Below are 62924 nucleotides of genomic sequence, written 5' to 3'. Positions count from 1 at the left end.
AAAGAAAGCTATAGTGGAAGCTATTGTTCAGAAAATATGTACTGCCCTCAGAATGCCCTGGGGTTTTGCTGTAGCCCCCAGAATGGCATGATGTGGATGGATGTGTACAGGGTAAAGTTTCGGAATAGGCATGTGCTGTTACTGTGGGGATGGGGGCAGCTGCTGCTCCGTGCCCCGGCTGGGCTGCCCTGGCCGTGTAGGCTGGGGTGCAGGGTTCAGCCCAGGGGCCCGTCACCACCTCGGGCCCATCTGGGCTCTCTGCACCCAGGCCTAGAGAGGGCTCAACTGAGGGCACACGTGGAGCAGGTAGGTGCCGTGGCAGAGCTGTGGGCTCAATGGATGCCTCAGAGGGAGTGCTGTCAGCTCTGACCTCAGCACCCAGTCCAGGCTCGTGTCCTGTTCTGTCCCWTGCACAAGAGGCAGAACCATGAGACCAAGTCGCTCTTAACACCTGTGTGCATGAGGGCAGCCCATATGAACATGCAGATGGGGCTGTCCTCGCCTCTAAAATGCTTGTGGAGCTGCTGCTTAAAGGTTGTCAGGTGCCAGTCTTCTCTGCTTGCCTCATCTGTCCTGTTTTCACAAAGGAATTGCCGAACACTGAGGTGTTCTTTTTGTTGTTTTTTGTTTTTTCCCTTAATGTAACATTCATCAAGKAAGGCTGTTGTGACGCGAGTTGTGGACTTTACTAAACGAGTATTTTGCTACATGACTCTGGAGGAGGATGGAGGTTTGTCCCCATTTCTTCACTGTGGGGTTTGCTGTGAAGTCCAGCTGCCCTCACGTGGTTAAATGTGAGAAGTGCCGGGAAAGATTCAACTTAAGAAATCAGTAAAGCCAAAAAAATACCTTTTTTTCTTTTYCTTTTTTCCCCCTCATCCTCATTTGTGAGGTGTATTTCACAGCTATTGTAGTTTTTCAGTAACTTAGCAAACTGCTCTTACGTTGTGTTTTGATTGTTGGGAGACGTGGCCATGGAGGGTGGATGTGTGGAGAACCTGTCAGGGATGAACTTGACAAAAATATTTCTTAATTTCAGTTTTTCACCTGCGGCAGATGTGGGGCAGCCGGCCGTGTGACGAGGAGTGCCCATGCGTGCCAGACTCGGAGTTAGGCTGCACTAAGAGGGTGAAGGTTCTCAAGTCATAGGGAAGCAGCTCAAAAGTATGGATGGACATATGCATCAGGTAAAGCACATAGACGGCAGAAGTGTAGCTTGCTGAGCTGTAAGCATGGGCAGAATTAAGATTTGATGTGCTGAGAACAAGGTTATCTTGGAGAAAAAGGGGCAACGTTAGTGATTCCCAACTGACTTGCTGTCTCCTGTAGGCTCTAGCAGTGAAGGGACGTGCAGCTCAGGAAAGCCTGGTGCTCTGCTGGGAGACTTCCCTGGAGCCTCCCTCCCCCTGGCTGCCTGGGTCACTACRCGCCCCATTTCTGAATAATTTTGTCCTGGTTGTAGGTTTTTGCAGCTAGTGTTACTCTGTTAATTCTAAGTATTTGTTGCGTTCCCTGTTTGCTGAACAAGAACTCTTCCCAACTGAATTTGTCCAACAATATACAAACGGAAACCTGAGAAAAGGTGATTAGTCTGCAGAGGGTTTTCTCTACTTCATTTTCACATGCTGACATATATGCTTTGCTTTCTATGAAATTTATTTGCTAAAAACAATCCTTATTTAGAGTCCTGGCACACAGGAACACATCACTCAGCCACTTTTCAGAGAAATGATGCTCTGAGCTATTGTGATAGATGTTTGCACAGTACCAGCAATGCAGCAGTGACTGTTTCCTGAGGTAAAGGTGGTTSTGGAGCCTTGGCCTCTCCCTCAAGGTGTAGCAGTGTCGCACGTGATGGACGAGTGGATTTGGTTCCTTGCTACCTCTCTCTACTGCCTTTAACACTGAGGCCCTGAGCCTGTTGAGGTTATTTGGGTGCCGCAGCAAGGATTAACTGGCCAGCTCAGCAGAAATCCTAGAGCTGAATCTTATTGGTAAATACATTTATTTACACAGAAATAAATATGCACAGCTGCAAGAGTTGCTTGCATTTGATCTTCCTTTGCAAGACAGGTAGGATTTGCCGACTGTCCTTGTCTTCTCCCAGGAGCCATGGCCCCTGAGCAGCTTCACGCTGCTCCGGCCCGAGGCCATGGACTCGAGGAGCCCCTCCCGTCCAAGCCCAGCTTGGGGGGAGTGCAAGTCCGCAGCTATCACTGCGTCCCAGGCTGGCTGGAGAGAAGGCAGGTCCTCCAGGCCCCAAAATGTAAACACTTTATTTAATGCCTTTCACTCATCGCAAGGGATTTTTCCCCTCTCCCAGCCCCACACCCAAGATGGCAGCATCCGGCACCGTGCAGACGTGCACAGTCCACATGCCATCTGTGTGAGGTTCTAATACACAGCTGTAGTTCTTACTGACAATTCCAGGTGTCATTATCAAATGTACACAATAGGAYTTTTCTCCAGAGTTGAGCTGGAGAAGTTATTAATTTAGGATGGCAGGACTTTCCCTACCCACCCACCCCAAAAAGCCAGATTAAAAACACAGGTACAGAGTTTAATACCAGAGTAATGAGATTAGTTCATAAATTAAAAAAATACAAAAAAAAAAAAAGGACACATTTTCATTCTTATTTTCAGAAGGTCCCATGTGCTAGGAAGCAGTGCACAGAGCGTGCTCAGATTCCTTACTACATCCTCTTCCCCCTTCAAGGCAAGAAAAGGRGTGAGCAGACCCAAAATTTCCAGTCTTTAGTTTTGTTGGTGGTGGCAAAAAGGCAGTTAGGGCTCTGGGCCCAGCAGCCCAGAGCCCTGCAGCATCCCCAGGGGGTGGTCTGAAGACTTTTCCTTGTTCAAAGGAAGAARGATGTGACACAATATTCTTTGGCTGCAGGTTCTTCAAGGCTTCCACTTGAATGGCTCTCCTTCAAAAACAAAGAGAAGCTGCAGCTGCTGTGGGTTTTTTTAGTAAGGAAAATGCTGAGGAATGGGTGGAACTCAGGTAACAGTTTGGAGTGAGGCCCTCACAGTGCTAAGACGTTGGGATCAGCTACAAATATTCAAGTTCCAAGGCGTGCCGAAGAGCTTCCAGGTCGGCGTGACAAGAGATTCTCCAGAAGGGCATGTTGTGCTAGAGCAAAACCAAAAGAGGGTTTTTTTTTTTTTTTTTTTTTTTTTTTTTTTGTTTTTTATACTAAGGGCAGGTGCCCCCAGGCACGGAGCTGCCGGCCAGGCCGGGAGGCTCCTCTCAGAAAGGCCGGGAAGGAGGGGACGGGGCCACACGCTGACGCCCTGCGCGCCTGGGGCACCTTGTGAACACACGGGCTGCTACACTTGGTGCCCTCTTATTCTCCCTGCATTAATCAGGAAGGGTTCTAGAATTACAGCACCACTAGAAACAATTTCCATGCCACTTAATAATACATTATACAATATTAATAATACATTAATACCCACCCATTATGGCTACAGTAATATGCTATACAGGAATCTTGACTCTGGAGCAAGTGCCAATATCCTTTGCTATCACCCATACTCCAAGGCACAGATCTGTTTACTTCTCTTGAAAGCTCGTGTGAGGGCATCATAGACAAGTAAACGGTGTGTATACACATATTTTAAAAAAAAAAGAAAAATCACAGAACACTGAAACATAAACAAAATCTGTAATATCAGACAAAGTCAAAATGCTTTCTAAGAATTAATTTCCTTTCCCACTTAAATRGAACAGTAGCTCAGAGTGTATTTTCTGGTAATATAGAAACTGGTATCATTGCTCAGATCAGTTGTTCAGGTGCAATAGGATAATAACCAGTCTTTGAGAAAGTCAATGAATTCTCATTTAACAACGCTTAGGTACTCCCTCAGCCTACCTGTTTTTCAAATCAGATTTACTACGTTAAATCCAGGCTCACACATTAGCAAATGCTAATCAGTCAGTTCCTCCTGCCCTGTCTCCTGCAGCTGGATTAAACCTGGAAAGGGCATCTGTCTGTGAGCTACTCCCTCCTTATAGTTGGAGTGGGACCCAGTTCAGGAAAAGTGTGTAGATGTTCTTGGAAAATAAGACTTGCATCTGAAAAGGAGGAAATAACAGCTCTTTTTTGTTTGTGCTGTGAGATGACTAAGGGTCAGTGAGCCTTAAGCACCAGACATTACTTTCCTTCCAGTGTGGGAATGATTTCTCTCCCTCACCCACCCACCCCTTTTTTTTTTCATAAAGAGTAATTAAACTATAAACATATTGCCACARGTAAAAGGCCTGCACAAAGCTTTAGACAATCTCTATTTCCTAGACGGATAATTCCGATGAAGGAAGCTTCTCTTCCAAGTGCACCTACCTGTGCTAAAACAACACACCCGTGCCTCTAAATGTTGAGTTTAGAGTGTCTGTTTACACTCCTCTAACGTCCCTCTGGTATGTTGCCTATCAGTAAACAAGTATTTCCTTGAAGCTACTTATCAGTGTGTGCAGAGGCAGCAAACACAGACAGCTGAAGTGACTGGAATCCACTGCTCCGTAATTTCTCTTTAGAGGAAAAAAGTTATTTCTTTCTCCCACCCCATTCCATGGTGGTTATTAAACCCATTCCATTAAATTATCTATTTTTCTTTCTTTAAAGAGAAGAAAACTTGCCCTGCCAGCCCCTCCTGTTGTTCTGCTTTTACAGATTTATCACTCATCAGACAGGAGAAGAAAAATGACCCACCAAAATGGAGATATTATCAGTGCTGTCGGCAAAACAGTGAAAGGCTCTGCTTTGCTTTTTTTTCTTTTTTGTATAAAGCTCAGGTGTGTAGCAGCCTTGACTAATGATTGTCATCAATCAAAGGAGGCGACAGCCCAGCAAAGAATGTGCTCCAATAATGGGAGAGCTGCTTAGGCCAGGAGACACAAGCAAGAGGGCTCCTGACATCCTGCCCATAGAAGATCATTGAACCTTCCCACTTCCTCACACTRCCCTGAGCCCGGCAGCCTTTGATGCACTCCTGTGCACTGACCCTCTGCCTTTGAAGTTCGGCACTGGGCTGTCAAAAGCAGCAGCCATTATCACTTCATTGCCATTTGGATTCTCCTCTGAGACTCCTTAACCCTTCATGAACCAGAGAACCAGCTACAGCTGTGGCTTATTCTTAAAAGGGAGGCTTATTATCATTGTTTCCATTGATAAGAGGTAACAAATATATAAAAGAGAACATTTCTGATGCTTCAAAGATGCTGTGAGACAGAATTCTGGGGACAGGGCATGTGCCAATTTATTGCCTTGCTTGCTGGGATCCCTTTCTTGCTTGGAGGAACTTCCCTCAAAATGGCCTTTCAGGTCCTCCAGCACAAAGTTTAGCTGCTGTGATAAAATTAATACACACCCCTTGAGCTGCAGCAGGTACTTGGGTGCCTATTAAAAAAACTAATCCATTTGCTGGAGATGAGGCTCGTGCAGCCAGTTCCTGCAGCGCCGCTTGCGGCAGCTCTCTGCACACCGAGCAAATGCAGCTCGGCCGCATTCCCACGCGTGTCGGGAGCCCAAGACCCAGGGTGCACAAAATAGTCCTATGCTGCAAATGCATTTACTGTAATGACTTTAGGCCCTATGACCCCACTGAATAACATACATATATAGCATGGATATGTAGATATATAAAAAAAAAAAGCACACCAAAAAAATTCCACGGGTTTGTAATTTATAGCAGTAATGTGTATAGAGCAGAAGTTGACCCTGCTTGCTGATCTGAGCACACACATGGAGTTTTCCTTTTCATGTGTTCAAAGCCATCATTATTTAAGCRAGAATAAACCCAGGAACACATGGCAGTATAGGGACTACCTAAAAAAATTGCACTAGCTGCTGAGGTGGGAGATTTACAGTAAGGAATTTCTCAAAAMGTTGTTATTTTGCACATTAAGAAATGAGACCAACTGCAAACTGTTTCAAAGGGAAGGAATTTCTTTACAACTTAAATAAACAAAGGGCCACTGAAACRAAAACTTGGAAGAATCCAGGATGGCATCCACCAACTGTACCTTTTTTGCTCCCTGTTCCTCTTCCACACCATCTCCTATTACAATATACACGGCTTTTCTTCCAAACCTTTGCATTATCCTTTCAAAACAGCTCTCTTTGCCTGAGCAACAGAAGAGAAGACACATTTGTTACCTGGACACATGTGGCAGGTAGAGCTGACGCTGCAGCTGAGAGCTCGTTAGCTTTGCCTCTACATTCCTYATTTTCTGTTGAAATGAGACCCTAAGTGAATCTCCACTCAAGAGGGAGACTCTCTATCACATGACAGCTACTAGCACTTACTTATCAATTAAGGACTTCCAAGTGCTGCCGGAAGTTTTCCATAAGCTGATGGACACCCGATCCTTTGCTCAGCCCAGGTACAGTTTGCTACCCTACAGGGTGAAGTGAYAGTCATGGCACTCAGTTTGGAAGAGGCCTTTTCTGTTCACTGCACCCTGCAAATGTTCACCACTCACGGAGTCTTCCTAAAACTCCATCCCTCTCCCTTAGAAACAGGATCCTGACTGGGCTTTTGCAACAGGTTGAACCCGACTGTCTTCTTCCTAGCTGGATGCAGTGGGGCATCCTGTGTGCCAGAGATGCTCCAGAGAGTGGTTATCATTAAGGCTCTCTTACCCATGGAGATATATTTGGAAAGACTTAGATTTTCAGCAGTCTTTTCAGCAGTCTAGCTTATATATCAGCAGACAGGCTGTGAATTATGGATGTGCCAACAGTGCCAAAAATAAAGCTCATATGTCACTTGGTGCAATCAATTGGGCAGACCTGTCTGATGCAGGGACAAAACTTCAGTCAATCATTGGCTGAGGCCTTAATTCCTTTGCTCTTACCTGTTTTTGTAGCACTGTAAATATTTTCAATGGGGAAGACAGTGCCCAGTCCATAGAGCAGCACTTTCGCGAGAGCTGGTATTAGCTGAGTTGTGGTGACCAACACATTCACACAGTTAGACCTAGAAGACAGAAATGTGAACAGGAGTGGCCATCTGCGCGTCCCTCTCCCACTCGGAGCTGCCGGACGGCAGGAAGCAGAGCTGTCCTGCAGCGGGAGGGATGGCTCCCAATCACTGCGGGCTGCGCAGCCCGAGGCAGGCTCCAGTACTGGCCACGTCACCTTCATAAATCAGTGGAATGGCAAAAAATCACAAAAGAAAGCAGCAGTGATGCAGTCTTACTGCATGCATGCATTTTGTGGGAATTGAGACACTGCAAAGTTATGTCCATGCTGGTTTCTTTGCATGTACATTCTCAGGGACCTTTTCTCCCTTTCTATTCTCTTGGAAACCTGCTCATGTATCAGGTGTGCCACAAATAATGTAGCCAAAGACAGGCAGGAAGCAGGACTGCGTTTTCTTTTGCTCAGTTCATCATCTTGAGCCCACTCAACCCTTGATAATACAAGTCTGGCAAACACGTGCAGACAGGCCTCCCACAGGCTGGGCCAGCAAAGTGCCATAAATGTGTCTCGATTTGTTTAGACGGGGGAAAAGAAGGGAAGCAAAGGAGATCCTGGATCAAGCCTGTAGGCAATTCTTTAAGCTGTTCTTACCGGGAATGTATCAAATTCAGAGCCTTCAGAGCATGTGTGAGCCAGAGATCAGTCAGCGCTTCAAGCTCTGCTCTCAACTGCAGCCAGGTTTCCCTCTTAGGAGCACCTATCAAACCTGCAGGCAGGGAAACACCTTTCATAGGCGCAGAGAACCGCGCGCGGCGCCCGAGGGCCCCGGCCTCCTGCTCTCCCCAGCAGCGCTCCGTGTCCAGCCCTTCCCACCGCCCTTCTCCCGTTCCTGGCAGGGAGCTCTGCCCATCCCAGCACACTGCTACACTACGAGTTCTCCTGTGGAAAAAACATAATTGGGTTGGGACTTCCTGCATATTTACTAAACAACCTGGAAAACTGGGAAAATTCCTTCCCTGCTGAAGGGATTCTGTAAAGCTCAGACTTTGCTCCTGACCCGAGCACCGCAGCAGGCACCGGTGAGCAGCACTGGTTCAAGGCTGGCGGCTGCAAAACTTGCTCAGCTCAGGGTGAAGTCTCCARCCCGGCGGCCTTGGTGCCTCCTCCGGAGCGCGTGCCCAGCAGAGCGGCATGGGGAGGCTGCAAGATGAAAGGCCAGCGGTGACACTCACCGCCTACGTTGTTTTTGTAGGTGTTGTACATCTCCTTGACGCGCCGGTAGCGGAATGCCAATTTCCTCATCCAGTCGACTCCCCCGTGAACGCCCGAGCCCAGGCACAGGTTGGCGCTGGCYGTCGAGCTGTGGAAACCGTCTGAGGAGAAGTTGTACGTGCTGCGGGAGGGGGGAGAGTGCACGTGGTCAGCGCGACTACAGGCGATGACTACAGGCATCGCCCTTCCCGCAGGGAGCAGCGACAGCCGGTGAGCACCGCGGTGACACGCGGCGGCCGAGCCGAGCGGAGGCGGCACCGCACAGGAGCAGAGTCCGTCCCTGCCGCCTCCTGGGCTTCYGCGAGTCACCGCGAGGTGCCACCCTGTCCCCGTGCTCCGGGGCCTCAACACCCACCTCCTGATTTACTGCACAGCAGTTTCCCCTTCCAGACAGCCCTGAGGCCACTTTAATTCTCTACTAGAGAATTCAGATAAGAGTTCAAGTGTGTAACACACTTCAGTCATCTCGGCTTCATTTCCCACGCAGACAAGCCCCAAGCAGCACTCCTGCAATGACTGTAACCATTTAGCTTGGGTTGTCAGAAGATCTAAGAGCTGCTCTTAGATATTGGCTTTTCTCACTCACTCAGCATGGGCCASTGCAGTGATTTATTTGATGGAAAACTCAAATTATTGTTTTAATTACTGGCTGAAGAGCTCTGCAGACTCGCCCTCTTTCAGGCTGCCTGAGCATAGACACGCGGGTCCCGCGCGTTGCAAAGCACAGACCTGCACTGCAGTTACACTCAAACCTGAACGACGTTCCCTGCACCAACTCTTTTCCCTAAAACTCTTATGTTGTGTTCTATGCTGCTGCTGTAGCAATTTATATATCCAGTTTTTATATCAATTACACAACCATAAAAACAGAAATCATAAAACTGTGAGCTCTGCACATCTCACTCCTGCACCAGCTACCACAGTGTTGCAGGAAACACTTCAGGGAAAGGAATATGTAATTGCACAGAAGGAGCTTTTGCAAACATGATGGACTTGGTTATACACAAAATATTTGGTGCAGTTTTACTMCAAGTTGCTACTACTGACAGCAGCTCGCCTTGGCAATATCCTCAAACCTYCCTACCAAACCCATTCATTGCAGATGAGCAAACATTTCAGTCTGGTTTCCAAAGACATGTGTGCCTGTTTCGGCCAAATTTCCTTGCAGATGCACTACCATGTTCATGGTGGACTGTGCTTTTATTCTAGCTTCATGCTCCTGTAGTTTATTTTCTGCTTTCCCATAGGTGGCAGGAGCCCTTGGTGTAGGGCATGAACATGACAAGTTTCTAAAGCACTGGCACAGCCTGAAATGGTCCAGTGGCCCCTATGCCAATTGGCTGGCCAAATCACACCAAAACTGGTGCCGGCAGACTAGTTCAACCTAACTTTAAACATATTTCCCCAAGATAGCTCAGCGCCCAGCCCTGCAAGGGCTTGGCAGGAGACACAAGCACTTTAATGTGCAAAAGGGGACTGGGTGCTGCTGTGTGCTTGATAACTGCAAGGGGTACAGAGMCAGGGAGGGGAGCGAGCACGTGGGGACGCGGCCACGAGCCATCGGTGGCCACTCTCCAACAGSTGGGGAGCGCCTGGGCTGCCGCTCCAGCCTGGACACCCCTACCTTAGATCCTGTCCGTTGTCATCCGATGACACATCATCTATGTGGATCTGGTCACAGTCCTGAGAAGCGTGTGGAAAAAAAAAAATCACATGGAGAAGTAAATGAGTTGCAAAAGAAACCCTGCAAGAACATGTTTCCTTAATGAAAAATGACTGTCAGGTYATACTGCGAAGAGGAAGCCTTCCATGTTGCCAGCACCGCCCAGCACAGTCCAGCTCCTTCCTCGTTACACACAAGCATCACACAGTGCTTGTGCAAGACACGAACAGAGCAGTGCATGATCTATAGCTACCTAAGGATGCAACAGCTCTGGAACAACACAGTGAGTGAAACTGCTTCCTAAACAGACAGCAGGAAGAGAGATGCTTGCATTTTAGCCTGGAAAACTATGTTTTTTTTTCTTAACTATATGCATGATAAGGCATCGATTTGGCAGCCTCTTCCTCTGGGAGAAGAGCACGTTGGACAGGAGGTGTTTGTCCACACAATTTCAAGCAGGGATCTGCCCAACAGAAATTTCCAGAGGCACCTGGCCTGCCGGCATTTTCCCTACACTTATGAGGGTTTCAAGCACCTCTGACGTGCCAGGGCACTAAGCAAGGCACCTTTCACAGCCCCTCACCACAAACAGAGCTAAGAAGTCATGTGTGACAGCAATGAGGAAACCCACACACAGGAAATTTAAACTGATTATCCCTGTGGTGCCACGCCGGCATGAGGCACGTCCCGAAGATCTTATCGGCCAACGATCCTCACTGTTCGAGTGGTGGAGGCCTCACCTCAAAAGCTTGAGATGTTGTTTCTATGGTTTCTTTGTGGGAAGAGAAAATCAGGAAGCTTCCCCTAGGTCCCTTCTCCACAACCCTTGCAGCTGAAGATGTAACACGAACTCCCTGCATTTGGGCTCACTCGTGAGGACATGGAAAGCGCAGCAGGGGCCCCAGGTCTCCTCACCAGGGACAACTGCAGCTATGCATGGCCACTGCCCTCGCCCCTTTCAGTGCCCTGCACAACCTGCTCTACCAAATGAGGAGTTTCGTAAATTACTTCCAATAAWGCTCTTTTCAAAATGAAAAAAATCCCGAACGAGCAACCAAGCTTGACATCCAAAGCACAACGCCACAGGTGCCTGTGATCTAGTTCTGTCCCCAAAGATGACATCTGCTGCAGTGCTCACAGGGGGTAACTCTCACAAAGACACCCAGTTTTACCTTCGACCTCTTATAAAGCCCCGCTGGGGAGTCCGCTGTGCACGAGAGGAGCCGAGGGCAGCAGAGCCGCTCTCTGCAGGCCCCTCTCCCTCTCCTGCCCCTTGTTTGCAGGCACCTCCACAGCTGAGGGCCCTGCCGGGACCCTGCTGCTGCGGCAGCTCCGCTGCCGTCGTGCAGAGCATTAAGTCAGTGGAAAGGTATTTGCGGAGGGATCTGCTTTTCTCATCTGTGAATGAATTGTTCTGTACACTGAAGTGTGACAACAGTAACTATCACATTTCTGACTTAATAAAATACCATGACACTGGGTGAGACGCTACCTCATAGTCCGGCAGCTGAGCCTCTCGTGTTACTGGGCGAAAAGCAGGGAAGCTGCTTGCAGGAAGAATGCGGGCCGTGTTTTACTGCTTGGTTACGAGGCTAATTTTTCATTCTTGCCAAATTCCCTTGAACTCTCAGCACACGGGGAAGCGGGGCAGGACTCGYGGGCTGCCAGGAGGGAGGGCCGGCCTGTCGGGGCGCACAGCAGCAGCGGCGGCACTGGGAGCCAATGGTCCTGAGCTGCCCGCAGCAGCAGTGCCAGGCCCCTGCACCCCCAGCACGGGAACGGGGCRCCTGGGTACCTGCTTCTCCAGGAAGGGTTCGCTTGTGGCCAGCAGAGCCATCGGAGCGCTCTGCAGCAGCCCCTTGCAGCAGAGCGTGGCAAGTTAACATGCCAGTGCTGCAGAAACCTGGCAGAAACCTGGCACAAAGGGCTGCTGGCAGCCCGCCCGTCACCTGCTGCGCTGACAGCCTGTGCCCACTGCAATCACCCCCTCCTTGTCTTATTCATTTTGTGGTATGAGAGCAGCAGTGCAAAATGCTGCCCAGCATTTTCAAAGACAAGTCACCTGTGCAAYGCCACAGAGGAAAACTCTGCTGCTCTGCAGTCTTGGTAAAAAAATATAACATGGTGCATAGATCCCTGGCCCGGCAGTACCAGAACCCCTGGCAGTGGCTGCTGCTTTGCACAGCACTGCAACCTGCAGCCTCCACAGTTAGGCCACTGCTCTATTGCTAAAACAGGGTAAGAACTGATTTCCCACCCTCAAGTCACACCCCCCAGCTGTCCCTAGGTGCTGCCTGTTGGGAGCCAGCGGTGCCGCTGGCGGGGACAGGAGGGCTCCCCAGCTGCCCAGGCACTACCACTGGTGCCACCAAACCTCTGTGTGGGTGACAGTCCCCAGAAAGAGCCCTCTGCTCCCGTCTATCCAGGACAACTCTCCTGCTGCCTCCTGCCTGCGCCTGTACAGCTCAGTTTTGGACCACATGATGGTGCTGCCGTGCAGGGGAACCTCCAAGGCTCCAGCACTGCAGCAGTTCAGTGCTGGTTTTGTTCCTAGGTTTTCTTCTTCTTCTTTTTTTTTTTTTCCCTCAATATATCATTCATTGCATCTGCTTCAAGAATAACACCTACTGAGCTATCATCCTTAAACATCACTTGGTGACTGCCCCTCCTTAAAAGACTTTCATTTCTCATGCGAGGCCAAGGCGCTGGACGGCTGCTGGACACAGATGGACGGCTGCTTTGTGGCTCCTATTGCTGCAAAGTCTTCCAGGCAGAAATGGCCCTTTTTGCAAAGCAAGTTTATGCAGAGGACATTCACCCTGCAATTCTCCCTCATCGCTCATTGTTTCCTTGAATGCGCCCAGGTAATATAAAACACCTTAAGTTGTTTTTGATTTGCCGCYTGAGGTCTAGAAATCACAGGAAAAAAAAACTTCAAACTAACTTCTTATAATTAAAAATTTTGCTCTGCTCCAGTAGTTAAAGAAGAATTTGAGAGGCCTTGGGAGACCTAAGGAGTCTTCTAGCAGCCAAACCTGTTACAGACTGACAAATGTGCAGAATTTGACCAAGGCCAGACAATTTGCTGCTTTATTTTGCGTTTTATAGTGGTAAGTAAAGCCAGGAAAATTTGTTTTAATATGATTTGCACACTTAAATCTTTTATAAACAGGGAAAAACATACACTCCAAAAGGTTTTGGCTTTGCAGACAGTGCTGTCAGACCTAGCACTGCCCCAGACAGAAAGAACTTCTTGCCCTTGCCCTTTAGCGCAGGAACTCACCCCAGCTCAGCCTCTCTGCAGAACTGAGCTCCCAGTGGAACAGGGACCAGTTTTCAAATCTCTGCACTGGCTCACATTGCTACGTGTCCCCTARGATCCATGCTAATTTAGCTTAATAAAATTATTAAATAGCAAATTTCAGGAGAAGCAGCAGGAATGTCCTCATTATTAGATTTAGTAAAACTGCCAAAAGCCATCATTGTTACTCTGAATCTAAAGAAAAATCCTTACAAAGGAAGATGTGAGAGGGACACAGAAGGGTATGCTTGCAATAAGGCGGCTGCAGCCCACTTGTTTGGGGTCACTAATGAAAGTTTCTTGGMCAGAAAAACAAGTTTGTAGACCCGATGCAAATCATCGGAAAGAGAAATGCTAGAGAATATAAGCAGCTACATACCTCCAGGTCATTAAAGAACAGATGCGTATCTGCAAGGTTGAAGATCATTTCTTCCATCATCAGACCTATCCGCACAGACGTTGTAGTGTCCTGTCAGGAAAAAAGAACATTTTTTCCCAGTCATTTGGACTTTCCTTTTTGGGGAAGAAGGGCATGGGGTGGGGTGTCTTAGAGCAAACACAGGATCTACAGGTTCCTGTTTCCGTAGATACATTCATTAAAACCATTTATTTCTCAAGTGTGTCTCAATGGGATTTTCCCACCCTTTCTTTTGCTCTTCTACATAACCCAGTTCTGCTCTTTCAAGGACACCTATGGTCCCCCCTTGACCCAGAATAGGCCTCTCGTTTCAGAGGAGGATAACAAGAAACTTTACACCCAGGTAGATACAGGCGTTAAGAAAACATCCAAGACGAGACCCTGCTCACTCAAGGGCAACTCAGCCAGCCCGCCCCAGGCCGCCTGGCGCGGGTCTGCGGTGCTGCCAGCCCTCCCCTTGGCCAGGTGCTGGCTGTCCCACGGCTCCCGCGCTGCTGGAACACGTCCTTCGGGATTAAAAGAAGGTGAACACAGAGGTACAAGCAGTTTCAAAACACCTTCCACACACTCTTAAGCATGCGTGAACTTCCTCACATCCCGGCTTGCTCCTAYCCGAGTTGGTGGTTTATAAAACCTTAGCTGAATTGCCCCGTAGGGCTGCGCTACCTGCAGCCTGACCAGAGCTCAGGACTTCCAAAAGCTGCGGATCACGGATGAAGGAGCTGCCCTGGGGCGAGCACAGCTCTGCTGAGCTGCTCTGCACGTCCCTGTGCGGGCCCAACATGTGGGAACGCTCCCAAGAGACCTGCTGCATCCAGCCTCTCACGCAGCTCCGCTTTAAATGAGTCTCAGTCCCTTCTCCACATCTCCCAGGCCCAAACGCAGCCCTTGGGTAACCCACCTTCCTTTCTACCTGCTGCGAAAGCCCAGAAGCACCTCGATGCCAGCAGGCTCTGCAGCAGCACATTGGCTTAGTCATTAAACACTCCAAAAACGCAAGCAAAAATAATCTGTGGTTAATAAGCTGTTCACCCTCAGTGCAAAAGCCTTGCGCCTGCTCAGACTAAACAGACAACTCAAAAAGGGTTCCCACCACAGGCCTTTATTTGCAATTTATCTTCATTAGGACAGGGATCTCTCATCTTTATGTTTATGTGGGTGGTTTCCCCTCCACAGCAGTTACAAGCCCTGCTAAAACAAGGCAGATTTATATGTAGTCTTTCCTCTAATTTTTTGCAGATTTCRGCTGAGCTCTGTTATTTTACTGCAGGCCAGCAAGGCATTTGCCGAGGAGCTCTAGCAGGGCACACGATGCTTGGGGATGAGGGCATTTCTATTGATCTACTTGTTTGCTCTAGGATTCTCCGGGCTTAACCTTCCCTTAACCCTCCCAAATCTCCYGTGAAGCCCAAAGGCACTTGTGGCCGAGTGCAGGGATACCAGGACACCCGTCCATGGCCCCGTGCAAGCGGCTCTCCATCAAGTTTTACTGCCCAGGTGTAGTGACACGGGGGAGCTGTTTTGGGGAATATCTGCTGCTAGGAAGGAGTGACTTTGTAAAATAGTTTTTAATGAAGCAATTTATTTTTATACGTTTCAAGGATCATTTGCTGTTAAAACCTCTTTTAGGAAGTCTCACTGGTTGGTATCTGTCATTTATCCTCTAAATTTTGTCTTTAGCCTTATTGGTATTAATCACTAATGGAGAGTAGAGAATGTTTCCACAGTGTATGAAGTTACCTTCTCTTAAACCAAACAATATGAGGATTAAATTGTACACGAGGGGGGGAAAAAAAGTCTCTCTCTTGAGATAGAGAATGTGATGGAATGAAAATAAAACAGAAAAATGCACTTTACCACCCAGAGGGGAAGCCRTCTGGGGAAATGATCTGGCGTCGCTGCGCTCTCAGTGTGGACATTTCCTCCACAGCAAGGCCCGCTTCCAAGCCTGGAACGGGCTGATAAAGGTAAAAGGCAATCGGCGCTCTCGGTGAGCGCGAGGCGCYGAGTCGAGGCTCCGGGGTAGCTGTTTATCGGGTCTCGGCCGCATCTACAAGCCCCTGTCCCAGGCTTGAGCCCCACTGGGCCCCAGGCTGAGCCCACGCAGACCGGAGAAACAGGCCTCCAACTCCAAGCATGGGATAAACAGGGGAGACGGACCAGTGGGAAAGCACAAAACAACTCAAGTGTTTCAATCAACAAGCTGTCAAATTTCTCTGTGTGGTTCGTAAAGGATGTGAAAGGGAACTGCGATGTCGTTCAGACAGTGATAAGGGGAGAGAGGCGCCTTTGGCACGGGACATCCTGCAGCGCCGCAGCGGATGCCCTGGCAGGTGGCAGATGCCCATGTTCGAGCAACACCCCCCTGCTCTGTCCCCAACGAGGGTCCTTGTTAATCACTGGACCTTTCCCTCGGCTGAGAGGTGCACCCTGTGAGAGCATGAACCAAGGATGGGAGGAGATGGATCCTCCTCCCGCAGCCACCGCTCGCGCTGCAAAGGGATCCACCTGAGAACCCAACCCTGGGCGCCTGCTCGGAAGCATCGGAGGAGCGGGGTCCTACCCCCTTGCTAGTCTCCCCACACAACTCAAAGCAGGCATGGAAAGCTGCTAATAAACTCCATCTACAAGCACCATCGGTCTGGGAGCCCCTGCACCCTTCTCTGCCACGCACTGCCCTCGGGGCTCACTCCACACCGCACTAGCCTAGTCCTTGCATCCATTTACATTTTAAAATTACAATTTGAGACAACGTCTCTACGCAAAAGCTAGTAATATCCCACCTAAAATTAATTTTGAAAGCACAAAATCTTCTATCAAAAGCTTATTTCAGCTCTGCAAATGTGGCTTTTTCTTTACCAGTACTTTAAAGATAAAAAACAAAAAGCATGGAATTGCTTAACCTTCAGCACACCAAGCAAACTCTCCAAGGACTGTGTCTGCTCCCACCCACAGCCCAGGGCTTGCAGAGTTTGGGTTCAGGCTTCCCCCTGCCCTTAAAGAAAAAAAAAATAAAACACAACAATATACAAAACAAAGCCCTGCTACTTTAATACAGCCCTACCATTGCAACCCAACCAGTCTCAAAACCCCTGCCAAATACCTGCTTGTSCTGTGAGCAAATAATTGCTTTTCTACAAGGAAGTAGGTATTAATTAAGAGCATTTGTCAGACTGCCATCCTGCGGGGTTTATCTGGCCCAGGTGTCAGCCAGAGGTGAGGGCTGGATTAGGCAGCAATCACAGGCTCTCCAGCCAAACCTCCTCCCATGCTCAGCCCTTGATAACAACCTTGTCACCAAAGGGGAGAGTTTAAGAGTTTTAATTGAGTTTAATTACTTGGAAAGGCCTGAAAAAAATATTTTTTTTTATAAAGTAKTAGGAAAAGTTCAAGCCCCAAAATGGAGAAATATTTGTAAAGAAATGGTGGGCCCTGCTAAGCGGGGTGCAGGGAGCCCAACRGCCCCGCAGCGACAAACACAAGGGACTGCTCCCAACACACGTTGGGCATAGCCAACCGCCTGGCATTATTTACTCCCCTATCTCCAATAACAAGCTAATAATTGAGAGAGCAGCATGTCTAAAGCAACATTTTTCTTTATTACCTGTTACCTGTGGTGATTGAATGCTGTTTTAATTTAATTTTAAAAGGCATTAAACACGAGGTTTAGCCTCCAGCGGGCGTAAAAATCTCCAACTTCCTCAGAAAATCCTTTCCAAATTGTATTCATCTCGACTTAATCCACAATCTACCGAGTGAATTAGGCTCTGTTTGTTTTGAAAGCCCGCATTACGGCGTCGCGAGGCCCGCGCTTCCCCGGCCGGGCCGCGTCCGCGCCCCACGCCTCCCATCTGGCAAAACGCAAGCAAACACAGCTGAGCCGGGCAGAAACGGGGCGGTCTTCTCATCAGAGAAATCAAATAAACAGATGTCCCRCCGCACTTGGGCTCGCGTTTGCCAGAGGGACGGAAACGCCTCGCACGAGGGCAGGCCGCGGCCGGGGCACACGGAGCTACGTGACCGGCCTCGCGGACGGCGCCTTCCCGCCGAACCCCAGCAGCTCCCGGGCGAGTCCGCAAGGGCCCAGCAGTGAAATGGGGTTTTGTGCCTCCTGGCCACGAGGAGCAGGAACCTCCCTCCACTGTGATCAAGCTGCACGGTGCCTCTGTCAGCGCTGGTGTCCGAGTGAGGCGGCAGAGGAGCTGCTTGAAGCATTCTGTGACAGCAGAGAAAAGGGATTTTTGCCTTTTTTCAAGGCAAATTTTGGCAGGAGACAGTTTATTGACTTAAATTTAAGAAAATTATGTGTAATGAAAGATGCTGAATGATCTCAGAAGATGCTATGCATAGGAAGGGGATTTTTAGAGATTGTAATGCTGTGGATGGCCTGCACTGTCGATCCCACAAAATCATGTGTTTACGCTGACCTCTGCMTTTTGTTCTTTAATTTGGTGCTAAAATTAAATCACTTCTATTTGGTTCCAGGATTTTAGAATAACAGTTTCACCAAAATACAAATTTTAGTTCTATATTTTACCTCAATCACAATCCAATTCGACACTAAAGTCCACTAAAGTTTTGCCCAGAAGAGTAACAAACAGAATTAAACAGCACATTCTGGGGAAACACTGAAAAAAGCACAAAATCCTGGGGAGAATCCACACAAATCTCTTAGTAAGCAAAAACAACACACCCGATGCYCCCTTTTTTCTCCATTTTACTCCTTTAAAAAGCATGAGACTGAATMTAACATACAATATATAAATTTCCTTCACTGAAAAGAGATGCAGAAATATATTTTTTAAATGTTTTGATAACAAAGTTTACGGAACAAGCTTGCAAAGTGCTCAGAAGTCAGGGAAAGAGGAATAGACTCGTSGTTTTCTTTGGCATGGGAGTGCTTGCAACCTCTTTTTATTGTGTCTGAAGCTAATACCATTAAAAAAGTCCTCCTGCACTGTGCCTCGCTGCTGCAAACGAAGGCCAAAAACCCCACGTGCGCCTGCTCCTGGGACAACAGAGCATCTTCCCTGTTCTTCCCATCGCGTTTTGTCCACGGCTCTTTGCAGATGTGGAAAGGGTTGAATTCACCCCCATCGAACATGGGCTTTATTAAGTACAACTCAGGGGATTAACAGGGCTGGGGCGGGGGGCRGTACCTTAAGCTATAGTAGTGGCCTATGTCTGTTGTGGTCTGCAGGCGCAGKGTGAATATTCTGCACCCACACGGCRATGGGAAGGCTGCAGAACAGGTTTCTGAATCCTCTCAAACATAATACCCAGGGCTAATTGGGTCTGGGACTTTTTCTTCTCTTTCCCCTTCCCTTAGCGAGAGGGCCTCCCGCCGAGGAGCGGAGGGCGGGAGGCTTCGCCGGCGCGGCCGGCGCGGCCGCCCTGGCCAGCTCGAGCGCGACACAGGCGGCCGCCTCAGGGAAACGACACGGGGCCCTCGGCAAAGGGAAGGGAGTCAGGACCCTGCACGGTGCGTTTTGCTCCCCAAGGACCATTTTCAGGACAGCTTCCTCCTACCAGGGCCACCAAGGAAGTGGCAACAGGCAGAAACTTCAAGAACTGAGCCCCAAACGTGTGAAACTGCAGTTACCTCCCTGTCTCCTCTGCCTAGAAAAGCCCCTAGAAACATCCAGCTTTGCCAGCAGCGCTGCTGCTTCACCGAGCGGCGACATGGCAGCTACAGTGCACCATGGAGAGGACAATATAGGGACTTAATACAGATATATATAGGGACCTCCACCAGAGGAATGGTGAAGATCATATAAGCTGGCACTTTTGAAGAACGCGCAGGGAATCCCTACACGCGAGATCAAATTCAAAGTAGGTACTTGTCTAACTAGAGCCAGGTGAATCCATTAAGAGAGAAAAAGTGAAAAAGTTGGAATTTTATGCCCTGATATTAAGACTTTACTTCGAGATTAACACTTCCTACACTACTCAAGCAGGAAATTCAGAAACTCTCTGAAGCTCTGGCTCACAGCTTCACCTGCGCTTGATAATTCAGCTCTCTTAAACATTTCTGAAGTGCGTTTACTCTTTAATGGCTCCCAGGACAGCCTGCCTGAGAGGCTCTAGTTCCCCCTTGGTTTAAGGGCTGCTCCAGAGCCTGCTGAAGCCTCAGGTTGTCTTTGGATCAAGCTGTTAGCCTATAATGCTTTCATAACACAACCATTTCCCTTAGAGAAAAGCCCTGCGGAATTTAATACTGATGAAACAAACGAGGGAGCAAGAAAAATCCTTCTGCAGAAGTTTCTCCAAAAAAAGCCTGTGGTAACTTAGTTAAAAAGGTGATCCGCTCAAACAACAAAAAAAAAATTAAAAAAAAAGGCAAACWAAAAACCCTTCTTTGTAGCAGTCTTTACATTTGTGCACTAGGTCACACAAGTTGGTGCTTCCCGATCCGGCCTTGCTCTTGCTGCTTTTTGCCGGCAGCTCGCTCTGAGCACGCACATATACACTTATGCTTGGAAAAAAGAAAGCACTTAGCCACCCTGGACAACACGGTTGAGCAAAGCCCTGCCTGGAAACACGCGCCTGCTTTTCCGAGGGCCCTGCTGGAAGTGTTAGCAGCCTTCCCACTGCCGCAGCAACTTCCACACCACAAACACCCTCCTATATCCTTTACAACCGCGCACATCTAACAGTGAACAATAAATCTATCTCACTAATTACACGTTCAGCTTGTTATAACCGTCGTAAAACAAGTACAGCTGGGAAAGCCATGAAATGATGTCAAATCATATTTCTGCTTTCTCGAGAGATGCAGGCTTATTTTCCAGCCTCTGACTGTTCAAAGTCATGTGTGGAAACAGCTGCCAAACAGGTCATCCACCTTTAATTAGGTAACGATATTGTCTTTTTTCCTACCCATTTAAAAGTGTTTGACATTCCGTAATTCAAAGTGACTTAAGTGTTTATCATGAAAAAACTGCTGCAGGAGGAAACTGAAGCACATGGTACTAAATCCAAGTGCCAACGTTTTCCCTGTAGCAGCCAAGTTCAGTCTGTTCAGCCACAGAGTTACCTAAAGCCTTCACTGTATCCAAAATACCCGAAGGGGACAGTTGAGCAAGGGGTGTCTAAAGGCCTGGAAAAAGGAAGGCTGCAGTGGCCCTGTGGGAAGAAGTGCTGCTAYTCCTCCTGGCAACCTGGGCTAGGAAGCACAAAAGCTCTGCAAGAAGCTGTTGGCCAAGAGTCGGACAAAATCRGTGGTCTAACCAAAAAACACGTTACCTCACCCAGGCTGCAGCTGCYCGTGGAGAGGAGCAAGCACGCAAGCACATCGCGGTGTCCCACCTAGCAGCCCTCCAACAACAGCGGCTCTTGAAAAACAAGAGGCTACTTGCAGCACGAAAGGGAAACAAATTAAATTTGCACATGTCAGGAGGAAATACCACAGGACATATTTATATGAGTGCGTCTGAACAGGACTGGCAGCATCTGTTTGAAAAGCTGCCTTATTAGCTGCCCCCACAGTTCCCGATGCAATTTGGCTGGACAAGCCATAATGGCAAAAAAAGAGACAAATCAAATTTTACCTTCCCGTATCTGGATGCAAAGGTTCCCGTGAGTAAGGAGTGAAAAATAATTATCGTCTCATCCAAGTCCCACACAAACACACGCTGCGATGAGATGAGGCAGGGAAAAAAAAAAGAAAGAGTGGCATGTTAGGAATCAGCTCAGTGAGGAAACACGCTTTGGGAGGCATCRGACCACAGGGAGCCCAAGCAGAGGTGCCTCCTGCACACCCACCTTGGGGGGACACAGCAGCAGCCCCCGAAAGGGTGCAGAAGGGAAAAGAAAAAACAATTCTACAAGTGACAAATCGCCCGAGACGTTGGTCCCACAGGAACCAAACCACGATACTGGTTTCACAAGTTCTACCGGCCCCAGCCCCGACAGCGGTTTCATTYTGGCGCTGGGGCCGTCCCCAGGCTCCCCTTGCCTGCTGTGCCCGGCAGGGACGCGGCTGCCTCACCTCGATCTCGTTGTCAGCGGGAGGGGAGGGATCGGTGCTCCGCTTGGAGCGCGTCCGCACCTTGCCGTCCGCGCCTCGCAGCTGCCGCTCCACTTCGGTGTCCTTCGCTGGCGTCGTGGAGTACTCCCCTGTGGYGAAGGGCAAAGGCTTAAAGTTTGCGTGGTGTCGTTACAATTAAAGCAGGAAATCTGTCAGCAGACAGCAGCGGACGCACAAGAAAACACGCTCAGGGAAACTTGCTCTATTCATGCCCATAGATGTCAGAGAAACCACYGTTTCATTCATTTCAGCTAATTTTTCAGTCCAAAGGTCTGTGTTAAAATAAGTTCAAAAATAGCTGAGATTACATAGATAATTTTTAAATGTCACATTTTTCAACTGAAAGAAGCATGTTTTTATTTCCCACATCCTAACTTTTCCAAGAGAGAAATTAGAAACATGATAGAAAAGAATACTAGAACCTCTTAAATTTTCATAWTTTTTTTTAATTTAATGAAAATTTATGGTTCAAAAGATATTTTCAACCTCAATTTCTATTTAAAAATATATAGCCCTAAGCAACCATTTCACAAGGACAGTAGTCAAGAAATAACTGAGAAGAAACAAAGGTAAAGTTCCATGTAAAATGTATCTGTTTTTGTTGGCTTGGGTTTCACAAATCTGTCCATATTTCACTTACCTTTCACCACATATCCTTTTCAAAGATATTTTTCTTTTTGCCTTGCTAAGCTGCAACCTCCCAAGCTTCCTAAAAMAGGCTTCTTCAGAAAAGCCTGCGTTGGGGCTAAGATGCCCGCTTGAAATCTTTCCTCAAAAAGGTTGAGATAATTTCTCAAGACCAGAAAATCCTCCGATTGCTTTTAGAGCAGTCAGTGATCACTTCTTTAAAAAAATAAAAAATATTAGCTTATTTTTCTTTTGGAGCAACCACAGATGTTCACATTTGTTCCACAAGTCAGCAGACCTGCACTGGGCGTATATCATGCTCATCCGCAAGCTATGTGGTGTTCGACACAAACGTTACTGCCTGCCAATGAAAACTTCAGGAGGGAAACGATATGTGAAGGCCGCGTTCAAACAGTGCAYTGGAGGATAATAATCCATCAGTAATTCCATAAACCATTAAAGCTCTGAGACTTTCAAGAGTTAAATGCTTAGAGGCCAAAAATGTGGAAGGTTTAGGTGCTTCTCCCTGTGGAATTCATACAGAACTTTCAACTTAGACAGTGTTGATATCTTTTTGTTTTTTTCCCCCTCTAAGAAAGACTTTCTCTTCCTGTATTTATTATGAACAAATAGATTATATGCAGTTGTTAGCGGTGAATGTAAATCTTGAYGGAGATATGGTCTGCAAAGTCAGCATACGGTGACATCTGGGGCATTATCAGAGTATGGCCATTTGTTTTGAGTTCCCCAGTGCTACCCACAGTACTGATCTGCTTTTTTACGAGCAATTATTTTATTTTTCTGTACTGCCTATAAATAGAGGCGATTAAGCCACGTACACTCATGAAAACAACACAGGTTGGCCTTAGAGAGCCTATATTTTCTACACGCTTCCCTAAATTTTAGGTAGTACTCCGTGACCTGTTAAGTGTCAGTAATAAGTGCTGGGAAATTTGGTTTATCTAGGTAAACACTTACAAAAAATCCAAAAAGTAGAAAAGTACTTACAAAAAAAAAAAAAAAAAAAAAAAAAACAGCAACAGCAAACATTAGAGGCACCTACCAGAGAGTGATTCTGTGCTCTGGCTGGTGATATTGTGGGACGAGTCCTGCAGCGAGTAGGTGGACGTGGGGATGGCTGACGGGCTGATGCTGTTTGCCGACACATAGGGAGAGTTGTAGGAAGAGCTGTAATACTGAGAGTACTGGCTCTGCGGAAAGCTTGGATAGGAGGAGTATTCCTTCAGGGAAAAAAGAAACACGGACCTTCTGCACATCACAGTTTTCATCTCATACACAAACGTGCCAGGCCCTGCGCACAGCAAGGCAGCGTTACCCAAGCACGCAGCAAGGCCAGACTGAGGAACCCTCTCGCCAACGGTCTGTGTTTTAGTCACTTCGGAAATTACATTTCTGCTTCTCCTAAATACACTCCTGCTTTATTAAGATCAGCTGAATCAACAAGAAGTCAAAAATCAGGAAAGTCCTGTTTTTTCTGTAGGATTTTATTTATCACCGCTGACACTTTTGGCATTACAGGGTTCACTAGTTTTAAATAAGAGTGAAGTGGGGTGGTATTTTGAGAAGGACAGCAGAGCAACGTGCAATCTCCATGTCAACCCTATACCTGAGAAACTAGAAAACAGCCATGAAAAGTTGGTGAGGGAGGGAGCAAAACAGGCTGCATTTTCCCATGCTCAGCACATTTTCTGATCAGCTGTTTGAATGGCTTAGAAAAGTGAAAAAATGCAGTAATTGTTTTGCAGAAATGTTCATGCTTGAGATTTTCCAGCTAGCTCAGCAACAACTCCGTGCCCAAATGTGTGTCCTTGCCTATAGAAATAGGAGTTAATAACAGGAGGTGCGAGTGAGCTTAGCGAGCTGCACTGCAGTAGCTGAATCAATGCAAACAGGGTGTCGTGATCCCCTTGTCCTGATTTTAAGGATCCCGTGGGCAGTTCACCCCACATCCCGYGGGCAGGCGTGGCGTTGCCAGCACTGCCTGTGGCCATACCTGGTGCACAGCACCGAATCCAGCCGAGTTTGCCAGCCCATTGGCTCCTTGGTAAATCCCTGCTGTGCCTAAGAGAAAGAACATTACGTTCATAAACGATAACGGGAATCAAAGTAGCTCTATAGATTTATATACAGAATCAACAACARTAGATAAAGTATTTGTACTCTAAGAAAGAAAAATATCAACAACCCTCTAATACTGCCATTTCCAATTTATCCTCCACAGCTGTTCCAACCATTTATCCACTCATTTCCCATTCTTTCCCAGGTAACAGCACTTACTGTAATAATTAGAGAGGGCCTTGAACGGGAAAAGCAAAGCTCATTCAACATGGGGCAGTGCTAGGAAGCCTCTGGATGAGTGATGCAAACACGCCCTCCCATTTCTGGATGCCTACTTCCCATTTCCAGAGGACTTTTGCTTTCTCATGCAACGGCATTTCTTCCTGACCTCTGAAGACAGCCCAGCTCCCCAAGCTGCAGCCACGTTTTACATTCACTCTACTGCAGAGGGACCAGCAAGAGATTTGTTTCCATCTACGATGGTAGTGCAGTGTCAAGCAGTTGCATTCAAACTCCTACTTGCAAATCAGAAACAACCCTGGGATCTCTCCCCTTGGATCTTCTCCATATGGAATATGGTTCACATCTGTGTTCAATCAAACCAGTTGCTAAATGTCACAATGCCCTCATTCACAGGTAGCTTAAAGAACATTTAGCTGGTAATAAAACAATCTGGATCCTAGAGAAGAATAGCTCTTCRGATGTACGGCACTGTAAATGTTCCTGTAAAGAATATATATCACAGACACACTTGCACACATAAAGGCCATGCATATGCCATACATATYCAGTGCCACAGCTTTTCCCTGCTAAGTAGATGTAGCCCTTCTCTGAGTRTCTAAGGGCAGTGTTTAGAGAGAAAATTTTGTGAGCTGATTGATGTTATATTCCTGTTCTTCATAACAGATGGATTTCATTTGCCATTTTCCCCTCATCTCCCTTTTAATTCAAACACTTTGTAATCTTTGCCATGGCAAAGGACAGTTTCAATGGTGTGGGAGTGCACTGTGCTCCTACAAAACCTTTCATGACATTTTCTCCTTCATCTCAGTTTCTCCATTTCTTTCTTTCCATCATTGCAACAACAGGCTACTTTTCCCCCACCAACCTTCCCTCTCTTCAGACAAAGAAAATGAGAGTTCAGGGTTATGTCCAGTATCTTTAGGACTAAGCTTTGGTATTGCCAAAAACCCCTTTCTTTCAGCAGCAGCGTGTGACTGCAGAGTGCACCACAGGAAACCCGGTGCCTCGAGGAGCTGTGGAATGGCGAGCGGACAGACCTGTGGATTTCACGTCAGGCTCGTGGGAAGCTCCAAAAACTGGGTCTGGGCCTTCCTTGCATTTCAGAGGTCAGAGAGGATCTGCCATCAGAGAGGTGTTCCCTCGGGCTCCCATGCCACTCAAAAAAGAATAAAGTGCTATGCTTTGAACTGATAGTTCACATCTACATTATTTAATAAAATACTCAAGAATCAGAGGGGGAAACAGCCAGGTATCAATGCTGTTGGACAGCAGGACACTTTTATGGCTACTTGGGTACGCAGCAACAACCATGAGCCCAAGAAAACCCAAAAGATGGAAAGTTGGGCTGGGGCACAGCAAGCAGCTACCTCGGACACTTCTGAATATGTCTGAAATAAAGCAGTGAACTACGACCCAGGTGTTTCTTCTAACTTGTGGATGAATCATACAGTGGTTCCAGTGAGAGTTCTCTCAAAGGATTGTTTGATCACTTAGCACTAATAAAATAAATGCCTACAGGGTTCAGTTGAATTGCATGCTATTTTATAGGACTGCCTATAATGGCTTGTATATTCTTACATTAGCAAGCTGTTCCTACAGGAAACAAAGTTGACTATGAGTGATGCAAGGAAAGGCCCTGGTCTAACTCCCAGCAGAGCGTGCATTACTCTACACTACGAACAACATCTGGCTGAAGACTTGCGTGGTCACTCAAAAGGCTCTTTGCAGTGCTTTAGCTCTCTGACAAGCTAATGTTTCCTGCAGTAAATATTGCCTTCTTCAAGCTGCTACTTTTTCAGCTAGAGGTTAAGCACTCATCAAAACTACCTCCCACCAGCTATACTCCAGTGCCTTGTAAGGTTCCAAATCCTACAACATCTGCCTGCATTTATTGGGCAAGAAAACTCATAAAATGTTGCATGGCTGTCAGCTGTTGAGGTATTTCAAGACTATCTGACCTGTTAAAGGAGAAGAAAAACTCAACCCATATGTACACTGCGACATATTGCTCAACTGTTTGCCATTAGGTATAATGAACCCTTCTCCATAAGCAGTCTTATATTTCTGTCTGGAAAGGCTCCGGCAGGGAAGAGCACACTATATCAGCCCAGATAAAAAGGGTGCTGCTGCAGTGTTATGGCACGGGACATCAGCACRTCTATTAACACATACCGCTCCCAGAAGCGTATGGAGCCCCCCTGCAGATAATGCTCCCCCATAGGTTCCCTTTTAAAATATGTCCTTGGTCTCCCCTGCATTCCCGCTCAGCCCTGCGAGCCTGACCAGCTGTTTGTGGGTAGTTAGGGTTGATATAAACCACATTTCACGGCACGATTTTTCTGAGCCAAAGCTCTTCCCCTGCTGCTGGGAGGACTCGGCCCCCAGAGGCTCAAAGGGCTCTAACAAGCGACGAGCGGCGCAGGGGGAGGGCCTGGCTTTTACCATCCTTTGGAGCCCGGGCACCTGTACAGCTCGATGCAGCTCAGCAGCGGTGTTGAAAGCGCTGGGATGGTTTATTTTTACTCTCAGGATTTGAGCATGGGGAAAGCATTTCTGTTTTATTATTTCTGAGAAAGTGTTCCTGTTAACCACTCCTGTCAAAGGATGCTGCTATAGAAGCTATAGAAGCAAGTCAAGCTGGATTGCCTTTCAAAATAAATTGCAAGGAAAGACTTTGGGCCTAAAAGTGCACATTGCAAGTACATAATTTGTTTCTGCACAGTGTCCTATTGACAAAACGATCATCAGACCTGACTTTATGTGGGAGGCTCCTTGGAGGCAAAAAGAATCCTCCAGCTGCCGCTTCACCCGGACACAATCACCGGTCAGACCCACTGACGGGTTACAGGACACAGGGAAGGCTGGAGGGATTTGCCACTTTCTGTGCTGTCTCACACTTAGTGGTTGAGAGATGCCAGTTCCCAGGTCAGTGCTAAAATCTAACCAGTCCTAGAACTTCTGCTGTCAGGGGATATGGGGGTCAGAAACCTAGTCTGTGCATACCCACGTACTTAGCAAGTCTCACGCCCTTGAGCAAGGAGGGTCTCTAAATGCAACCCGAGGGGAGCGAGCTAGTAACTCTGCATCACTGCGGAGCAGGGTAACTCTGCTGAGCACCCTCTGCACCCCGACAACTGCCCCAAGCCTCTCCTTACCCCTCCAGGCACTGCTCAGGGCTGCAGTGCTCCCAGGGAAAGAAAAACAGCTGTCAATAGTGGGTGCTTAGGGAAGGGGATAGGAGAGGATGAGAGAGCTCTCCCTGGAGACTTCCTAAGCCAAGGCAATCCTCATCTTTGTCTTTCAGGAGCTTTCAATGGTCTTTTCAGAGAGTGCAGGTATTCCCATAGTTCTGAATGGCAGAGAGTTTGCCACAGTGTTGATGTTTGAGCCCTGCCAATCTGCCTACAAACCCTACCCGAAGGCTGCCTACAAACCCTACCCAAAGCCAGGCAGGAGTGTTCCCCAGCCCACAAGACCAGCCCCCGGCCAGCAYGGCCTGCGCTAACCGCAGTGCACCCGGCCCTCGGCACGCGCCGGCGTCACCACAACCTCCCCTCGCACCACTGGGGGCTGCATTTTCCACCAGACCTCTATCGCACGCAGCGCCTGCACACGAGATACAAAACCCCAAGCACCAAGACTGCACAGCACCAAAATTSCAACATTTCCCAACTTCCACACGTTTGACTATGCAGGGTAAGTTTTTTGATGCAGGGTTTTTTTTTTTATAAGTAACTTTATACTAGCTCTTCTGTTGCCTTCTAGTCATTATCAAGAAAGCATTATTAGGTGTATCAAATCAATTATGCAGCGAGGCTCCTGTAACATTTTAGCATATTCTATGCCAGCTTCATTTTATGCTGAATTACCAAAACCAAGCTGATAATTCCCCTAGCTGTTACCATCCTTCATTGCTTTTTCTACTGCAAAAGTGGTAAAAATAAAATCACAAAAAGTCCCCCCAAACATCTCCACAACATTTCTACACCGACATTAGAACTGTATGAAAGAGGATACAGAATTTTAAAATTTGCTGCACATCCTCCATGCAATATATATTGCACAGCATTCCAGCCCCTCCATTCTTCTTGCAGATAATCCCAAAAAAGCAAAACATTCCATGTAATTTAATTCCACATTTAGAAATTAAGCCGGTTCTCAGAATTCATTAACATACAGGACTACTCCCTCTATTACAGAGCCTTTTGTAAAGCTGAAATGTGAATTGCAAACACAAACTGACACAAGCACATGCCCAACTCTTAGTCACCAACCTCCCTCTTACACATGAAAAGTCTTCCTTTTCCTCATTTACTTCTTAATAGCTATTTAGCTCTACTCACTTGAGAGGCTGAACTATGACTTAAGATTGCATAGCAGAGACTTACATTACTTCACAGGAAACAGTAAGTGTAAAGTTTGACTATTATTCATAAATTTTCCTCATCTCTTTCAATGTACAGGTTTTAAGCACCCCTAGCTCTAGGAATGTCCACACTACTGTCTACTCTTTCCCGTGTCCATTTAGATTTAGTAACCGTCTAAAAATATATTTTAACGTCAATGACAGGATTTCTGAAAGGATGCACCAAACAGTCTGCATAAGCAGCAACAGGACATCTCAGCACAGAGGTTTCTGCTCGAGCAGCAGTAGCGCAGACCCTTGCAGCTCACACTGCGTCACTGTCAACACCTTCGCCTCTCCCCAGGAGTCCCCTCTCCAGGAGGACGGCTGATTTTAAAACAAAGTAAATGCATCACGGTCAGCCCATGGTGTTTGGAAATCTTTGAGAGRGCGACCGTGCTGTTATTCTGGGGGAACTTGTATTTACACTGCAAAAAGYGAGGTCTGACCCCTTCTGAAGAGAGGCCTTTCGCCGCTGAAYTCACCGTGCAGCGGAGCACAGCTCGGCTGCCACGGATTGGGGCTGCCACTAACGCAAAGCAGCTGTGGAGCACGAGCAACGAGAGCGGCTGCTGCGGCTCTCCCCAGATTTTAATTTTGCCCATCACAAGTGTCTGAGTGACAGTTTGTCCAGAACATTTTCTCCCTCTGTTCTCTGAGGCTTCAGAGGGACTGGCTATCTGTATGCCAAAGTGCAATCCAATGTCTCAARTGTAAATGGAAATTTCCTCATCTTGCACATTTCATCACTAGGTTCTTAAAGAATCAAGCCTGAAGTTAGACACGCCGCTTCCCTTGCAAAATTCACACATGCAGAGCTAATCATTTGTGCCAAATGGATATTTACAGATTCATATTACATACGTAGCACACAAGCTGGCACACAATTACAAGAAATTTAGGCATCTCTGGAAAAAAATATCTACACTATCCAGATACTCACAAGAGCTGAATTGTTTCCAGTATAAGAGAATAGTTTGATTAAATATCCAACCTTATTTTTTCTCAAGGAGAACAATTMACTGGGAATTCATCCCACAAACATAAGCAACATATGTAATTCCACTTCAAATCAGCACTGCACATAAAAAATCTGCCCTTTACTCATTATTTGACAGATGATCTAAGTGGACGCACCAAAGAAAATAAATGCTCAGTAGCAGCAAATTTCAGTGCATAGGTCATTGGCTTCACATTTATTGCTGCACTGAACTCAATGCTGCCTTGCAATTCCTTGGCAAACGTGAGCTATCCCAGTTATGTAACTGAATTTTCCTTTGTCATTTAAAAAGTATTTTGTGGGTAAATGGATTTGGATACGAATAAAATAAAATAAAATAAAATAAAATAAAATAAAATAAAATAAAATAAAATAAAATAAAATAAAATAAAATAAAATAAAATAAAATAAAATCCTACGGTAGTTAAATCTTTTCCTGCCCAAAGACAGGATCTGCAGTGGTCTTTGGCCACAGTTGTAGCTGTTGTGCAATTTTACATTTTACAAGTTTCATACCAGCTGCCACTTCAGCAGTAACAACTGAGGAGCAGGGAATTGTGCAGGAATTAGTGACAAGCTGAGAAGGGCTGGCCTGATGTGCAGTAACGGGGCAACCACGGGAAGGTCTCCCYTGTGCTGGCTACGCGCCCTCCCTGCAGAGCTCGTGGCTTTGTGCATTAGCTAACACGCTGGCAGAGCTTTCTCGTAGTATTTTACATAGCTGATTAAATGATTTATTTAAGCATTTGATAATAAYCTTGGCCCTTTATACAGCCAAATTCTGTTCCGTTATAATGACTTGAAACTTCTTGGAAATACTCCTTCCTATAAAGGAAGTCTATAAAGGACCAAAATTGAGAACGTTTATGGGCCTATAGCCTTAGTCCTCTCTTCATAACAAAATGAAGGACGGTCAAAGCATTAGGGAACGGCAAATGGCCAGAGCAGAGATGGGGCTACTTGCTGGCAAGACTGGATGGAAATGCTGCTTGAAGCTCCCAGTGCCTATACAGCACCAAAAGAGCAGTTTTCAACCCCAAGAGCCTCCTCCTCCAGCAATCAAGGGTACACACACCTGGAAAAGTTTTAGTTTCTTAGTTTCTGGAAAACTAAGTAAGGCCATTCCTAATAGGCAAAGGGTGCCACAGCCCAATGGCTGGAGAAGGAATGGGTAAAAAATGTCTTGAGGGCAGCTATAAAAACAAGAGGGCTCAGGTTTTCCAAGAAAAGTATTTTTAACTGAAACATTCATTTCATGTTCTGAGTGGCTATTTAGAGCTTGGTAAAAATGGATGAAAATTAAGAATTACCACAAGCTATAGAAGCATGTGGTTTTATGAGTCTTTCTGATCAGCTCTGTAGGGCACAGTATCACAAACAAGGAGATACACAAGGGAGATTTGGTCAGAAAATATTAGCTTTTTCTTTGAGGCATGGAACTATTCAGGTGTGATTATTTTTGACAAGTCAGGAGTATAATTGGCAATTAAAATCATTACTTTTACTCATGTACCTCAGTGATACAGTTTTTATATGCATACATATATATTATCTTTTATATATATGTGTGTGTATATATATATATATATATATGTATATGTGACCTGTATCAGATATTTGGCTTCTAACCCTTCTACATTTAATTTATTTTCATGGTAGGGAAGCATGAAAACAGATTTCCCCTTCTGACTGTCTGTAAAATATTTTTTCTCCATTTACCATAAGTCTGTCCTATTCTCATCCCTGCTGTTCAACGGATTCTGTTGCAGCTCAAGATCCACAATACAACTGATAACCAGAGTTAAGAATGAAAAGCTGAACCCAGCCCAATCACACCTGCACCACCTGCTTTTGTAGCGGAAACGAACAGACATAAAGGAAAGCAGGTTCTGTCTGGAAAAGCATCATCTTACCAAAAACAGCCACCAAGGAGGAGAGGCCTTAACCTCACGCGTCCATCTCAGCCAGAACTTCTGCTGAAGGGACAGGAGAGCAAAGCTACCAGCTTTTAGGGAAGAAAATTTCTTCCAGAGTGCTGTGGGACCAAGTTCCTGTCACCCTAGAGGTTGCTTAGTTCTCTGACTGGTGTAACGCGCTCGTGACATGTGCCTATTCACCGGCTGCACCACGGAATTCTCAGCTATGGGGCCAGAGAGCATTTGAGGCCCTGCAGAACGTGCTGGAGACTTGTGGTCTAACCAAGCACTCCTGCTTGCAGATGACTTCATTAGTTAGCTCTGAGGAGCTGGTGCTAAATGCAGGCAAGCAGCAAAGTTATTCCACTTACGTGCTTCAACTATTACCGTCTTACAGTATGTGTTGAAATTAGCTTGAGAAAACAGTTTTTTCCTCCTATATTAAAAGGCAAAACTGGCTAGCTCACCCTCCCGGCGGTCCCTTTCCTTGCTGAGCCACCACACACACCCCTGTCTTCAAGATTGCCTCTCTCCCTGGACACGACATAATGACCATTTCGTCGTTGAAGGGGGGAAAGACTTTTAAAGTCTCCCTGAAAATTGATTTTACAAAAAGACATAAATAAAACCTTGCAGCTGCGCTAGCCTGTAGCCCAGAGTTGTTTCCTGGGAGCAGCAACACAGTGACCAAGAGGACTGAGGCAGCAAGGGCACACATGGTGCTGGGCTGGGCAGCTCCATGAGTGCTGGGGAACGGTGCCCACGTCCCGGGAACGCGGGTGCCCGTTCTTTGGGAGCAAGTAGCACGGGAAGCCTCCAGCCATCTCCTCGGGCCTTTCAGCAGCACCCAGCAAGGTAAATAAACCTCACGGTCACGGCACTTCAGTCTCTTCTGCTCTTGAGCAAGGAGAAGGGTGGGAATGTTTGTTTACAACAGGAAGACACATTTAGTCCTGCTCCATTTGCCTTGGCGTAGACACCTGCCACTTGCAGAAACTGTTTTCTTTTGTTTTCCTTTTGCATTAAGGGCTTAGGGAGCTGGCTGAAATGATCTGCCTGACATAAAAATCTGAACAAAATGAAGTGATTTCACCTAATACCAAAGCATTGCCCTAGGGAACAGTATCTGGAAGCACCTGGAGCATGTGCATGAAGCTCCTCCTGGGCTGTTTTACAACACGCAYGGTTGTGTCAGTAATTTCTGCCAGCGTTAATGTTTTCAAGTGCCGAGGCACAAAATTTGCTCCTTTAACCCTCTTGATTGAACACAGGGGCCACCTTAAAAAACTCCAGTCTCAAGTGAGCCAAGAGTTTGCCTCCTCAAGCAGCTCCCAAGATAACACAAAGCACATGCGGAGCCAGAGCATTTTCTGGGGAAACAAAATCCAACAGAAACCTAGACAGGAATATACCAGTCATAGAAGGCTGCAGAAGATGCCTGTGCTTCATCAGTCGTGGTGTTACAGCCAGGAGCATCTGCTCAGCCAGTAGCTGGCCAGGAAGGAGCACGGCTGCTGGGGCTCCGAGAACCCACAGACACAGCACTGCAGGCCTTAAATGAGGCAGCAGCAACTCGTGACACCCCAGGACTGCTGGAAATTGCAAGCGACAGTTTTCCCAAAGAGGATTTCTGCTGCTAACTGAGCATAACACGGTCTTGGGAAAAGGAGGAGACATTCAAAGAGTAAAACTGAAGCCAAAAATCAAACCCCTTTTAGGGGTGGGATGGAAGAAGCCTGCAGGTGAAGAAAACCAGAGGCCTCACTTTCCAAGTTGGACACATCCAACCCAGCTGCTTCCAAAATATTCTGTTAAGGACCCAAGACACAAAAATCACCTTAGGGTAACAGACAGGAACTCTTGATGACATTAGTACACCAAGAATCAGCAGCAAGTCACCCTGCAGTCCTCAGCTTTCCAAAATCACTTTTAGTATAAAATGCTTTTCACTTTTTTTCTCAGTCAAATAACTGTTCTGTTCACATCCAATATAAAGCACTTCCAAATGCAATGTGCTGGGCTTAGCAGGAAACAAAAAACTCATTTTTTACCGTGTATTAGATAAGTCCAATTCAAACATTGAAGGGAAATCAGGGCACGAGGAACAAACCTGCCATTCCTCGCATCGAAGGTAGAAGCACAGAGATGATGTGATATTTTAAGGACCTCTCAGAACAAACTCATACTTCTCAAGCCTAAAATATTGGTAAAGCTATGGCTTTGATCAATAAAGCTTTGATTATGCTTTATTCTCATCTGTCATTATGCTAGAATTGTTCCTCATTCTTTGCAGGGCTTCAGGTTCCTGAACAAAAGGCTCAAACAAATCAAATTCCATCCTGCTAGAAATGGACTAAAATAAATAAAATGACACCGTTTTTATATATTTCATTTCATATATTTCATTTCAGTTCAGATTTAAACTCTCGTAATTTTCATGAAGCTAGCAACAGAACATTGAGTTTCAGGAGATTCTTCATATGAATATGATTCTTCATGGAGTTAAATGATCAGAGAAGAACTCCAACTTCCATTTTTAGAAAAAAATGCATTTTGACCTTCAAGGTTGTACAACAAAACATGAAAACGTGTTATAAACCTCAAAGCACAAGGCACTGTCCTTGAAGCCTCGAGGGGGCTCACTTCATTATTTTATAATCAATTATTATTTTGACAACAGTCAAAAAACAGTTATTCTAAACTTACTAAAGCTCAGGAACCTTGGGGGAAAACAGCTGCTTTCAGCTCTGTTGAACTTCACCTCAGTAACCTTTAGTTATTTAATGGTGTTGGTATTTTTGGGGTTAAAGCAGGTCAATATATTTTGACAGTTATTACTTATGTCTCAACAGTTCCAGTGGTCACCGCAGTTCTACCAGGGAACAGCTTGCTCAGGACAGCTCAGGGCAGCAGCTGGCATCGCTGTTTGTGGGAAACTGAAAAGTATCTCTGCTTTGTTTCCACTGAGAACCCAGGAATTTGCACTCCCACAGCAACAATCCCTGCAGAAAGGCAAAGCTTGAAGTGGTGGTATAAAAGGCTTTTTAAGACACACTGCTGCTGAATCCAGTACCTCACCCAGGAATTAATGCTTTAATGAACAAAACACCGAGGATCCCTCTTCACACAGCCTCGGCCACCTGCGCTGTGTTGATTTTTGCTCCAATTGCAAAAGATGAGGACCAAATCTGGCGCAGGAGCTGGTTTCTGCCAGCTGTACTCACCGTGCACCTGGTAGGTGTAGGGCGCCTGGCCGGCTGCTGGTGTGCCGAAGCTGGAGCTGTAGCCAAGGAAGCCGCTCTGGCCCGGCGAGTGGCTCAGGCCCTCTTCTGTTTTGATGCCTTCAGAGGATACAGCAGGAGCCAGGAGCAGAACGGGAAGGTTTGACACACAGAGGTAACAGAACAAGTTTAGGAATTCACAATATTTCAGCTAATAGATAATCACTTTTTTCCCTACAATTCCTAACTTAAAAGGAAAAAAAAGTATCATAGTTACACAAAGAACTCTCTCAAATAATATAGCCAAATACCTTAATCACAAATTATTCAAGTCAGCTATATTCTGCATCCACAGCCGAATTAATAACTCTTGCTAAAAACCACATCTAATACTGTTTTCAGAAACAACTTCTTTTGGAATTTATTGCTTTAGAATTAAACTCATTAATCAAACCCATTCTTCCAAACAATTTTCATGCGAGCAATGGTTTTGAAGGCAACAGGTACTGCAGTGAACTAACCTCAAGACTTTAGTTCACATCAGAGCTATCACTTTAGTTCCATGGTACTTTCAGCTTTTGCAACAAAATATTTATGAGTAAGTCATACAGAAAGATTATCACCTATTCAGCTAGATGCAATATTCAGTTCAGGAACAAGAGGTAAATCCCGAGGCCACAGAAGCTTCTCATTACAAAAATCAGGCAATTAAAAAATCCCAACAAATTACAGGGGGAGAGGCACTAGCTGAATTAATCATTGCAAGATGAAACCTTTGCTGGTGTGAAAGGGGCTGATATTTTATCCCAAGTTGCTGCTGAGATCCTACAGCTGTATTTTTAAAACGAACAGTTGAAAGGTGCCTCTTAATGTGAGCTCCTTGGGCACGATCCTGCGCTGCTTTGCAGGACACAAGTGGCCACAACACAAGTGGCCACACTGCATGGGCTGTGCAAAGACCCCAGTGATGCTCTGCTCCCTAAACTATGTTCTTCCCAGGCTGTTGTCATCTTTTATTATTTTTAAGGCAGACTTGCCAGTAGACAAACCAAATGCACCTGCCTGTTGCCAATTGTGCTGTTTTCTAGCTTAATGGACCTTAGAAGCAACAAGTCTGCATTTGCTCATGTCAGGAACAAGGTTCCTAAATAATCTTTTCTGCTAAAATTGCTTATTTTGGCTTCAGGTGGGATTAGCAGCCAAACAATTCAAGTTAGAGCTGCAGGAGGCAGGAGTTTCCGTGCCTGGCTGGGGCTGCCTTGCAGCTTGGGGGGTTTGAGAGCAGGCAGAGACGCTGCTTCCCAGAGCATGTCCTGCTTTTCACACACATCAGTGCCRCACACGAAAGCTCAATCTGCCCCAGCTACAATTAATCTGGGCATTTTTGGAAGCCGACAAATTGTTGTCAGACAGTGAAATAACTTAGCACCAAATTAATTTCCTCACACGGGTCTGTTTTGTCTAGAAACTGGCCCAGTTTTGTTTTTGTGCTGAAAAACAATACTGCTTCATTGTTCTTCGTTGTCAGCCAGGTGGAGTTCCTCATACATGCTGGGTGTCCCCGCGAGGGTACATGCCTGAGGGTGGGAAACACTGCCCAAGGATGCTACRAGGTCACCCACAGGATTTATAAGCAGCATATGGGTCTGACAAAAGCACGGCCCAAAAGCCTCTGGGCCACAGCAAATGGCTGTGATTTCACCTGCTCGAGCAGGACAACTGCTATGAGTTTGCCTTGGAAAGAAGCCAGTGTCTGCACACACACCAGGAGCTGCAGAAAAGGGACCCGGCTCACGACTCGCCAGCCCTGCCCGCAGCCCTCAACTGCTGCCAAGCCCGTTTCCCAGGCCCGAGGCAGCGGGGAATTGCCCTGCGGTGACAACCTGTCGATGGCTCCAGAAAATCTTCGTGCTGGGAAGTGATACTGTATTTGCAGAGCAAATAAAGGTGTTTTGGAGCTTAAGAGCGACCAGGAACCAGCCACGTTAACGCCTCAAGGCTCAGCACGCACGGGATCAAGTGGGGGTGAGAAGCCCAAAGCAGCTTGGCGAGAGGAGCTCCTCTTTGGTCTTCAAGAGGGCAAAGATATTCCTAGTTCTCAGTGTTTCCACACAGAACCACCATCTAAATACAAGGTGTCTTCCAAAACCAAGACACTTCAGCATCTCACCATGCCTTACTCTCTGCTGGGGCTTTTTTTCTATAATATTACACAGTAGGTTCTTTAAAATAGCTTATATCATTAAGCTCAAGAAGGAATCAATAAAGGCAAAGTGTTTTACCTAATTTTAGCCTAAATATCTTATTTACCTAAATATCGTATTTATTACAAGGGACTGTCTTGGCAGCAAGTCACAGGAACCCTCACTACATACTACTCTTCAATGGTATGTCTTTCTAAACCTGAGTTTCTCATGCTGTCTCCTCTTGCCTCCACTGACTACTGATTGCCTCCAAATCTAGTTTGCAGAACTATAGCTCAAGACATCAAAAGCTGATAGACACTTTAAAGAAATCATATATATACACACACATACACACACACACACACACACATTTAAATTCAGATTTTCCTCTAAGCCTAAGAGGTCACTACTAGGATTGCAATGGCCTTTCATTTTAAAGTAAAAGCTTCAGACATATTCTAGGAGGAAGATGATGTACTCAAGGATCACAGGATGCTGGACTACTCACCATAGGAGGGAATCCCATAGGGCTGCCCCGGAGGAGGGTAGGCCGTGTAGGCAGCCGCTTGCTGGAGTCCCGCGCTGTACTGAGTCTGCCCATATGCTGCCATTGCTGGGAAGGGCGGGACCGTCACTATATGGGGATAATGTCTATTCAGAACAAGAAAACAGAAGGTCTAAGGCAATAGTCACCGTATGTGGTTTTCTAGAGCACAGTAAGATGCTTCTAGTGACATTTTCATAAAATAGTACTCTTGGGGTGATGGGGWGATTTGGGGAACTCTCAAGTTTACTAGAGACGGGCAAATGTTTGTTTCCATGTACTGTTTCTACTATCATCTACAAAGATTCAATTACCTAAATGCATGGGGACTTAAGGACTGTGCAAAATATGTGCAGACGACTTAAAAAAAACACTACAATCTGATCTGGACTCTTCATTTTGGGTTTGTCAAACTAGTGTCATGGGAAACCTCTGACATTTTAACATATTCCACTATGGTCGCTCATACGCACACCTATATTCACAGTGGTTTGCATTCTCCAGGGCCTGAGCATGAGCACACAGTACCTCYAACCTTCTCTTTTTCTATATCTAACAAGATTAAGAAATGGCCATTTCTTTGGAATGAGACATGCAGGAGAACAGGTGGAAGGACTTACAACACATGCATTTAAGATGACAGCAGTCCCCGCAAAATGACTTCTCAGARAAACAAGGTTTTTAAATTACAGAACTTGGCAGGAACACTCACTTTGTGGAGTACAGATGGAGAGGACACTGCGGTGCTGCTTTGCTGTTACCTGGAAAGCAAAATTGACAGGTCTTAGATTTCCATCATAGTCTGTTCTAGCGCCAAGCTGATACCACCGCTTTTACAATTGCTGGTTTGCAAGATTTAGGCAGATATTTAATATCTGATATATACTGTTTCTCAGGTCCTAGTTGGAGGCTTTAGATGTTATTTAACTGCGTAAGTAACTGCATAAACAACAAAACAGCCTCAGAAAGRTCAGTAGGATTTGGTAGCAGTAATAATCAGCACATCAGTTTAACGGTTCAGTGTTTCTCCATGCAGGCAGAACATYGGTACCTGACTGTCCATTGATGGCACCACCGCCCCTTGCATCAGCTGGTGCCACTCACCATGTGATGTGTGCCAGGGGATGCAAAGCCCCATCCAGGCACAGGAGATGGTCCCTCAACCCCAGGCACAGAGCTGGGGGGGGACAGAGAGGCTCTGCAATGTGTCCCCAAGCCATAGGCCCCCATAGCAGGCAGGAGCATCCACAGGGCTCCTCCCGCCGCACAACCCCAGTGCTGCAGGAGTATCCTCCTCTGGAAGGCATCCAGAGCTGCTCTTTGCTCAGCAGTTCGTAGAATGACAAATTAAAAGTTTGAAGCATATTTTACTTAATGAAATATGGAAATACCTAAACAATAAACATACTTTTAATCTGATATGACTTTTAACTAAATTTAGACACATGCTTACCTTTGCATGCCTTTTTATTGGAAAAAAACAACAATCATGTATGAGCTCTTAACTAAAAATATTCAATATAAGATATTATTGTCTTTTTAGAACTTTAGTGTAACATCCAGTATCAGTAATGACACCATGGAAAAATGGCTCCATTTCTAAGGAAACAATTACATCTTATTAAAAGACAGAAATATTTGAAAATGGAGACAAGTCCTTTTTATCACAAACTCAGTTTAGATAACCTCACTCAAAATTAACAAAATTCAGAAAACATCCACAGACTCCTTTCTCTGTTCTCTCACATAATTGGGAGTCTACTGCTGTCTGCTACCCTGGCACAACGTGATAATTCTGTATCTCATGACAAGCATCCATAGACACGATGCACGTGCCTTAATCTGGCAGTTTCTAATGCCTCACAAACATGCACCAAAATCCCCCCGGACTTCTAGGAGCCTGGGAAGGAAGGGTTAAGCATACTCGGAAAAACATAATAGCCAGAGCCTTCTGCTCGCTCCTCTCCAACAGGAAGGCTGACAGATCCTGACCGCAGCAAACAATAGCTGGGATTGTGCTAGCAAAAACTAGTTCAGCTGCATCACTTGCCAATAATTTTTTTAACAGATTTAACATTCTTCTGTTTCCTTTGCTGGAGGAGTACAATGGGGGACAAAGGCAGCAGCAGGAGGAAAGGAGCAGATAAGTCTCCATCAGAGCCTCCTTGAACCACCAGAAGATTTCATCCCTGGTGGCTGCCAAATGCCAAAGCTCGGAGCACAGACAAGAAGGCTGCCCAGGAAAGACACGAGGACCTGCAGCCACCTCCTTTGATTAAATATATAGGTGCATCTACGTTACAGTAACCAAGAGCAAGCCGAAGGGGCAACCTACCTTCTATGTCATCTGGAGCTGCGGCATAGGCGTTCGAAAGGTTGAGCTTCAGTCTGTCAGGGCACTCTCTATTTACAGTCAGGCTGGGTGATATCACTAAATCTAGCATTTCCTTATACCTGAAGAAAAACAAAGGAAAAATATAATTTATTCATTAATTATGCATGCTTACTAATGATTCTTTTTTTTTCCCTAAGAGTATAAATATTAAAGCTGATTACCTAAACCCAGGCTTCATATAAATTCCACATAATAGCATTCACTAAAGTTTTCATCAAAGGGAAATGCAGAATTAAAATGAAGTACCTGTTCCCTTGGAGATTACACCCATCTGATTAAAGTTGTGCTTTTCTTCTTGGATTTTGTCATCATAAAATTCAATTTCCTTATCTCTTAAATACTATCAGGACAAGAAAAGGCACACGAGTGCCCAGGGAGGCTCCTGAAACGTGTATCACATGCTGAAAAGGAGGCTGAGGGCAGTTAGCAGCATTATCTGTCCCCATGGCAGTAAGAAAGCTCCTACAGGAGGCAGGAGCAGTTTAAATGTCCAGACTAATCCCAGTAACTTTCTGATTTCCCTGGGAAAACTGATCCCAACTAAAATATCCTGACCGTTAGGTGGCAGTGACACCAGCACAGTCCTTTTCATACAAATAACCTTGTACAATTTAGCTGGAAATCTCAGAGGAATGACCAGTGTCACATAGGACTTGTGTTTCCACGGAAAACCACGCTTTTGAGTGCCCATCCATGACTTTCACAATATCGAAGGCCCACAAGCAATTCACCACGCAACCCAAACGGAACAGCCAGGTCACTATTTCAGACCCTACAGGCAGAACAAATAGGTGTATTCATCTAAAAACCACAGTGCTCAACACACGTGTTTAAGTCCACATGGACACCTTTTCAGAAGAGGGCTGCAAAGACATCTGCTTCAAAGAGAGTTGCTTGAAGTGTGAGATGTTTTGGGTGCCATCCAAAACATGGCATTAAGTGTGCAGATTTGCATAGTTATGCTTGAAGTTTGGAAGGAAACCTTTGGTCACATTAGATACGCACGACAGACGGGCATGATGATGTTTTTATGCAAGGCAGGTTTTCCTGGATAACTTCACCCTCGATATGTTAGGCAGAAATACTGCAGTTGGGTTCCCCAAAACGCAGTAGAAATACTGCAGTAGGGACACTGTTTGGGACACTAGAAACACTAGAAATGTGTAAGGAAAATGGCACTAGTGATGCTGCTCCACAGCTGCCCTCTCGCTAGAGGGTCTCAAAGTGCCCCAACTTCTGACACATCCCTGCAAGACCTGCACAGCCCCTGTCCTGGGCATGGAGCACAGCAAGGCATGGGTGGAATGAAGGCGTGCAGGGGTCACTAACAGTGCCCACAACCACTGCCCATGCTACCAACTGCACCAAATGCAACAAGGTGACTGAATTGTACAGAGGTTAAAAAAAAAAAAGTTTGACTTTAAAAATTACTCCGTAAATGACTCAATTTAATGGTTGAAGAGGAGCTGAGGAGCCCCAACTTTCACCCTAAAACAAAAAATACATCAGAAACCTTACCCGGGATCCCAAGGATGGACACTAACAGCAAGAGTCAGCTGCGTTTCTACCCATCACCTATGTGGCTTTGTGCATCCACATGGCCACCTCAGCGGTGTTGGGCTCTGTTCAGTTATATTTATTCACAGGAGTTCAAAGGCGACTGCCAACATGGCTCCTCATGGTGGGAAGGTGGATGGGCAAGGAGGTCAAGGGCCCTCTCCACAGGGAAGGCCGGAGCTGACACAAGCTCCAAGTGCTCCCAAAGATGGCTGCCCAGACTCCCATTGCCCTGTGGACTCCTCCAGGAGCCGTCAGGGCTTGGAGACCCGCGCTGGCCCCAAGGGCTGGGAGCGGGAGAGGGAGTCCTCCATTTCAGGCCCATCTGCGGCGGCTTCCCCGCTCTGCCTCTGCTTCACAGCAGGCTCCAGGCCCCTGGATTACTTTGTTCAAATCCTCTGGCACCAAAATTAAATTTCCCTCACACTATTGAGCAGGCTGGGTTCAGGTTTTCTGAAAACCAGGTTTTCCTTTCCACTGTGAGCAATGTCTGACCTTCCCYCCGCTTATTTCCTTAATGCTACACCTGAACAGGAGAGAAGCCGCACGGTCCCAGATCCTGTCAGGCCGGGATGGCCGACGCTGTTTCTCAGATAACACATGCCCTTCAGCGCAATCCCATCACTCACGACACTGCCCAGGCTGCTGCCAAGTGAAGGGGAGCAGATGTTTAAAGGGAAATGATCTTTTATAATGATTAATGGCCTCTAATTACATCATTGCTTAGAGATTTCATTTGCTACTCTCTGACTGATGATTTTGCTATTAGTTTTGTTCACTTTTGTATTCACAAAGGCATGACACACTTCCCTATATTTGTCTTCTACCCTTTTCCTACTTTTTTTCAGCTTCTATTTTACTTCAGAGTAGTTATTGGTTGCATGTGCAAACAGGTAACTTGCCTCAGAAATGCCTGTCTGGCGGCGCATGTCACGTACACGTTCGCGTTAGCGGCTCTGCCTGGTTTGCACGCACCATTTACCGATTTGTTCCTGTGCATTTCTTGCCCATGTCCTTCTCCACAAGAGTTTCTGAAATTCCAGCTTGAACAATGGCAATCTGGAGAAAAATCTCTAGTGAAATAATGGAACCTGGATGGCATTTAATACAGTAAATGACTTGCTGGAGCACAATCAGTGAACGGATTAGGTCTTTGTTTGCTAGCTTTTTAGAGSAAAAACAGTTGCTGGCTTGAGTAGTATACAGTAAATCAGTAATAGTTTGCTGAATATGAGCTTTTATTAAAACCAGCAATGGCAGCATTCAGCATGTTGGGCTGACAGACATCTGGAAGAGCTTTTGGCTTCTACAATTAAGAAGAACCTTGTGTGAATTTGGTGCTCAGCTTTTTCCATTAGAATCCCCTACACAAAACCCAATATTTTGCCCTGCAACTTGGCCTATAAAACCTCTGCCAAGAACAAACTTTTTTTCTTTACTTTAGGAAGGAGAAGAAGAAAAAAAAGAAAAGCCTTTCCAGTCATTCTGAAGTTAGGAATGCTAAATTAAACATTTTAGGGTTTCAAATTTTTGATTGCGGTGTTGGGGTAACCTACAAGTCACATTTTATTTTACTACAAACTTGTGAAGGCAGCGACTCCCAAGTCCCAACTCAAAACACTCAGTCACAAGCCCAAGATCAAGCTGGAGAGCAAGCCCCCTCACAAGTGCAGTGCTGACACGGGACCTGTTGAGCACTGGGTGCTAATAGTGATGAGAAACAGAGGGCACCTTAATGGATGTTAGTTTGAAAGGCCAAACCAGGACTCCAGCCTCGGTGCTGTGGGCAGATACCACCACACATCAGGTATTGTCTCAAGAGTCTGCACTGATATCWGGCTAGAGGCCAAAGATAAGCTCAAACCACCAAATCTTCCCAACCATAGGCACATGCCAACACAGAGCCCTAGGCAGGACTGGTACAAGCCAAGTCCTCTGCTTCAGCTTTGCTGGGAAGGGGAGGAATAGAGACAGCAACAGCAGCCTAACTACAAAGCTGGCATTTTTTGTCTTGCTTTCATGCCTTTATTTTTAATTATTTAATCAACTACTTTCACCTTTATTCTGCTCATACACAGATCACTAAGTAGCAAGCTGCAGTGATTCCTGGGGTTTTCATCACAAAACAAGATGACAGCCTCTTTTTCCACTTAGCCCACTGCACTTCTAGAAGGTGCCAGGAAACTTGCTCCTTTTTCAGTACCTAGGATAAAATTTTCAAAGGCACATGCTGATTGTGCCTCACTTATTCTCATCAGAAAATAAGATTTTTAACATTTTAATCCCTTGGGAAGCACAGCAGCTTAGTTAATTTTCCAAACAGTAAGCAGATACAAAACCTCACCCCCCCATCATCCTTCTGCTGTCTCCCAAGGAAAAAGCAATTTTTTTTTTTAGCAGAAAAAGCCCTGTCATCTCCAGCCACCTTCCATTGCACAGTAATCGGCAGTGCAACCTGGACTCTCCTGCACTGAAGATATTGGCTGCTTCCATCCACATTTTCAGCAAAGGAGGCAATTTTGTTTTCTCTGTCTTTGCTCCTTTGATTTCAAGGCCTCAAAAATACCTTAAAAATCACTTTTCATATCAACAAGGACTTTGTCCTAAAGTAATGACATTTCTGACATTTCAGCCAGCTGCTCAAGTGTGATTTTTCGGTGCTAAGAACAGAGCACAGCACAGTGGCACCTGGGGGGACACCTCGCTGTGCGGCACAGGATGCTGTCCCCTCCTGCCTAGCCCACCCTGCAAGGGCTGAACACGAGACATGGTTGATAAATGCTCCAATTCTAACCAAGAAGGAAAATCAAACAAAAAGATACCTTCATAGYACTTCAAGTTGCACAAAAAGCTTCAAATAAAAGCTCAAGCACCCAAATAAGGAATACGCTTAATTCAGTAACCAAAATAAAAACAATTTTTCCTGCAATGAAAACCAGCCCTTCTCCTTCCATATTAATCCCATGCAAATCTAAATCAAGTCCTGTGATGTAAGGATATTAAATTTGGTTGGAGTTTACATTAAAAATTTCACATTAATTTTCTTTCTCCCTTAATGTGTCAATTTCTAAACAACTTTAAGAAAAATAACTGCGAAAACAACAAAATGGATCATTTGTCACGCTTCCGAAACCACTATTGTTTCAAAAGTGCCCAGAGCATTTTGACAGCTTTAAAAATTCTTCCCTGCATTTTTTTTTTTTAAAGCAGAAATCTTACTTTCACTGGACATTTTCTGTCTTGCCCTGACTTACAGAGCAGACAGTAAAAAAAAAAAAAAAAAAAAAAAAAACTAATCTTACGAATTTTGAGCCAATTTCATATCTCTCTTTTCTCTGAAGGAAGGCTGCCTTATGCTTTTGGAGTGCACGGGACTGGCAAGGGCCACTGCATGTCTTGCTTCTCTGCAAATTCGGTATTTCCAGAAGTCTTGGCTTGCTTCACTAGCCTTCATCACCTGCTCTTCTATGCTTACATATATTCTTAAGTATATAAATACCATTTTTTCCTTGCCTCGAAGCTGTTGGTTTAAACAAAGCAGGCTCTTTTTTGCGCAAACCAACATGATTCCCCCTCCCAGCAAGGCTCCCTCCTCAGGCTGGGAGCGATGCCCCCGTGCTTCCTGCAATTAACCCGGGAACAKATCCAAGATAGATAGGCCAGAGGAAGCATCAGCCCAAGGTATACCTGGGGATACATACTTGARAAGGAGTGAGTGCCCATACAAACAAACAAGGTAGCTGCCTTGGCTGCTGCAGGAAGCACACGGTCTGATGGATGAGAGGTAGCTCGAGAACTGGACAGGGATAATAACAGGGATGGCAGCATGGGCTTCCAATTTGGCAGCCGAACCAGGAAACATGTGATCGCTTCCAGTTTGTTTTCTTTTTAATTATCTTTTACTTAATTTCAGTGTTAGCATTTCACTTAGAATAAGTCAAAATGGAAAAAAATGAAATGTTTTTAAATGCCTTTCCCACCCCACCACCACTCCTTTATTGAACCTGTTTGTTAAATTGAGCAACACTGGCAAAAGGACTGACTTCTTGCCAAAAAGTGGCACTTTGCACTGTTGCTGCATACAKTCAGGTGTCACCTGGAACACACCGAGATGGTAAAGATACACTGTGAGCTCAGGGCTGCAGTTACGTGGAGATTCAAACTGTTTGTGTGTGTACCACATACATTATACATATATATATACACAACTACTCCCTCAGGTTCTGCAACTCTCTTTGACATCAACAGGACTTTTAACTCCACTAGGTCCTGTTAAGGCTAAAGACACTTTAAAAAATAAATCACAAATACAATTCCAGTAATACTGCCTTAAGAAAAAAATATGAGATTTGGGGCAGAAATACTCCCTCCCAACAGCCAGGAGGGAACASTTAATAAAATCCTCGGTCAGTGTGCACAGGAGAGCGTGCTCCCAGGTGGACGAGTCCCATCTACCTGTCCAGCTGGGTCCTCCTCCCCAGAGAACCTCCCACTAGTGCTGTGCTAAATAAACAGCAACTATGAGAAAAATACCTCATTTTCTGCAAGGGTTGCAGCTTATTTCAGAGCACTGCAAGGCAGCTTCTCCTGAGCTATCCCAGCACTCAGCTTTGTCCTCTGCGCACTCTGCACTACCTGAACAGAGAGGCAGTTTTTAGGAAATGATTTTTGGGTCTCCTGAGCGCACTAGCACGTACACTGCCACTGTCCACCAGATGATGCTCCAGAAGGACAGTTCTCAGCAGCATGTTAAGAACTGGCACCAGCCATGCACACAATGGCCCACAGAGCACACAGGCCCAGGGATCTTGTTGACTCTTATGGCCACATCACAGGAAGAGGCCTGGGAAAACAAAACACTCCCACAGCCCAGCCTCACCCTGTCTGCTGAGGGACATGTAGCCAAAGCCATTCTCATGCACGGGGTGCTGCACATTACAGGCCTGCAGGTGCCCTACCAACAACAGGGTATTGAGGGGCACGGTGCTATAGGGCCGGCTCCAAAGCCAGCTGAGGAGAACTGAGTTTGGCTCTCGAAGGAGGCAACCAAAAAATTGCAGTTCTGGTTTTGCTCCTCACCTCTGTCACTAACAGACTGGGCGAGTTTCTCACCTCTGCAAAACTGGGAAATAGAGTAAGAGCTGCCAATTAAGCTCTTTTTAGGGTCTGGAAAGAGCTCAGAGATCCCTGCATGGAGTTTGCTGCAATCTTGCATGGTGAGTAACGAATATCCTGAACATGAGATACCCTAAAGGAGGTGAGGCACGAGCGCTGTCCGTTGGCGCTTGCTCTCGCCCCTTCCCRGCCCCGGCGCTCGCCATTCCCAGGTCAGGAGCTTTTCCTCACCCCGCTGATTTACGCCGCAGCTGTTGGAGTGCTGAGGCGGCTCCGGCTCGCCGGCGGGGAAGCCAAGGCTGCCCCTGTACAACGGGCCTGCGTCAGCACCTCGGCTCTCGCCCCGCCAAGGCCCCGTGCTCGGGGAACAATAATTCAGGAGGAGCTGTGGGAAAAGCCCTCTGAAGTGGAARGTAGTAAAAGGAAGGGAAAAGCAGAGCATAAGAGCCCAGGTGAGGCGGGAGCGGGATGACAGGCGCTCTGCTTGGAAAGCCTCCCCAGCAGCTCCTACGCGATGGGAGACCAGTGAGGGGAAGGTCTGCTGTGCGCGCACAGGCCTAAAAGCAGCTTCCTTCATCTAAACTCTCTTCTTTCAAGCTACCAAGGGAACTCTTATCTGTCTACAGAGATGTCAGACAAAATTCAGATCATTTTGTGGTCAACATGATATTTCTGCTTGGAAAAATCTTCAACTATTTGGGCTCAAGCTAGTTGAAGTCTAATAACACAAGAGCTGCTCCCCTCCTTTTGACTCTGCTTAACACCTCCTTCACACACGTACGCTGCAGGCAAAGCTGGCACAGGATTTAACTTAATTGCTATCAAGATTACTTTGCCTGCAGCTGATTGTCTAGTACCACTTGACCCCGAAGCATCTTTCCAAGTACAAGGTCTGTACAGCTATTTTGTTCCTACATTATGAGCCAACTGTACTCAAATATGCCTTCCTGCTGTGATTTCAAGCAARGCAAGATACCAATCTGGATTTGGTAAATACTGTGGAACACTTCCCCCCGCCTCCCAGAATTAAAAACTTCTGATGTTCCTTTAGTSACAGTCCTTTGAAAAGGCAATATGGTGGTCTTGGAGGAGAGAATATCACTCAGCTAAACCTTAAAAAGGTTTAACCTTAAAAACTAAACCTCCTCTCTGGTCCACTGATCTGGTTAAACCATCTTTAAGTTTTGATTGACTTTCTCAAAAAAAAAAAAAAAAAAAATCAAGTCATGAATAACCACCTGAAAAAATTTATCTGAAGAGGGAAATATTTTCTGCGGGTCATAGCCAGGAAGTCAAAGGTTTTTCACTCCCAGCTCTGGCACTAGCTCAGGTGCCATGCACAGCACGCTGCCTTTACCAATTCCCTAGTCTAGGGCTGTAAAAGTTTATTTAAAATTGGGAGCTAGCAGTTCTGCTCACCTTTYGGTTCGGTTATTTTTGGTTACCAGAGCTTGGGTATTGGCATGTGCAAGCGCCAGGTTCACCTGCCCACACACACACAGAATGGTTTGGGYTGACGTTACTGGCAACTTCTTTGCATACCAGGTTGTTTATGAAAAAGGCTAAGTGCAGCAAACTTTCTCATTTGCAGGAGCTATAGTCCAAAAGCAGTGGACAAAGTAACATTTGATTGCTGAAGGTCTTGGGGGCAAGAAGACATGCCCACAACAGCAGTGCTAGCCTGCTACTCATGCTGATGAGTAGCGTGCAAAGAGCTAAATGGAAGAAGAATGCACTCAGCAATTTCCTTACTACTCATTCCACTAATATTTACCTGTCTTGAAAGTTCAACTACTTCTATGGATTTTTAGGAATTAGGTTGTCTAGCAGCATGGAGAAAGCAAATCAGGAACAGCTTCACTCCATGGGCTCGTCGGGTTGAGCTCTGATTTCCCAAGAGCTGCATGACAGCAGAACCAAGATCTAAGCAAAAAGCTAACCTGGGCCTGGGATCAGAGAGCTGTTAGCAGCTGGCTTATTTTCAGCCCAGAAGGAGGGGATTTTGGCAGGCAAGACCAGAGGGTGTTGCGGAACTCTGCGCTGGCCCTTTGCATGATCCTGCCATGCAGCTACTGAAACCCCACAAGGCAGTGAGGGAAGTGAAAAAGCCAAATGACAAATGTCCCAGCCCAAAACCATTCAAACAAAAGCCCTTATTTTTCTTTCCAAAGTCTCATCTGCTACAAAAAAAAAAAAAAAAAAAAAAAAAAAGCCATTTTATGATATTAAACAGGCCTTGAATCACTTACCACAGTACAGAAGGACACTGACATTTGAACTGCAAGAGTTTCTTTTCCAGCCTATTTTTCCCCCTCTGTGACTAGTACATTTGAATAACTGGAATTTTTAAAATCCCTTTTCCTCCTTTGCCCATGATGTAATGCAACTGCTGCAATATCCAGCGATGCAGCACTGCCAGCACCTGGCCAAGTTTGGCACCGAGTACCTGGGCTGGCACCAACCACAGGGATCTTTTAAATAAATTTGGCAGACCCGGGGAAAGCTTTGCCACTGCTGCCATAAACAGCCCACAGCACAGTGAGTGGGAAAGCACTGAAAGAGACCACAGCTTTGTTACTGAAATAAAGGTGCCCATTAGCTAACTGTTCAATCTAGCACCTAACCCTTCAATCTAGCACCTACCTACATAGGAAAAAGAGAGTTTTACAAGGATATATCAAAACTGAGGACACCAACAGCAACACAAGTGTAAGAAAGGAGTCCATCACACCAGGGCAAGCCTGCAAAGCCAGCAGGTAGCTCWTAGCCGGGAGATGCGCTGTGCACGGTTGCACGTTCTACCAGGTCATTCCTTAAAAAGGACTTGTTCATACTGGAACACGTCTCAAATTCTTCTTTCTGGTACTTTTCAGCTCTGCTTCCTTGGAAATTTTGTTCTTAATAGATGACGTAGGAGCAGGCACAGATGTGCATGMACAGGTTGAAGCTACATGATTGGATCCTCAGTAGAGCCATGTAGGTGTCCTGCAGTATGGRCATGCACTCCTAATGGGAAACCCAAGCTGCTGGTAGCATGGGCAGGCAGCAGACAGGCAAACTGCTACAATTACTGTGACCCAACTTTTTCTCTGGGGGCTTAAAATTCTGCAAACATAACTGACAAGTCTGAAATCTGCAGACAGTCTCAAACAACCACAAAGTATGACACCTTATTGGAAGATGTTTGCATCTTCACTAGCAAAATCAGCATCTTCACTAGCAAAACCAGCATCCTAAAGCCCACCTGAAGAGCAGTTCCTCCCATCATGTTACCCCCTTGGCAGTGGCCACCAAGTGCCAACCAGAACCACAGGAGATTGGGCTGACCATGAGCGCAGGGTTTCAAAACAGCAGCYGAGTCAACAGCGGCCCATTCGTGTGGTCCAAGCAGCAGCTCCTCGCTCCTGGTGATCAGAGTTGCTCATATCTGCCATCAGGAAGGTGACTGCCTTAAACTGGAAGCTCCGATTTGATCTGCAACATCCCTAGCTTGGGGGCAAAATTCTCTCACCCACACAGGGCTTCAAAGTAGCAGCAACCTCTTGGCTTCCTGGCTTTGCATCACCTTGGCTGCAATTTATCTCTTTTCCTTTTAGGGAATGGCTTCTAACAACAGAAAAAAATAATAATTACCTCATTTTGGTTGCTGGAGGATGACAGAGGTACAACCAATTCACTCACTCTGCTTATCCTCATTGCTGGCAGCAAGAACAAACAAAAATCAACAAAGGTGCAAAATATTCACACACAGCACCAAGGAATATTTACACACAGCATCTCCCAAACTGCTCCTCTCTCCCCACCCCAAAGCGAGCAGCACTTGGGGCAACTCCAGAAAAAGGAGAGTACCTTTTTTTTTTTAAACTACTGCATATATGGGAGTAAAATACAGTTTGGAATAAGGGGGTTGGAGCTCAGATGAATTGTCAGGCTGTTTTACAGGGCAGAGGGAATTTCCCCAAACTATTAAACAGTCATCTAAAAATACTAACACCAATAAAACTGTAATTAGGAAATTACAAGAGGTCAAGGGAAGAACAGCTACCCAAGCACCAGCTGAATCTAACAGTAACTGAAGAATAACTGTGTGTAGATATGAAATTGTAGAAAGGCTGGCAAAATTACTCTGCATCAGGCCTAGACTCTGGGTTGCCAAGAAAGTCTCTGGGGTTTGGGACAGGARTGCTCAGGTGGGCAGAAGTTTGGGTTTAATTCTCATTCCAAAAGGGGAGTCCTCTCATGGTCTATATTAAATATATCCAGCCTTCAACCATCTCTGCTCTCTGCACAAGTCAAGCTGCTGAGCAGCTTTCCATTCATTCGTTTAACCACGTTTAAAGGCTGCTATCAAGGGCAACACTGAGGCAATACAAAAGCCAAGGTCTGGCTTCTCCTCCACCTCCCATCCCTCCAGCCTCCTCTACCTCCGCAGGCTGTTTGGCAGCCAGGCAGCGCAGGGTCTCATCCAACGATGCTGCGGGAGTGCTCTGAACATGATGGATTTGCTAATGATACAAATCTGCGAGCAGCACGTTAGTGCTGCCAATGATTTATGAAATGCCAGAGATGGTTCTCTCAGCAGCGATAAGCTCCTGCAAGCTCGTGGTTTGCAGGAGATTTCTTGCAAATGTTGAGAATGTTCTGGTCCCCCCATCGCCCCCAGCCAGGGAAAAGCTCAGGGCTGTGGTGAGCATTTCTGTAATGAATCACAGGTTACACACACACACCCCGCCCTGTGATACAGAGGGGCAGGTTCGCCTCCTTTCGCATGCAGGAAGGGCAGCGTTTGCCTTGGAGCGCGGCCAAGCTTCGCGCTTCCCCCAGGATGCCAGCGGCTACCAGCAGTTGCAAAATGCAGCATCGCACTCCCCCTTTGCTGTGCTGCCCTTGGCACCCTGCTGGCCCGAGATACAGTCAGAAGGACTCCAAAAACACTCTCAAACGCCTGTAGCTTTGCAGATTTCTCAGGCAGGGAGTCCCTGCACCCCACAACGTACCCAAGTCCCGCGTGCTACCTGAGCCCCAAAGCCCCCATGACACCAAGCTGCCCCCAGCCATGACTTGCAGGCTCTGATCGGCGACCTTCAGGAGACATTTTTCTTCATTTGCAGTCAGACAGTGGTTTCCTCATGTTTATTCACATTTATGCAGTTATGAGTTATTTTTACCCAGGTGGAATAATCACAGATAGCTCAATATTTAACATGCAAGATCTTCACCACCACTGGCCGAAGTCCTACGGCTGCTTCTCCTATTCTGACTAGTTCGACCTTGCTTGGCAAGAATTTCTCAAAAGTGTATGAATAGCAGGGATTTATCAGACATTTTGGAACTTTTCCTGAGCCCTATGGACTGGTGTTAGGAATTAATTCCTAGAAATCCAAGCTCTGATAATATACCTTTGCTGAAAGTGCTCTGAGCTGGATTTTCATTTGCTGCTTTCACACCAGTGTGCTGGGTTTTGGAGAGTGCAGCCCCCATCTCTCCCCAACCTACTTAGTTGTTGCTGAAAACAGGAGTGCTGAGGCAAAGCTGGAACTTTGTTCAGTTTCATTGTCTATAAAATAAGCCATTATTTTATAAGCATTAACAAGCACGACATCTCCCTGGGCATTCATGTCCAAGATTAGCTGGTGGGAAAAAGCCAGACGTTTGCACCACCTTTGACGCCACAGCGTCACTCTGGGACCGCGCTGCGTGTTTTCCTGGCACAGAAACAAGTTAATCTGGTCAGACTTCTACGAGTAAACAAGTGATTTWTATATATATATGTATGTATGTATATATAGTTAAGGAGAGCTTCTCAATCCTATCACTTTTCTTCCATCCAMTCTTCATGGACACTCATTTCACTGAAATTTTTCCAAGAAGCGCCCCCAACAGTGTCATGCAATTCTCTGCACTATCAGGGTGCACCGAGACCACCTCAAATCACCTCTGAGTTGCCCTCTCCAGAAGGCTGCGTGTGCAAGAACCAAATTCAGAAGAAGAAACCAAAGAGAAGGCAGCACACGATTAGGGAATTCAGTGTGAGATCTAGCTCTTTCATATCATAACTCTGCGTTGTTTTTAGTTAAGCAGCATTTATTCTGTCTAGCGACTACCATGGTTGTTTAAAAGTACAATTACTTTTGCTTTGCTTAAGCGCAACTGATTTTGATATGCGCGCGTGTAGCATTAATAGCACTTATAAAATAAGAGATGACCATTTGACAGAATAGGCACCCTAAACCTGCAGGGTTATTTTTTTTGGTAAATCAGCATAATGCTAGTTTACTAATTTATTATTAATAATTCTAGCCTAATTTAATAGCCGGGAGAAGAAATAATTTTGCATATACTCTTTTAAAMACACTTCTGTTTTCACACAAGCTCAGTTTTGGTTGTTGCAACTCCACAGTTTTGTCCATGGGACAGCAAAGCCATTATTGCCACAGGGACCTCACAAAAGCAAGAAAAAGACCCCAAACACCCTATCTCCATTTGCACGCACACAGTCTTACTGAAAGACATGCACGCAATTAAGCTGCGACCAGCTCTGAACACTCACACAAGCTGGGCAGTGCATTAGGCTTTCAGGAACTACTAAACGTTTCTTTCAACTCCAAATGTGCTCTGCTTGCAGCCCCAGATGATTTGTAACTCCRTTCGCCAGGGCAAGTCTGGAGGAGCAGCGCCGCGGCGCTCCTGGAAGCACAAATGCTTGAGCAGGGGTGAGGAGGTCAGACAAGGGCAAAGTCCAAAGTAATTTTAAGCAGTTCGGCTAAGTAGCTAAAGCTAATGGGAAACCATTCTAATTTATTACAGTCATCCCTGGTGAATATAAGGACAACGTTTTTCTTCAGCAGCGTGATTACAAAGCAGCAAATTCCTCTGTGTATATAAAAGAGCTATGGACAGTATAGATCAAATGTCAGAAAAGGCCTGCACTGCATGTTGGATGTGGGGGAAAATAGTTTGGGATAGGTTTTTTTTTTTTTTTTGAAGAATGAGAATGCTCCTTCTTGTTTTCATTTCTACTTTTTCTAATATACATTCTCTATATATGAACACACATGTACATTAACTTTAGCTTTCCCATCTATAAAAGAAACAAGGTAGTGCTATTTCTGCAGTACGTGTTTTAGCATCTTCCCATTGCCAGATTCTCAGCAAGAAACATCCCCTGCTTTTCTTGAACATACAGAAACCCAAACTTTCCTTCTGACCCTGCCCCCAAACACTTTCTGCGTCTTGCTGGCAGACACATGTGTGTCACTTCAATTACCGGCACCAAGTTCTGCTTTATAGACCATAGACAGCAGTAAACAAATAAAACGCAGCTCGAGTTGACAAGATACTTGAGCAGCATAAACATCCTAAAGAAAAAGAGCCAGAAGAGGATGTTCTGCAACTGGTGGCAGGGACTTCTCGTGTTTTAGTTTATTTTTCCCCAAACTATTTCCCACTCTCTGATAAAACCACAGGCCTGGATGAGTCTATCAGACCAATTGCCCTTTTTTCATTATGTTGGTCTAGGCTGGGATTGAAGAACATCTAAAAAAAAAAAAAAAAAAAAATCAGTAAAAGTTGAGGTTGCTAAGGTCCAGCCTCTTCTTTTAAATAGGATTTATTTTTTAACCTCTCCCATGTGCAGAGACCATGTGATATTTAAGAAATATCCAGGAGGTACCAAGAACTGCTATAACAGCCTGTTTGTTTCAAGGTTTTCATCCAARCAGGTCATCAAAAGTCTGAAACTCAAAGGTGAGTTTCTCCTAAAACACTTCAAATGCGTAACTTTGGACAAGGTTCAATACCTAATGGACTCTGAATGAAATTGCTTCTCTAATATCTTGTGTTTGCCTCAATCTTAAGAAAARGTCTGATCCTGATTATTAAAAACGAAAAAGTAATTTGAAATGTTTATCGGGACGGCAGCTTTATATGCAGGACAAAAATGCTCCAACTGCCTTTTCAATCCAGCTGGAACAAAGTTTTCATTTTTCTCTTTTTCCTTAAAATTTCATTTATTATGAGTACTCTGTCTTAGTAAGGCAGCTGTTGGCAGCAGGCTGTGAAATTAAAGTTGAGCTGGCTCTTGCTAAGAGCCAAGATATAATATACTTTTGTCAGAGCTAAGTTTTTCTTGTAGATATGGAACCTACATTCAGTAATTAAAATAGCTAGTCAATCAATCCTAGCAACCCCACTTGAAGAGAGAGCTGCTGGTACTTTAAAATATAGTTTCCAAGCTGTACAGATTGCAACCGAATAAATGAGATTGTTCTAGCTCATTCACGGAGGTGTTTAAGCAGCCAAAGCACCGATTACTGGAGTTGTATTTTGCCTATGCAGAGTCAGTAAAGGACTCAGTTTTGATGAGCAGAATAGCTATTCCACCCAGTTCTGCACCCCTGTCAATGAGATCACAAAAACCTTGGCACAACTGAAGAGGCAGAAACCTCTTAAAAACACAATGAAATGATAATAATCCTTCAACAGTTATTACCATTTGCCCTGTGTATCACAGACGTCTAATTCCACTACTTTGGAGTTTCCTCAGGCAGAGGAAGGAACTTATCCTGATTTCCAACATCCTGGGCATCTCATCACATCTCATCTCTTATCACTGAGTACATGAACACCTCTTTCCTCCTGCTTCTTTGGCTGGCTGAAAATAAAGCAGCAGTAACCTTCAATCACGCTCAGAGCCTCACCTGGGGGGTGCTTAGGAAGCACATTCCAGAAATATCTCCCAGAAAGTGCCCTTGGGAAGCAGGTAAAGGAACAGGACAAGACTTAGCACGTGCTATTGGAAGATAAGAAATCCAAGCCAGGCAAGGGGTGGGATTTTATATATTAAATGCATCAAATAAAAGAGAACTAGAACTGAAAGAGTATCTAAACCAAAACATCAGGTTCATTAATCCTCAATAACCAAGCAAACTGGTGACTTCTTCCCCTAATTTTTGCAGGAAGTTCAGTTATCAATGGCAGTAGCATAAATGCATTATTAGTCTCAGGAYATAATTGGATTTAAATGACTAAAAATCACAGATCTCCCTCCCTACCCTCGTTACAAGCTCCCGCAATCACACCAATCTCCTGCAACCACACCAGGCCCTTCTCAGGCCACCACATTGACTTTTTTTCCTCCTTCTCAGCTGGACCAGTGAGTTGATCCCATTTGTCCAGTTGCACTCACACCACAGGAGAGGTGACCATGCAGACAGGGCAAGAGGCCATTTCAGCAGGTGACAATCATCTCCATCAGCTTAACCCAGCCTTGAGACCGTGCACTCAGCCCACCAAAATASCTGCTTGCAGAAAGGTCCTATTGCTCCCAGGTTGGCTGTACTTCCAGTGCCAGAAGAGCCTGCCCAAATCACTGCTCCACTTAAGCGATTTTACTTCCCTTTCCAGTAAACACAGGATTACAATTAAATACTCCAATACAGTTGAGGTTGGCACCACTTCTACTATTTTAATATTAACTGACAAGCAGATTAAAATAACATGGCTTTAAGGACTATGCCTACCCTCCTAACGCATTAACTGTGCTCACATGCAGGCTTTCAACTTGAACTTGACGTCTACTCCAGCTCGGTGCACAATGGGCTGATCCACGGGGTATAACTGCTAGAGTCAAACTCTGGACCAAAATGCCCTAGTAGATGATTAGAAAATGGAAGAGCATTAGAAAACCAGTGGGATTCTGCTCACCGGTAACACTGAGCTGAGCAGCTGGCTACAGGTTACTCATGTGATGAGTTAGATTCTGCAGYTCCCACAACTTAACAGCTACAGAGCATAAAATACTGATTTATTTGAAAATGCAAAAGAAAAAAAAAAAGTGGCCACTGAACAAAAATCTTCTTACTTAGGTAGAGGCTGGCCTAACAGGTTCATCCTCCACGTAATTCTTCTAAAAAGACCATCTCAGCTCTTTCTAAGGAGGCAAACCTCCCCAAACAGATCAAAAGACTGTGTCTTTCGAGAAACAAGGAGGACAGATCCAGTACCSTTTACGATTTTTGAGCAGCTACAAAGTTACAAGCAACTAAAAACAAAAAAAAAAAACCCCAAACAAGCTAAACACAACAAAAAAACCCTCTCAAACAGATATAAGAAACTCATATCCTGCACCAGGAAAAATGCAAATCCCATTCAGACAGCCATGTAAAAGAACACAACACATTTCAACAGCCAGCATATTACAGTACAAATGACATCAGATTATTTTGAAAAAAAATCAGCCCTTAGACATCAGTTAGCCATGAGCTCAGCTTTCCGCGCACGATCATTTGTGCCCACAAAATGCTGGAACAGCATTTCGGCATCACCTCAGACTCTGAAAAGGTGGGTCTAATTTTATGTTTCAGAGACCAGGGACTGCTCCTTATTRTCAGACTTCTCTCTTATTTCACTTTGGACACAGAAAAAGCAAGACATTCTGCACCACCCTTCCCTTTCCCTTCCTGTTCTGAAATGCTCTAAAACCAACAGCTATTCCCCAAAACAAGATGTGCTCTCTTTCCCGATCAGTCTGTTATGTTGATAAAATGCTGATTTTATCATGCAAAAAAAAWTTTTCTTATTCCTCCATGTCTTTTTCCTTACTGCTGTAACCAAAGAATATGTTAAAACTACAAGAAGAATGACAGAAATAATCATTCCCCTTTTGATGACTTGCTTTTGACAGAATGGAAAGTCTTCTTTTACTCCAAATAACCATAAAACACATGAGATTCAAACTATTGTTTCTGGTGAGAAAAAAAAAAGTATATTAACTTGGCTGGGAGCTGCAGGACCCACCAGGACTTCCCTCCATAGCGGACTTCCCTCCATAGCACAGGGACTTTCACTACAAAGGTATCGTGCACATGCTTCCAACAGGGACTCTCTTGGGGGCAACATTCGCTTCTTATTCCCAAATCTAACCTTCCTGCTGGCCAATATTCACCGAAATGCTGCACTGTGACTACTCATGGGCAAGAGCACTGAAGGAATTTGCTAAGGAAGATGGGTTAAGTCCTCCTGCCACGCTCCACGTGCTTTCAGCGGTTGGAGCTCCCCCTTCTCAAACTGAGCTTCCCATAAAGCTGCAAGGCTGGAAGGGCAGGAACCTGACCAAGCTTTTGTTATCCTAACAAAGGCCTCAGTGGTGACACTAAATAGGCAGGTGCTTGGACTTTGGTATAGCTCTCTACTGGGAAAAGTGACCTGATAGGACCAAGGCCTGACTTTCATTGGCAGGCCGGAGCTGTCAATAGACATAAATATCCCTGGCAGCATTTTCATTGGAACTAAACCTTGGATCCAGTTCATCCAACACTGCGGTCAAGGATGAAAGACATTAGAAAGTAGAGACTATAAAAGAACAAAAGAAACCCCCCCAAAACATGTGATAGCTCCCCCCAAAAAGCTACCAGGAGGCGGTAGGTCATCCCCACCGAGATGGCTCCAGCACCTTGGCTGGCTCCAGCGCCCTCCTTCCCRCTCCTTCGGCTGCTTTCCAGGGCTTTATTTTTCTCCTCGCCCCAGGCGCGGGAAGCGGYGCAGGTTGCGCACCGCGCGTTTCTCTTCACGCTGACATCCTTGCATTGTAATGGGGGCACCTTTGGGGACTGGTGACAAATTAGTCACCAGTTAAAGAGTATTTTCCTTTCATTTCATACCAGGTGGAAGATATTAAAATCTCTAGAGGCATTTCCCTACTCTGCTGCAATAAATCATTGAACCATTKCATTTTAAAATGGCTTAATTTTACTACCTCTATAAGTTCACCACACAAAAAACCCACAACTGGGTTAATATAGGATGACTTTTCTGAACTTATTCAGGGAGACACTGCCATAAAGCAATTGAACACTAACTTTACTTTGAAAATTTATATTTAAAATAACATTTAGAAGGAGGAGTTATTTCCTTTTAGGAACAAAACAAAAAAATAAGYGTGCCTACAATGGTGTCTATAAAAAGTTAGATAATATTTTCCYTTCTTTAAATATTTAATTTGGAACATTAACTACATAGAAGCTACCACAGTTTATTTAAAAAGTGAAATACTGATTCTTCTTTTGTGAAGTAATTGTAAAAGCAAAAGCAGAAAACAAWGTCTTAAAAAAAGTAGCAAGCTGAAGTCACAGGCCCTTGAAATACAGCAGTAAAGTCAGTGAACACAGAATTTTGCTTTTATACTTTTTTTGAGAAAGCAAAATAATATTTTAATTGTGCCTTTAGTTACAAAGGTCATATCCAAGCATTAACTTCGCAGCTATGGATCCTTTCAGTGGAGTTTTCTCCTTCACYATGATAATAAAAGACATTTATAGGTTATAACTAATACTAAGTACTATGCAAATGCCTTACTGACTTCTCCTAAATGACTTCACATGCTTAATCATATGTGCTTAATCATCAATTAAGCCACTTTTTTGATGTTACAATAGAGTTATTAAGGAAAAGAGTCCCCTCTATAGCTGAGGCCATGCTGACAGCAGGAGAGGCACCTGGCAGTGGATGGTGCTGGGGGTAAAGAGCCCATCAACAAGCACAGACTAYGGAGCTTACGCGCAAATACAGCTTCTATGTACCAAAGAAAAACTGAGAAGAGATGAATTAAACAGTAGAAATGTAGAACTAAATATGTCTAGGTAGCTTCATGGCCTACAGTGCTTTCCCCAAGGCCCTGTTCATCCCAGGGGAGGGGGACAGGATCATTACCTGCCATCCGCCCCCTCCACCAAGCTCAAGTTCAAAACCAYCTTCTTTTCCCACTTCCCATCCTGAAGCGGGATGCAAGGCAGGGCTTCCATGTGCAACRGCCACGTTCCACCCCAGATACAGTCAAATTGTTGTAACGATTGAATAACCTTCATTTGTGGTGGGGGATCTGCAGGAAGGGGAAGCCCCAGGGTCTTTGAGAAGGAGAAAGTTCAATTCTGGCATTAACACATCTTGTTTTTGGCAGCACACTGATTTTTCAATGCAAAGCCAAGCGTTTGTCCCTACCCCCAGCCCAAGCTTGCAGGGGGGGCAGGAGTGGCATTTCCAAACTCATCTGGTCCAGAACTTTTGCAAAAAAAGCAAAACTGCATTTCAAATATTTTACAGAAGAATCAGTTCGCTGCCCAGGCATTTCTCTTCCCCAAATTACAGCCATTGTAGTGAACAGGAGCGACAGCTGCCAAGCAAAATTATATCTTATGTAACAAGSGGATACACCTTCTTTCTAACAACAACTTAAATATTCAAGTGCAGAGATAGTAAGGAGGCTGAAGTCATTTAAAGAGAAAACAAAAAAGTCTGAAGACCTGCACAGTCTGTGCTTGCAATGTGAGCTTGTTCTATAAAAAAATGCACCTTTGCAACAAGTGCAGAGGATTTAACACTGCTCTCAGCAAATAAGACAAATCTGTGCCCAAACTGGCTAGAGACTGCAATGGGAGATGGGTTGGATGCCTAACATTTGCCCATAGTTAAGTGCAAGAAAAGGGAAAACTTATCTTTTTCTATTTTGCTGCAWTATTTAAGGCTAACGCTAATATTTAAAGCTATTTAAGGCTGACTCCTAACTCTGTGTTGCTGAGATATCAATGTAGCACTTTATCTAATAAAAAATATGTTTCAGGCAGACCAGGCTGGTTTATAAATTTAAAAAATAAATTTACAGGGGAAAAAAATAAAGGAAAATTTGGATGCAGCCAATATAAGCTTAGCATGTTTTACTTACAAAAGCRTCCAGTTTCATAAAAGTGGTACTTTTGGTTTTGAAAGAGTGGAAAAACAGTAACTTCTCAAATAAAACTGTGTTTACTATTGAGCAATTTTTTGAATTGTTTGAGCCACAGAAGTGGGGAATAATCATTTATTTGCATAGCGGGACTTCAGTTCTCCAAGTTTAAGTCAATATCAGAAATGTTCACTGAGAGCAAAACAAACCTTTTTATAAATACATTTTGACTTGCTGTTCCAATCTTACAGATTGCTACAACCCAAGTAGGAACAGGGTAATTGAGCACAGAAGTGCAGCAGCAAGAGGGACTAACTGGTGGCAGAGAGTTGCATTCAAAACAGCCCAGTTATTTCAAAATATATGAAGGCAAAGTGAGCTCACAGCAGCAGCCTGAATCAAAGTGCCACCACAAGATAAAGTTTGCAATAGATGTGAAACTTGCCTTTAAGACAGCAGACGAGCGACCGTGTGGTGCAGAGACTAAGCTGTAAATAACCGGGGCCCTCGGATGGCTTTGCTCACACAACCTATTTTAAAAAAAAAAAAATTTAAAAAAAAAAAAAGAAAGAAAAAAGAAAAAAGAAATCAGATGTCTGCTCCACTTTCCCCTCACTGTTTCTTGTGGGTGTCTGAGTAATCCTAGAGGCATTTCCAATTTTTAAGGCATTTTGCTGAGTTTAAGAAATTTTCCCCTCGTCCCCTTGCCTTTGTTTGGGAAGAGGAGGCTTTACTGCCCGGCTCCGGCTTCCCCGTGAGGTCTGCCCTTCGCCACGCGCAGCGAGGCGACAGCTCTGCCCCGCTTAACCGGTTAATACCGAGCAGCTATTTGGGTTTCTGCTCAGTCCGCTAGGCTGCTCCCCTTTGCAAAAGCACGGGTGATAAATCAGAATTTCTGTGCCGGGAGACTGAATGCAGCAAATGGCACAAAATAACCGGTTTTGTTAAAGCCGCCGACACGGCTAGGCGGTAGCAAGCAAACCTGCACTTTCTTTAGCCACTGCAGCCTCGCAGGAGCCGGGTCTGCAGAGCCCCTTGGAGTCTGCAGCACTGATTTATTTCTGAGCATCCCCAAAGAAGCCTTTTCTTGTTGAAATAATTCAAGACTTCCAGCCACTGCCTTACTAGCTGGTGCTGCGACGAGCCGAGGTTCCCCGGGCATCAATTTCCTTTCCCCACGCAGCCGGGGGGAGATGAATGACACCGACATCGCAGCGGCACTCGCACAGAAATCGCAGATTTGTAACCAAATACTTTAAATCTCCCTTTCCTCACATGGAAACCAGGTGGGAATAAACTATAAAGGGGCTATCAGCAAGGAAGTTTCCGAAAAGCAAAACTCCAACCAATTTCTACCCATCCCTGTCTACCAGCAGCAAACACTTCACCTGTGCTTCCAAGTGTGCAGCTCCAAATCACATSCCAGCTCTCCCAGCCTAGATCCCATTTTCCATCTCTATTCAACCTCAGTGTTTAGGCTGAGCAGGACTCACACCCCGGAGCAACCTCGCGCGCTGCCGCGACAAAAAAATGTCAGTCAACAAACAGGCCCAAATTTCACAATGGCTGAGGTCATTCCCTGGGAGTCATTAGGGTTTGCGGGTGAGTTTTCCTGGTGGTTTTACCATTGGTTTCTGTGATCGCAGTTCTGCTTATTTGTGCATTTAAGGCGTATGATCTAATACACTTAGGTTTAACTGCTTCATTCTTTTGACATTCTTTCCAAATTATAAAAAGGATTCTTGGTGTTTTCACTGCCTGGGTAAAGAAACAAAATTGCTGTCCGCGTAATTCCTTAAAAATACAGAATAGAGAGTAAGTACTTGTTGAAAATAAACAAACAAAACAAAAAAACCCAACATTTCCTCCCAACATAGCACCTATTTTTGTCCTCCTCTCTACGCATCTAAAGCAATCTACTATTTTTTTAGAAATAGCTATCTTGATTTAAAAAAAAAATGCAATATTCAGGCCCTCAATGCATTTCAGTTACCRCTTATAATCAACGAAGAAATTCAGTTTATTTTATTTTTAAATCCCTTCTGCTTTCGTTATTTCGCTTTTTAAAAGCCTGCACATTAGCAGCAGGCTTCATTCATATCACATCTTCCACGGTTGCCCTCATCTACAAGGTGAAGCTCATTTTATTCAACGCCTTTTGGTTATATTCTATTAAGGATTCTTGTTCAGTTAAAAAAAGAAAAAAGAAAAAAGAAAAAATAGAACTCAGTTTCATATTTTTCTAATTTTGCTCTGTCCTAATTTCATTTTTTTGTTATTATTTTTCTCCAAGAGGAAAGAAGTCCCAAG

General features: G+C 45.4%; 1 protein-coding gene across 3 annotated transcripts; it reads right to left on the bottom strand.

The window, feature by feature from the left end:
* Nucleotides 1-2403: 2403 nt before the first annotated feature.
* Nucleotides 2404-61110, bottom strand: EYA2 (EYA transcriptional coactivator and phosphatase 2). Of its 3 annotated transcripts, XR_003249874.1 has the most exons (17): nucleotides 61060-61110; nucleotides 40166-40284; nucleotides 38543-38591; nucleotides 37795-37937; nucleotides 35104-35220; nucleotides 24251-24318; nucleotides 23300-23477; nucleotides 21571-21698; nucleotides 21131-21214; nucleotides 13542-13631; nucleotides 9823-9881; nucleotides 8159-8319; nucleotides 7578-7692; nucleotides 6860-6981; nucleotides 6026-6126; nucleotides 3876-4078; nucleotides 3085-3133 (listed from the first exon to the last, which is right to left on the bottom strand). XR_003249874.1 is itself a non-coding variant. In XM_026042198.1 (16 exons), exons 2-16 carry the CDS (start codon nucleotides 40272-40274, stop codon nucleotides 3053-3055), a joined length of 1605 nt encoding a protein of 534 aa, XP_025897983.1. In that variant the 5' UTR covers nucleotides 40275-40284; nucleotides 61060-61110; the 3' UTR covers nucleotides 2404-3052. The 3 variants fall into 3 exon arrangements, 2 of the variants coding, with proteins under 2 accessions (XP_025897983.1, XP_025897984.1); XM_026042198.1 differs by lacking the exon at nucleotides 3876-4078 and having other exon boundaries at nucleotides 2404-3133; XM_026042199.1 differs by lacking the exon at nucleotides 3085-3133 and having other exon boundaries at nucleotides 3782-4078.
* Nucleotides 61111-62924: the final 1814 nt, after the last annotated feature.

The sequence above is a fragment of the Nothoprocta perdicaria genome, unplaced genomic scaffold (assembly GCF_003342845.1).
Source record: "Nothoprocta perdicaria isolate Ctin4 unplaced genomic scaffold, notPer1 scaffold_3, whole genome shotgun sequence".
NCBI classification, from domain to species: domain Eukaryota; kingdom Metazoa; phylum Chordata; class Aves; order Tinamiformes; family Tinamidae; genus Nothoprocta; species Nothoprocta perdicaria.
The sequence above is the reverse complement of the archived record's forward strand: the minus strand, read 5'-3'. Positions and strand labels throughout refer to the sequence as shown.